Source organism: Athene noctua, chromosome 6 (assembly GCF_965140245.1).
Source record: "Athene noctua chromosome 6, bAthNoc1.hap1.1, whole genome shotgun sequence".
In the NCBI taxonomy this organism is placed as follows: Eukaryota; Metazoa; Chordata; class Aves; order Strigiformes; family Strigidae; genus Athene; species Athene noctua.
Window position 1 is genome coordinate 36317118 of NC_134042.1, and position 72089 is coordinate 36389206.

The following is a 72089-nucleotide window of genomic DNA, read 5'->3' on the forward strand; positions in this document are numbered from 1 at the left end:
TGTGGTAATAGTGAACATTGTCTCCATTCACCCAATCTGTGCCACAAATAATTTTTGCCTTCTTTATGACCTCTAAGTGTTGTCTTTTCCAGGCTGAAGATCTGTCACCTCAAAGAGGAGATGTTCCAGACCTTTGATTAACCTTACCACCTTTTTTTAAAGATTTTCTAAAGTTTTTTCAATTCTCATTTATGCATTCTGTTATTATAGCACCAGAATTACATGCTCTAATGCAAGGGTGGATGATCCAGACATTTAGACAGTGGCAGAATGTTCTTATCTGATTTGCTCTTTTTTCTTTCCCAATAATTTCTAATATTTCATTTGCCTCCTTCCCCACTATTGAGCTGATCTGTATATGAACTACCTATCACAACACCAAACCCTTACTCCTTGGTGACAGCAGTTAGTTCAAGTACAGCATTTCACCAATCCTGCAGCTAAAACTTAACAAGAAAATCAAAATCTCCAATGACCCAGTAACAGCAAAGCAGAAAGCTACCGTTCTTTCTGGTTTCAAAATGAGACAGAATCTGTCATGTCCATTCCTTGATTTTGCCAGAAGATGGTGGCACAGGGCTCCTTTTCCTTTAATACCCAGAACTAGAGGCTCCATACTTACAGTTTTGCCTGCAGAAAGCAGTGTAGAAGGATCACAATAAAAGCTTAGCTTGTTGAAAGGATCTTCCTACTCATAACTGCTATACTGAAATGATAATATTTTACTAGCAGAATTTACCCTACAGACCTTTTTCTCTTGGTGTAAAGGAGCTCTTCCTATGCAAGCAACTTCTAGAGTGACAAATTCATCAGAAAATAAAAGTTTGTATTTTGGAATGAAGTTGCCTACACAGAGAAACCTCTTGTCATTACTACTGAAATTTTAATTGATACCTTTTTCATTATTTATCTTTCTGTTGCAGACATGGACTTAAACAAGCACTAGGAAAATCCCATATGTAGATATTTTGGAATTACACTTGAAGTTTGTTTTTTTTTTCCATTAACCAAATAGAAAGTATTAAGGTTAAACTTTGCAAAGTTTTATCATTTTTATTATTTAATAGATTAATATTGTTGGCCACAGTGAAGAAGGAGAAGGCAGATTAACTAGCTGAATTAATAAATTCAGAAAACTGAAATTTATGATTTCATTGCTCATATCCCTTTTCTTAAACAAGTCTTTGACACTGTAAGCTTTTGGGATGTTGAGGATTCCAACAGGTTACTGAGATGGTTTAATGCAACAATTCTCTTCTCTTTTTCAATGGAGATGAAAGAAGAGACTGTGTGGTTGCCCTTAGCCACTGCAGCTCACATTCTGGCCAGTCAGCACAATCCCATTCCATCAATGGCTTACACTAACATGCCCCCACATGAAACTTTAGTATCTAAGCCGTATCTATACAGGTTTTCTGTCATGATTGCTGCACCATCTTTCCCACCCTGCATCTCTAGACGCAGCTAGAAGTGCTGGAGCATATTTGCTTCTATCTGATGCCTTTTCTCAGTCACCCTTAGCACACTGGTGAATATGTCAAGACTATGACACACAGCACAATGACAGGCATGGACACAAGGTAGTTATTTCTGATTGAGGCAACTGAGGCCCAGAATGTTGTAAAATTCCACCCAGAAGACTTATCAGAGGGATAGAGCTTAGCCTTGAAATACAGAAGATACAGGAACATAAAATAAATTCAAATTGTACATTCTAGTACCTATCTCCTGAACATGAGAGATATGGTATGGCTTTTTTGATGGCTAAAGAATCTGCATCTGTGTGAACAGCACACCTAAATGAGGTCTAGGCATATGCTCTCTTTTGCATTCATATGCATTTTAGGACCCACTTTTCATTACATCTTCTATCTCCTCTGTGAATAAATGTTTTCTCTTGCTCTGAGATTCTTTTCTGTCTGCAACCTAAGCTCTTAGGATGACTACAACACAGTGAATTATCTTGTTCTGTGTTGTTTTTTCCTTTCAAACATTTTCCTTCATCAGAGTATCTTCCATGTGGTCTGTGTTTCTTACATGACACATGGTAAACAATATAGTAAATTTTCCTTAATAAGATATTTGCACAAGTCAGGCAAAGTCATCTTCAGACCTTCCATACGAGCATCACATTGCTGTTAACAGAAGTTTTCCAATGACAAAGGATATGTTCTTGTTTAGTAAGGTAATAAATCATAAGTATTTTGTTTCCAGATGGCTTATGGAGAAGAAACTGAATGAAATAAAAAAAAATAAGAGAAATAAAGACTCATTTGTATAATCGGGTTAATTGACTTGTAATAAATTCATCTCCAGGGGTAGGACTGAACTGAAAAACTACTTTCATCATGGAAATTCTCTTTTGCAAGAAGCCAGCAAACTCATCTGCAGCAGCATCAGTGCTGAGCTGAGTTTGTGTAACCAGGGTATTAATCATACACAAGGACATTTACATGAAATGAATGAATTATAGGTTTTTTTAAAATCTGTTAGTGTGAGGAAAGCACAAGTTATTTAAAAACACATTCTCTGTCATATCTGGGACTGGAAATTTAATACAGGATATTTGAGAGCAGTCTTTGCTGGTTAACGGTTTACAGGGAATAGATGATATCATACATGTGCTCAGTTTAAATCTAATTAAAGCAGCCCCATGTGGGTAAGAGCAGAGGTACACTACCCATCAGGAAATGTAGGACGAATGAGTAAGATTTGGAGGATGTGTCACAGGACTCAGAGATACATACACCATGGTGGTCTTCATGCTCCTTTCCCTTGTAAGAATTTGCACTCTTTCTAGCTCTCATTGCAGTGAATACTTAGAGTTTTCAGTGAAACATTTGCATTTAAAAAATGTTTTTCTTTCTCTTGCACATTTTTATGCTGGGAAACATCAGTGCTTCTGTGCTTTGAAGACAAGTCTTGAATGTTGGATTAGGGAGCAACACTGCCATGAGGTTTTTAATACCTCCAAAACCTACCTAGATTAATGTCATAGAAACATAGAAATATTTAGGTTGGAAAAGATCTTACAAGATCGTCGAGTCCAACCGTTAACCTAGCACTGCCAAGTCCACCACTGAACCAGATCCCTAAGTGACACATCTACGTGTCTTTTAAATACCTCCAGGGATGGTGACTCAACCACTTCCCTGGGAAGCCTGTTCCAATGCTTGGTAACCTTTTCAGATAATAATTTTTTCTTAATATCCAGTCTAAACCTCCACTGGCACAACTTGAAACCATTTCCTCTTATCCTATCACTTGTTACTTGGGAGAAGAGACCACCCACCTTACTACAACCTCTTTTCAGGTCGTTATAGAGAGCGATAAGGTCTCCCGAAACTCCTTTTCTCCAGGCTAAACAACCCCAGTTCCTTCAGCCACTCTGCATAAGACTTGTGCTCTAGACCCTTCACCAGTTTCTTTGCCCTTCTCTGGACACACTCCGGCACCTCAATGTCTGTCTTGTACTGAGGGGCCCAGAAGTCAACACAGTATTCGGGGTACGGCCTCACCAGTGCCAAGTACAGGGGCACAATCAGTTCCCTAGTCCTGCTGGCCACATCATTCCTGACACTAGCCAGGATGATATTGGCGTTCTTGGCCACCTGGGCACACTGCTGGCTCATATTCAGCCAGCTGTTGACCAGCACCGCCAGGTCCTTTTCCACCTGGCACCTTTCCAGGCACTCTTCTCCAAGCCTGTAGTGTTGCATGGGGTTGTTGTAACCTAGGTGCAGGACCCAGCACAGAGCCTTGTTGAACCTCATACAATTGACCTTGGCTCATCAATCCAGCCTGTCCCAATCCCTCTGTAGAGCCTCCCTACCCTCAAGCAGATCAGCACTCCTGCCCACCTTGGTGTCATCTTCAGACATACTGAGGGTGCACTCGATCCCCTCATCCAGGTCATTGATAAAGATATTAAAGAGAAGTGGCCCCAGTACTGAGCCATGAGGAACACCACTGGTGACTGGCCATCAACTGGATTTAACTCCATCCACCACCACTCTTTGGGCCTGCCCATCAAGCCAGTTTTTTACTCAGCAAAGAGTACACCCATCCAAGCCCTGAGCAGCCAGTTTCTCCAGGAGAATGCTGTGGGAAATGGTGTCAAAGGCTTTACTACAGTCTAGGCAGACAACATCCACAGCCTTTCCCTCATCCCCTAAGTGAGTGACCTTGTCATAGAAGGAGATCAGGTTAGTCAAGCAGGACCTGCTTCTCATAAACCCATGCTGACAGAGTCTGATCACCTGACTGTCCTGTACATGCCACGTGATGGCACTCAAGACGATTTTCTCCATAACCTTCCCTGGCACCAAGGTCAGGCTGACCAGCCTGGAGTTCCCTGGATCCTCCTTCCAGCCCTCCTTGCAGATGGGTGTCACATTTGCAAACCTCTGGTCGACTGGGATGTCCCCGGTTAGCCAGGACTGCTGATAAATGATGGGAAGTGGCTTGGTGAGCACTTCCTCCAGCTCCCTCAGTACCCTTGGGTGGATCCCATCCGGCCCTATAGACCTGTGTGTGTCCAAGCAGTGTATCAGGTCACTAACCAATTCCCCTTGGATTATGGGGGCTTCATTCTGCTTCCCGTCCCTGTCTTCCATCTCAGGGGGCTGGGTCACCAGAGAACAACTGGCCTTACTATTAAGACTGAGGCAAAGAGGGCAATTAAGTACCTCAGCCTTTTCCTCATCCTTTGTCATTATGCTTTCCCCCCCATCCAATAAAGGATGGAGATTCTCCTTAGCCATCCTTTTGTTGCTAATGTATTTATAGAAACATTTTTATTATGTTTTACGGCAGTATCCAGATTAAGTACTATTTGGGCTTTGGTTCTCCTAATTTTCTCCCTGCATAGCCTCACAACATCCTTGTAGTCATCCTGAGTTGTCTGCCCCTTCTTTCAAAGGTCATAAACTCTCCTTTTTTTCCTGAGTTCCAGCCAAAGCTCTCTGTTCATCCAGGCTGCTCTTTTTCCTCACCAGCTTGTCTTTCAACACATGGGAATAGCCTGCTCCTTGTGTGTTTAAGATTTTCTTCTTGAGAAATATTCAGCCTTCCTGAATGCCTTTGCCCATTAGGACTGCCTCCCAAGGGGCTCTTGTCAACCAGCTCCTAAACACGCCAAATTCTGCCCTTCAGAAGTCCAGGGTAACAGTTCTGCTGATTCCACTCTTTACTTCTCCAAGAATAGAAAAGTCTATCATTTTATGATCTCTATGCCCAAGATGGCCTCCAACCATCACATCACCCACAAGTCCTTGTCTGTTCAGAAAAAACAGGTCCAGCGGGGTGCCTTCCCTAGTTGGCTCACTCACCAGCTGTGTCAGGAAGTTATCTTATCTTCCACACACTCCAGGAACCTCCTAGACTGTTTCCTCTCTGCTGTACTGTATTTCCAGCAGACATCTCGTAAATTGAAGTCCCCCACGAGAAGAAGGGCTGGCGATTGTGAGACTTCTCCCAGCTGCTTATAGAATATATTGTCAGCCTTTTCATGCCAATGATGAGCTGGGCTGTGAGGCACTGTTACTGCCTTGTAGTTTCCATACAGGTACTCCTAGTTATCAGAATCCACAGTCAAAAAACACCCTGCCCAGGAACTATTATAATCATCTGTTTTTTAAGAGCTTAGTGATTCTCCGCTTGAAATAAGTGTGAGTACAGAGAAAAAGCCTGCTGCTTTTTTTGTACTGAGTCTACTGAAACAATTAGAATGCAGTTGGCTTAAATAATGGTGAATTCCCATTTCCTTGAAATAGCAGCAGCAATCAAGGGCTGAATGGATGACACAGATGTGGGGAGAGGGCTGGTGTGCCCATTCAAGGGCAAGTTCTCCAGATACCAGGGTTGAAGCTGAAATTTCATAGTTAAGAATAAGAAAGTTAGGTCCAAATTGCTAGTAACATCTGAATAACAGGGCCTATGTGAGCAACTGGTGTTTCTGTGATTACCTGATTGCTTTGTGGTTTTTGACATTGAGTCAGCTCCTTTCCTTATTGATGAAAGGTAAGATGTATTGGACGCATAACACATTAGCCCTGCAACCCATTGCTTCATCGTTTGTCACAGCATACTACATGGACTCTGCCGTTGGATAAAGCAAACGGAGCTTTACTGACAGAAGCTATCCCATCAACAAACAGAGTCCCAGTGGACCATCAGATAGAACAAATTTACTGTCTCCTGCATGGCTCAGAGGCTGCCAGGAGAAGTCTGTCACTCAGGTCTGCTGGGATACAACTAGGCTGTCTTTCAGAGACCCAGCCCAGTGGGTTCCCAGGGGATCTCAGCTGACACATGCCCTCTTTAGGTAAGTCCTTTTCCTCAGACGTTTGTGTAAGCATGTCAGGTCAGGTCTAACAGACCCACAGCAGGTCATTTATCTTGGAAGTTTATGATAGGAGTCACATACTGTAAGCTGCATTATCTCCTTCTGCTGAATGTCACTGCAGGAAGGTAGATGACACTTAGTAGGGTGTAAAGAATCTCTATTTCTCTTTCATGGCTTAGTTTGGATCCAAGTGTCCCATAGACTGAGAGAATGCATGTGTGAGATTAAGCTGTCCTAATCAGGTCTGGTTTTGTTTTAGTGGAAGATTGAAGGGTGTTAATAAAATCACCTACAGGTGAGTGAAAAACACCGTAAAACATGTGTTTACCACAGTTAAAATGAATACATAGTCCCTAAAGGAAAATTTTAGTTTATGTCTATCAGAATCCTTTTCCTTCTCTACCATTAATGCAACTAGATAGCATGAAGAGGAAAGTTCCCTATCACAGATTAAGACAGACAAAAGCAACAAGTACAAATGATGCAAGGCAAACCAATGCAAGTAGATTTTCTTGGAATTAGGACAAAATGCCCCCTCTCTCCCCAAAAACTTTGCAGAATTGTCCAGCTCCTAAAGAACATCATCAGGACTACGCTGAGAGTAGCATCAGCTAGGTATGTTCAGTCTCTATAGATCTCCATACTGTGAACTAGGCATTTTTGTGCCTTCCACATATGTATGGCACAAGACTAATTTGTTTCCTGTCCTCCCCACATCCTCCCTTACAGAGAGATTTGGGACAATCCCTCTTCATACTCCAGGTTTCTGCCACAACTCAGACCAACCTGCTGGTCTGGAGTGTGAAGTTCCTCAACTGGAGGACAGCTGTGGCGATACCCCACATCTTGGTAGATACCTCCCAAACCAATCCAGCATTCAAAGGTGCCCTGTTTGATACTTTGGCCAGAGGCAGTCACTTCTTACACTCCAGTGTGAAAACTCCCAGTGCAGCTCTCCTCCTGCAGTTCTTTGCCTCCACTCTCAAAAGCAAATTCCTGGGAGGTAGATGGGTCAGGAAGTTGCTCCATGTGTTATTTCCCAAAACCTCTGCTCTGTCCTAGCAACCGTGAGATTTTTCCTAACCTCCTTCCCTTTAGCAATAGGCTGAGAACCTGTTTTTCTGCCACCCCACTCTGATAAAGATCTCACCAACCTACCTTCTAATCAGTACCACCGGTGCACAGATTTATCAGGGTGGGATCTCACTGGAGCTGCTCCAAGCTCCTGTTGAGTTTGTACAGCCACTGCAGAGCAGGCTGCGTCACACCACAGCAAGTTATCATTGATCTCAACTCTGTAAAAGCCGCTGCTTTGCACTGAGGTGCGGTATCTCCCAGTCCACTGAGTGATGGTATCTTGCCCCAGCAGAAACAATAGCTCACGGCTTCCACTGAGTTCTTGCTGCTTGGAGCAAATGGACTTATACAAGGCGGCAGTCTCCAAGTCCCACTCAGTCAGAAGCATAGCTCCCCTTACACCAAAACCATGCTACAAGCACTGGGGGGTCTCAATAAAGTACCTCTGTGAGTGGTAGACCAAGTTTGGGAGAACACATCAGAGGACCAGAGAGATGTCAGAGGTGGGGAATTTGTTTGTTGATTTGAGGCTTCCACCACCTTCACAGTGCTCACAGTACATTGCCAGGACCACTGTAAAAATGAGTCGTGTGCATTCAGAAGCATCATCTTCCCAGGGGCAGAGGCTAAACTCCACTTGCAAAAAATTTATTCAAGGTCAATATGCAATAGCACAAGTCAAAGCAGTTCAGTGAGAGAGCAGCTGTCAAAGCAGAAGTCAGCCTCTCCTTGAGGCAGCAGCTGCGTGATAAAGGGTTTGCTATAGAGTTCAACAAGCCTGAGCACTGGGCCTCAGTGCTCCAATGCAGCAGGAGTGGGTGATCTGCAGACCCACAACAGCAAGAAAGTGCTTATGTATTTCTTGAAAACGAGTTTTACCCAAGTAAGCATGTAAGGAGAGAATGCAAAGAATCATCATCTCCATATGAGAAGAGTTGAACTCATTTAACAGCCTTTAAAACATATTTTACAGACACCCTGCTATGTTAATAAGAGTGACTGAAAGGTTTTGTTGATTTTAAAAGATTTATTAATGATAACAAGAGTCTGGAGTCAGTCCTTAAGTGATGGATTTAAATGACAGTGTTTATTTTATTTATCAGCCATAGCAATAATCATGGATGATGTTGTTACAGGACAATTCTTTGACAATTTATGCTTAATTTCACCATCTCTCAAAGTTTTTTGTTGACTCTGGACTGCAAAAAGACACAGTGAGTGCTACAGCCGAGTAAGTCTATTGTCTCAGGGATTTTATCTTTTCCATCAATGTTTTTTTAAGACAGCCTAGGCAAAGAGTTGGAACATGTGAGAAAGAACAGGTTGGTTAAGGGTAAGCAACGGCCTAGGCAGCACAGAGCTATGTAAGGAAGAAAGGACTCTGTAGGGATCAGTTCAAGTGAATACTGAGCCCCAAGCCCTGGAGAAGATGTAATAGGATTGCAAGGGACTTGTTATCTGATGGAATAAAGCTTTTGGTGAGTAACCCAGACCTGAAAGCAGTCTGGACAAAACTGCTTAGCAGAGACAATTCACTTTTAAAAATAACAGAAAACTTTACAAAAAACTATCTTCCAAGAAAAATTTAGAAAATGTGTAAGTAACTTGAATTGCTCAACTGGTGAAAATGTTATATTTAAAACATCTCAGTTATTGGGGTTTTCCTACAATTGTTTTGCTTATTAATTTGATAAGAAAATTCCTCATTTACGTCTGACTATCGCTCAATCAGAGTAGTTAGTAGCACTAACTAACCCACATGTGAGAACACTGTAGCCATTATAACTCGTGCCAAACACCAGTATGCCCAACAACTCAACAATTACTTCCTAGTAGGGTCAACAATTTTCCCCATGAAAAGTGTGGTGCTGGTTTTTTTGTCAGAAATCAAGATAATGAAGGGCCTGTTGAATTTGATGGTAACAGAAGGACGGAGACCTCTGGTAAGGATTATGGCTGTGGCCCCTGCAGCCTCAGTTCCAGCCTCATCAACTTCCAGCAGGGCCTTGTGAATCGCCTGCAGGGAAAAGGATCAAACACTGTGGTTTATATATGGGACAGCAAGAGGGAGGTAAAGATAAACTCTATTCTTATGGAATATTTAGGAGAAGAGAGGAGTGACAAAATCCAGTGGACCAAACTTTCCTGTATGGTAAATCTCCAATGGCCTGCAACTAGACAATTCTGTGATTCTGTGAAGAGGAGTGTTTTCCATGTCAGGACTGAACGGGAAGAGCCAAAAATAAAATTGGACACACTGTAAATGCAGCCTCACCAGTGCGGAGAGGGATAATAACAATCCATGCACTATCTGGTTGATTTTCTTAGATGGTTTGGACTTCCACTAGCCACACTTTCTTGCCAAGGTTAATGAAAGACTGCTATTTAAATGCTAATACAGGGGCAAAATTTGTCATCTTTACCATTAAATCATAGGTTAAACCGACATGGTGAAATTCTGCTACTGCAAACTGGAAGTTTCCTGGAAACTTTAAGAATATTAAAAAAATTAGGTACTAATCAACACAAATATCATAATATACCCCTCATTTATCATTTACTTCACAAAATCTCATGTAAACAATCATATTCCAGTGCCAAGAAATCATTTAAAACTTTGTCCAACTTTTCCATGTACTTAATATCCAGCCTTTTAATAACAATATTAAAATAATACAAAGATGGGACAGGAGACCCTCTCTGTAGAAAAGCACAATTACTAAGCAAGCCCCTACATGTCATTGTGAGTTTTACTTATAACTTCAGTAAGACAAGGAGCGAAAGCAAGTCTTTAAAATCCCCAGATATAATTGATCAGAGCAACCAACCACCACCCCATCACCAGCTCTGTCTGTTCACTTACTTGTGAAACCTGAAGGTCACAGCTGCCACTAATTCCAGACAGATCAGCATTACTAGAGAATACTTCAGTAATGCCCATTTCCTCAAACAGGTTTTTAACATCGTAAGATCCACTAATAGAAACCTTTGGTAACTGCAGATTTAATCTCCTGTTGAACAAAGAAAATGAAACAGCTGTGAAGTATTGCAGCCTGGTTTCAGCCATCAGGCTGGGTAGAATGCAATTCACTTGAAAGCATTCTTCTGATTCTTAATTTGTTTGATGGTAACATTTGTATTCCCTAAGCAATTTTGGCATCCAGAGAGACGTGCCATCTTCTTGAATCTACATTCCCCCTTTAATTTTGGAAAAATAAACTAATTTCTTCATTGCCACTCTTTCGTCGAAGTGCCACATACACAGCTAGCAGAGTTTTGTGGCTAGAAGCCACAGAGAGTAAGAAAACCGATTGCCGGAAGGCTAAAAGAAGGGAAAATGAGGACACAGTGAAGCAAATGAGTTATGTTAGCACCATGAAAGAAGAGGTATGATAGCCAAAAGGTAGCAAAGCAAGTCTTGAGGCAGTTGTTAAAACACTTCGTCCCCTTCTATCAGGTCAGAGAGCCTGTAGTTGCTTATCAGTTATGCTCTGCTCTGAGTTTTTTTGGGAATCACTTAAAACCCCACTTTATGAAATCAGGATATTATATCCAGGAGGAAGAGATCTGAAATTAATGCTTTCTTTTATAAATAATTACATGTCCTCACATGTAGTAATCTATCTACCTGGAATTACCTGGGTTCAAGTTTGTTATCCCATTTGCAAACAGTTTCCTTGGAGAGAGCATCTTCCACTTGCTTCATTTTTCCATCATCAGGCAGAATAAGCAATGCTCGTGCAGTGCCCTGGTAAGGCACCTCTACCACCTCACAAGAGAGATCCTGGTCATAGTAACTGTCATAGTCACTGTCATGCTGCATCATCTTGACTCTAACAGATGTATTTGTGTTCACAAAAAAATCATGCTCATATGTACGCAAAGGATCAAAATACTTTTCCCAGGCAGCTAACAGGGGAAAAAGAAGATGTTGCACTCAAACATGTGAAGATCATAAAAAATGGCTGATGTAAATCAGATCAACTTAAATGTTAGGATGCTGGAGGGCTGTTTATGGGAGAAGAGGATAACTGAATCACTTCAACCTCCTGCATAACACGCAATAAAACATTTTAGCTGTGCAGTAAGTTCAGCATAGTTAGCTTAAATCCTGTCTTGCTGAAAAACAACCACAGGTTGATGAGCACCAGTTGAGAGACTCCTGCTTCTTTTGTAGTCATATGTTCCCATCACTTGGGCCTTTTATGTCATTTAAATTCAATCATTTAAAAATTCAGCCACAGGATCTTGTTACACCTTTCCTGTTAGGCCATATAGATGCAAGCTGACTGCACTCATCCTGGTGAGGAATTGATAAGCAGAATACAGGATCCTAACATTCAGGAAAGACTCCAGAAGCCCAGGCCCTCAGAATGCTATGTCCCAAGTTTTCATGCAGTGTACCTAGTAGGTCTGCCACAATCATGGGACCTTGGAAGTGCAAGCATGTCAGCTCACTAAGTTTGACTGGCACATACAGGCAGCATAGAGATCTTGGAAACATCTTTAGTCATTATGGCCTCAGACCAGCAAGACTGAGTGCAGTGGGTTCCTATCTATCAGCCAGTCCACTAGAGTGGGATTTCTCTGTCCACAGCTTTTAAGCAAACTGGGCCAAAATCAAGCAATCGGTATTTCTCAGCAATCAGATACCCTGCTTTTGGCCAGATATAATCTTTACTTTGAAGGTCCTGCACAGTTTAACTCTTTCCTAAATAGTCAGTTTGCTAATAAATCATCAAGAGTTCCCTACAATTTTTGTTTTTCATCAAAATAATCTATTGGAAAATTATGTTAAATATCTTACCTTTAAAATAAATATAGTTAACAAGAACCAATACAGTACTTGGATCAAGGTGACCAATTAATTCAGAAATTTTCCCCTTAGTTTTCTCCTCTACATATTTATTGGTTTGCTTTTTAACTTCTTCTGGTTTATGGAAATCACTAGAGAAAAACTCTGCATCATAAAACTGTTTGGTATTTTGTAAAAATGTTTCCTGTGGCTCATACCCAATAGCTGTAAAAAGGACATTTCCTATATTTAATGTGATATTAACATCAGTACAGTTCAGTACTGCTAAAACTTTATGAAAACTTTTGTGGATTTCATGTATGCGAGTTTCAGTCAGACCGTCAAAGCCCAGTCCTTCAAAAATCTGAGACAGAGTGGTTGATTTAGCACCAACAGCCAGCATGGCAAAGGCAGTGGAGATGCTCATGGGAGAAAAGAAAACGTTTTTATCAGCTTCTTTTGATATAGCCTGCTTGTAAAATCTAAACACAAAATCTGCATAGTTAGAGCCTTGCTTGTCACAGTTATGTGATAATAAATTTTCTGCTCCATTGTGCAGATTAGTATTATTGACTTCATGGCAAATGTCTTCATGGTGGCAATGGGTCACGGCACAAAGAACAGCAAGGAGTAAACACAGGCACAGAGGATACTTCATCTTCTTTTCAGATTATTCTGTCACAAAATAAACAGTCATTAGATGAGCAGATGGTACTAATGATCTTGGTAATAAGAAATAATGAATAGTTTGTTAGCATAAATATTATATAGTGCAACTGTAATGATCTAATGTACATAGGATATTTAAAGTGCCCATGGGCACAATGTCAAATGTAAATTCAACCAAATTATAAACTAAAATTTCAGGCATAATAAAACCATAATATTCCATTGTAACTACCTGAAAAGGCAACTCTTTTCTTCATTGGCAATGAAACCATAGAGCCAAAGTCTATAATAATATCTATTAACAATGACATTATCTTCCCTGGGTAATTCTCTCCTATAGGATACATCCAAACAAAGAAGTTACCATGAGGTGTTACCCAAGGTGTGGGTTTCAAAGACATCAAATACTCCACAGTACCTGCCCAAATGCATTTTGGGAAGTATGAGGAAATGCGAGGCAGGTCAATGGAAGTGGGATAAATTCCCTCATTTTCATCAGGGCAGCAGCACACAGACAGATGGTTATCATGGACTATCCAGTGCTCGTTAAATTCACACCCCTGTTTACTTTATGGTTACTTACTCACATAGCCAGTTATTGGCCACAGCTGATAAGTGATGGATGAAAGTCATCTGCATAAACTTCAAGGCAAAACCTTGGAGTATCCAGTGCAACATATCACTGAGAAGTGGGCATAAGAGCACATGGGAAACAGCAGATTTGCACCAACTAATGAGCTACATCTTTGGAATGAAGGGACCCTCCTTTCAGTGGGCTACAGTCAGTGTTTGTAACTTTTAAGATGGTGGTTTGCCTCTCACCATGGGTTAACCTACATGGGATGTGTGCCTATCTCTAGAGAAACAGGAAGGACCTGAGTCCAAGAGGAAAAGAGGAGCACAGATCGCATTTGGAAACCAAAGGACACTCAGATTAATCCCCTCGGAGATTACAAGATTCTTCATTATGCTTGTTCTCCTAATGCTGTGTAATATACTTCACATGAGCCTCCTGACCTCCATAGGAGCTGGAACAAGTCTTTAGTTTACTGAATTCGGTTCCCTGCTATTTTGGGGAGACATCTCACATAAACTCTCTTCAGAAACATGACATGCTATCTATTAAAATAAGCTTTTTGCCCTCACAGCTCCTGTGTGAAAGCATTTCTAGAACTTTCCTGCTGTTATGGCTCCTCTTCTTCTGGTTTACGGCCAACATAGCCTGTTTGCATCCTTCTTTTCCAGGAATGCATTTTCCCATGTTCTGCTAAGGTAAAGTTCTCTTGGTCCTGTATTCATTCCCAGATGTGAAAGATGACTGTAGCTACTACCTAAACAAGATTTAGATGGAGTTTCTGAGGGCAGCCTATGCTCCAGGATTCTTGGTGATTAACCAGTTGTTTTATTTTTTTTATTGGTATGGTGGTCTTCCTTGTTTTTATAGCAAATATATACACTAGTTTTGTGTTCTCATATTTGCTAGGATCTGAATATGCTGTATATGTCTGAAAGCAGACAATGACCACTGCAGTGAGCTGCAGCAAGAAACGGTAACACTAAATTTTAATTTCCTTAATCCAGAAGATTGAATATGGCCCTAGATGGGAAGATGATTCAACAATTTGCATGTCTTTTAGGCAGAACTCTCCCTCTTCCGCCTAGCCAAAAAAAACCCCTTATATATGGCAGACAAATGAAGCAATCATGTAGTAGAGAGAGTGTTTCAAAAGTACTTGCTATTTAACATTTCATAGACTGTTTTTCTCTGTTTATTTAAGATATCGCACACTTATGTGAAAAAGAGGATAATTTTTTTGCTGTTCATGACCATTTCCTGTGTCCAAGCAAAGCTTAGCCTAAATTTCAAAGAACTTCTGAAGCAAAGAGTATGGTTTTTCTGCAGCAAGCTTTTATTAGGCATGGCTCTGTTGCTAACTCCTACTATATCAGATCAGTTAAAAGGTTCTTAGTATAACAGCTCTCTACAGAAATATTAAGGAAGTACTTCTACCAGAAGCTGGAAAACACTGAATATTGTAATCAAGTATTCCACACACACTTTTCCTTTAGAGATGTTTATCACATTAATTTCAACATTTTGAAATTAGAAAATTTCAGTCAAAAATATTTTTGTTACCATTTAAAAACTGAAAAAAATTGAAAGACTTTATTAAATATGGGCTGTATTTTTTATATGCAAATAGGAAGTTCAGAAAAGAATTCTCTGCCAAGCCACAGATTAGTTTGTCTACTGGAATAAAAGGGGTAATTAAATTTAAATTGTGGCCTTCCACGCACTCCTATACTCACTCCAGTCCTAATTAGCGAGCCTGGCCTTAGCAATTCAATGGTCATTTTATACATTAAGTCATCAGAAGAGTTTATAAATTGGACCTGGTTGTTCAGTCACTAGTGATATTATGCTAAATTTGAGTCACTGTGAAGGCTGTTTCCAATCTAAAAGGTGATTTCATCAGTATTCAACTTTAACAACTACTTAATAAGTCCCCATGACTTCAAAGGTTATTTTATTCTAATTTCAGGCTAAGCATATTCCCCCTGAACAGCAGGTCCCACTAGTTCCTTGCATGTTTATTTGATTAATATTTCATTGCAACTTCTGCACACAACCAAGTCACAAGCAGACAAATGAAATTAACCTAACGTGAAAATTTCACCAAACACAGAAAGCATAATTTGCAAGTCTCTAAGTAAAATGCATGTGCAGTACTTACAAAATCAGAAGCCCTGATGCTTTCAGCTGACCATGCTGTTCTCCACACTGTTACTTATACTGCTACATAATCTTCTGCTTAATTTCCACTGTTAAACATTAAACAGACCTGATAAAAATTAGAGGCAACTAAAAAAATGGAAGAAACAAAGCAAATATTGATGAAATAGGGTTTCCAAGGATCATCTCTGCAATTCAGCCAGTGGGGCTGACAATCCAGCCATTAGAATAGCAGCTGTGACTTTCTGTCTGTTGCCTCTGGCCACGTGGAGGAGTTTAGCCCAAACATTGTGTAACTAGGACCCTACTGGAAACCAGGAGGTTGTGCCTGGAACCACTGGAAACACATGCTGACTCTTGGTGCCAAAAGTCAGGCTTTCTGCGCCCTGCTGAAGCACACATGGAGCTGACAGCCACACATCACAGCGCCTTGGTGCTCTTCAAAGTTTGACCAGAGCCAAATGTTCCTCCAGATCCTCATCATCAGTATGGACTGTAAACTAAGTGCCTGTACCTTCTCAATCTGACTGTGCATGCCATTGAGAGGATATGTGATAGACATATTTCCCTGATGAATTTCCTACACTAACTGATGTGGCCTCTTCATATGTATCAGTTCTGTGTGCATCTGAGTTACTGCCTTGGGCAGGTGGTCAGAATACAAGTAGCAAGCTGTTTTCTCTAGTCGCACACATCCACATACTGCATGTGCCACCCACTGCTGCTTGTCCCTCTTGCACAAATTTGAATTGTTGGAATGAAAAAAAGTACTGCTTGTTTCTATTAACTTTTTCTATAGGAATAAAACGCTCGTGGATCAAGCTGAATGAATCTTTCCAGTTAACAGTGAACACCATGATTGAGCGATGACATGAAATACATTTCCCTGTTTGTGACAACTCTTTTTCCTTTATACTCATTTACTCACGTGTAATTTTGTTACCTAGGTAAACATGGAGACAGAATGTAGATAAATCTTGTCTCAACACTCCGTTTCTTTGTTTTCCTCTTTGTTTCTTTTTCCCGTTTCCTTTTTAGTTGTTCCTTCTAATTCTGGCTGTAAAAGGTCACAAACACAGAGATTATTTTACTCATCAAAGCCTAGGTGAATGACAGGCCATAGTGGTCAAGTATGAACTGTGATACAAAATGGTTATAAGGCCTTTGTTTTCTTTTCCATTTGTGAGGCCTTGTAATTACTGTTTTGTTTTTAATAAAGTGTTAAGCTACATTTTAACAAGACACTTCCCTAGCATTTCATTATAGCAGCAACAATAAGGTGCTATGCCAGTTTTAAAATAAAATGATGAACAGATGTATATGTGCTAGGTGTACCATGGACTGCCACGAGCCATTTACATTCCCACCTCTCTACTGACTACAATTTCAACTCTAAAACTATGTCATGAAACCACGTTACCCAGGTTCATACTGATCATTCATCTACTGAACTAGATCTTGCTTCTCTACTACTTACTTTCAATAGGAATAAAAGTCCAGAATACTGAAATAAGCAAACAGATGTGGTTTATTGCTTCTGATAATTAAAACCATGACAAAGTCTACATTACCTAAGTCTATGTTACCATGGAGTTTCTTTTCAGACTTGAGTGTTTCTGTAACACTAATATTAGTGGTGTATATAGTATAACAAAATAGATTTCTGAGATTTTCATACCTGAATGATTTTCAGAAGAGATCTTGTGAAAGAATACTATGCATTTAGTTTTCTTTTCCTTCTAACCCCAAAAATACTTGACAAAATAACCATGTTGCAATCTATTGACTATAAAGGTCTCTAAGAATATTTTCTATTGCTCAAATACTGTTCAGGACACTGGAATGACTTCAGAATGGGATGGATTGCCTGATAAGAGAACCACTGGTTTGAAATTCAGGATAGGTTGCTAGCTCTGTTGAACAGCTCAGCTTTGACGTTGGGAACATCACTAGCACTGTCTGATGGGCTTCAGTTTTCCCAAGTATAAGATAAAAATGACACATCTAACTTCCTCATTGAGATAAGAAGAGATAAAAATAAAAAGTAACTTTCAGCAGCCTCAAGCATCATTTCAGTTCTTTATTGAGTTTAATGAAGATAGAATCATTTTTATCAGTCTGATACCATGGCACCTCCCTCGGTAACAATGATACACAATTTGAAAATATGTGGGCTGCAGGCTGCAGCATTATACAGCTACAGAGTGAAATTGGTAATCTTCCTCAGTTGCAAGCTTCCATAAAAAGCCCTCTGGACTTTACAGAAAGTGTCTTCTTTCCTGGTGTGCTTAATCCTTGCGTCCAAAAGTTGCTAGCTACCTGGGGACATTATGGCATGGGAGGAGGTGATTCAGCACAGCAAGTATTAATAATCTGCATGCACCACATGACACTGTCCAAGACAACCCTTTTCCTAGAATTTTTTTTCTTTCATGACTAGAAAATGCAAATATCTGTTGCCAGTACCTACAACATAACAACCTTGTACAGGAAAATAGAGAAGAGTAAGGCCATTGTGCTCAATAAGAAGGCTTTTTTCACCCACAAGCACCATGCCAGTGGGGATTGTTTCACCTGAACACCAGCCCAGTGTTGTGCTTTTAAAATTATACTATTTACCTATGGTAAGACACCTGAATCCCTCTCTGAGCGTTTAAACAAAGGAAGAATGATCATCTGCAGTGGATAGCTACAAGCAGACAGGAAGCTACGTTTATACAAAGTGAACTTGTGACTGAGCTGGGAAGGGAAGCAGAAACTCCCAAGTCCCAGCCCAATGCTGTGCAACTACTGGCCCATCCTTCTTTCTTAATAATGTTCTTGCGTTAAAGAAAGAAAGAAATTAATCAATTAATTATGGGTTTCCAACAGCAATATAGTACTTAAAATTGTAATAAATGTGTGTCTATACAACATGAAAATATAGTTAACAAGAACCATCCCAGTGAGTAATTCAAGACTTAAGCAACTAACATTATTTTGAAAGCCTTCATTAAAAAGTTCTTTTTCACCTTCCCACTTGGTCCACTGACCCTGCTATCTGGGACCATCTCATCTGAATTGCTTCCTTTACCTCCTCTGTACTCCTGAGTGATACTGAATTGAGTGCCTACCTTTAATCATGCAGCTGATCAAGTAAGGCTGATCAAAGTGGATTGAAGTAAACAGTAAGGACATTATTCTGTGACTCAGAAGCTCAGCTGCCCAAGCACACAATGTGGATTTTGGCTAATGCTCAAAGAAAGGACACAGAAAATGGTCTTGCAAGACACAGAGGCAATTTACATTATTTACTACTCCTTGTCAGTCTCTCTACTCATATAGAACAGCTCTGTTGAAAATGAGGGTACAAACACAGGAGTCCACCAGGGAACAGAAACAGAAGGGAGGCAGGTTTCAATTTTATTCTGAATGGATATAGAGTAGATTATGCTGTGTTCTGCCCACTGCTTTTAACTATGTTGGAGGAAATTTAGGCCAACACTGCACAGCTTTTAAAAGTCCTACTCTAGATCAATATGCAGGGAAGTAAAAAAAGCGATTTGTCCATGCAATTAGCCATTACACAAGCATCTCAAATTTGTTAGTTTTTGTTAGAAAACTGTTGGAATTGTGACTATTTCAGTACAGATCAAAACTTCCCTACCTTAAACTTGTCAATACCTTGTCTAGTATTGGCTCCTACATACTGATATCTGCTCTGACATTCTCTTCCTGCTTTTCTTCACATCACCCACAGTCACTTGCAGACCACTCTCCTCTCGTTGGCACACCATGCTTCTGCCCCCTGCTCCCTTCATCAGCTTGGAGAGCAATGGCCAATAGAGCCTGTTGACAAATCACAGAGGAAGGCGTTTCCAAAGGAATCACAGTAAGATCCTTCATCAAAAAACAACCTTTGGGGTCCAGGGAAAGCCCAGACAGATTTTCATGGAATAACCAGGTGCCTTCTTCCATAGAGCAGCAGAGCACTATAGGTCTTCTAGGACTGGGGTAGGCAAGAATGGGGCTCAGCCACAAAAAGCAAAAAGGTTAATCAGGTCACAAGAACTTCTAGGTGAGAATGTCCTGCTCTCAGGTTCATTGATCAGCCAGTGAGAGTATTTTTTTTTCCTTGATGATGCAACATTTTAAAATTAATGCCTTTGGTAGAACTTAGGTGGGTGGGGATTATGAAAACCAGTTTGAACTGGTCGCCAGCCTTTGTGAATGCTCCAGCTCTCATACCTATGATGATTAAATTAATCTCTTAACAAACACGTTTGTTTTTCTAATTCACCTCCACAATCATAATTACTGTAACTCCAAACCCAACACCCAAATATTACAGCACAGATGACACTTAGCATCCCCTGCTCTTCGGAGATCTCTGAACTATTGAGATCCCTCCTGATGTAATTTGTGAAGCACAATGACTAGGATCTCCTAACCAGAAACAGAATTCTGCAAGCCAGCACTAAGACTAAGAGGATTCACTGTTACCAAAGGAAGCAATTTTTTAACAGCACATTCTAAACACATTTCCCTTCATAGTTTACTGTAAAACCCGTTATTTCTGCTACTGCTCTATGGGCACTCAGTGCATCACCAAAGCTAAGAAGTCCATAAATCCTTTGAGCTGGAGGTCCCTACTTCATCTTTGATGGTAGTAGGCTTATAACTGAGTTACAACTTCAGCACTGTATTACTTACAAACTACTTCACAAATGTTCACAAGTTTTTTACTGCATCTGAGAAACTTTCCTAGATTGTGCAAGTACTCAGATTCTTCCTGTAGCCCTTATTGGCTACATATTGTCTGGATACACAGTATATGTACAGATGACATTATCCTGTAAACCATATAAACCGGCCACCCTTAGCTTAGACTAAAGGTTCATCTAATTCAGTATCCAGTGCTGCACTTAGTGTACACAGTGTGGACATAGCATCCACAGGGGCATATTGATGTTTTCTTTCTCTCTTCCTTTTTCCATATCTCCCACTGCTTGGTTTCCTTTCACACCAGCACTGAGCATGGAGATTACATACTCAGTGGCCGACCCAGCTAACTGCAAAATCTCTATCCTCAGTGGCAATGCCTAATTTAAGAGACCACTACACCATACATAACACAAGAGTTTCTTTCCTTGTACTCTTTGGTTGTATTTATTGGCAGTGATTTTCCTCTGACATTTTATCAGCCAGTCACTGTGTACTGTGATATCGTTGCTCATGAACAAGGTGGGACCATCAGCAAAATGTGTCACCTCACAATGAATTAAAGTCCCACGTGATCTCTGACTTCTCTGAATAACACATGCCTGAAATTATTGCCTCCTTACTAGTTTCAGTTTGAGAACCTTTGTTGAGGAATCTTATCTTTTTACTCAAGTATGTGACATATATCAATCAAACCATTGTAATCCACACAAGAACCAGCTCCTTCAAATAATCCATCACTAAAGGGTTCTGGCTACCACTGTAAAAGACAATTAAAAAATGTTTCTATAAATACATTAGCAACAAAAGGATGGCTAAGGAGAATCTCCATCCTTTATTGGATGGGGGGGAAAGCATAATGACAAAGGATGAGGAAAAGGCTGAGGTACTTAATTGCCCTCTTTGCCTCAGTCTTAATAGTAAGGCCAGTTGTTCTCTGGTGACCCAGCCCCCTGAGATGGAAGACAGGGACAGGAAGCAGAATGAAGCCCCCATAATCCAAGGGGAATTGGTTAGTGACCTGATACACTGCTTGGACACACACAGGTCTATAGGGCCGGATGGGATCCACCCAAGGGTACTGAGGGAGCTGGAGGAAGTGCTCACCAAGCCACTTCCCATCATGTATCAGCAGTCCTGGCTAACTGGGGACGTCCCAGTCGACCAGAGGTTTGCAAATGTGATGCCCATCTGCAAGGAGGGCTGGAAGGAGGATCCAGGGAACTCCAGGCTGGTCAGCCTGACCTTGGTGCCAGGGAAGGTTATGGAGAAAATGGTCTTGAGTGCCATCACGTGGCATGTACAGGACAGTCTGGTGATCAGACTCTGTCATCATGGGTTTATGAGAAGCAGGTCCTGCTTGACTAACCTGATCTCCTTCTATGACAAGGTCACTCACTTAGGGGATGAGGGAAAGGCTGTGGATGTTGTCTGCCTAGACTGTAGTAAAGCCTTTGACACCACTTCCCACAGCATTCTCCTGGAGAAACTGGCTGCTCAGGGCTTGGATGGGTGTACTCTTTGCTGAGTAAAAAACTGGCTTGATGGGCAAGCCCAAAGAGTGGTGGTGAATGGAGTTAAATCCAGTTGATGGCCAGTCACCAGTGGTGTTCCTCATGGCTCGGTACTGGGGCCACTTCTCTTTAATATCTTTATCAATGACCTGGATGAGGGGATCGAGTGCACCCTCAGTATGTCTGAAGATGACACCAAGGTGGGCAGGAGTGTTGATCTGCTTGAGGGTAGGGAGGCTCTACAGAGGGATTCGGACAGGCTGATTCGATGAGCCAAGGTCAGTTGTATGAGGTTCAACAAGGCTCTGTGCTGGGTCCTGCACCTAGGTTACAACAACCCCATGCAACACTACAGGCTTGGAGAGTGCCTGGAAAGGTGCCAGGTGGAAAAGGACCTGGCGGTGCTGGTCAACAGCTGGCTGAATATGAGCCAGCAGTGTGCCCAGGTGGCCAAGAACGCCAATATCATCCTGGCTAGTGTCAGGAATGATGTGGCCAGCAGGACTAGGGAACTGATTGTGCCCCTGTACTTGGCACTGGTGAGGCCGTACCCCGAATACTGTGTTGACTTCTGGGCCCCTCAGTACAAGACAGACATTGAGGTGCCGGAGTGTGTCCAGAGAAGGTCAAAGAAACTGGTGAAGGGTCTAGAGCACAAGTCTTATGCAGAGTGGCTGAGGGAACTGGGGTTGTTTAGCCTGGAGAAAAGGAGTCTCGGGAGACCTTATCGCTCTCTATAACGACCTGAAAAGAGGTTGTAGTAAGGTGGGTGGTCTCTTCTCCCAAGTAACAAGTGATAGGATAAGAGGAAATGGTTTCAAGTTGTGCCAGTGAAGGTTTAGATTGGATATTAAGAAACATTTCTTCACCAAAAGGGTTGTCAAGCATTGGAACAGGCTTCCCAGGGAAGTGGTTGAGTCACCATCCCTGGAGGTATTTAAAAGACACGTAGATGTGTCACTTAGGGATATGGTTTAGTGGTGGACTTGGCTGTGCTAGGTTAATGGTTCATTCTGTCTTAAAGGTCTTTTCCAACTTAAATGATTCTATGATTTTACGAAAGTCATGTTAGTTCTTCAATATTTTCTTACACTTATGCATGGAACCACAGATTCTACAGTTTTCAAAACACCAAATTTGGACTAACTGTTCACTGTATACAGTGTATACACATATATGTATTTGTGTATACACATACACTGTATACACAAATTCACTGTATACTCACATCTTTTTAAAAAACGTTATGTCACATTTGCCACTTCTTATTACTCTGGTACAGAGACCAGTCTAACTGATGCATCACAGTATAAAGCTTAACATTTTTATTCTCAAGACAGCTAATAGCTCTTGCATGCATACTAAACAGTCCTGGCAATTTGTTGTTACTTGCTCCTTATGTTTGTTTTTTTTTTCTAAAATCTCTTCTATTTTTAATTCAACTTGAAATAGTTGCTCAGGGCTCAACTACTGCAAAGGAAGTACATGTACAATTTTTCCTGTTTTGCCAGTATCCCCCTCGGGCACTTCTTTTACACTTCAAACATCTATTGGCCACTCAGACTCTGTAACGGGTTTCTGATGTCTTCTGAAAAGAATATATTATTATATGCTATGACTTCTGCAAGTTGAGTTTTTTTTCTCAAACTTGTCCTTGAACTTTCTTATTACAGTTTGAGATTTAATGTTTTGGGGTTGTTCATTTTTTGGGGCGGGGGGGGGGAGTCAGGACTGCCATTCTCTGAACTTTTTCCTCATAATTCTAATTTATTTTGCTGTGTAAATATGTCAATTTTACTTTTTCCTTTTAAGTTAGATTTTTTGTATTTACATCCAAATGCATTGCTATACATTTTTATAACAAAGCAAGCTGCAAGAACTGGTTTCCGGTTATGTCAGAAAACTGTTTGTGACCTCGCAAGATCCACAGTGCTTCTAGATCAATATGAATTACAAAGATCTGTAAGAACCTGGAGAAAAGTATCCTCTGTCAAGGTTCGCTACGGGTCCAGGGATATAGTCACAGACAAATGAAAACAAATTGAGTACATCTAGTTTTCAGTTTGGGAAATACTACATTTACTCTTCCTTATTGCCCGATTTGAATGCCACGCAGATGAGTTTTTCTTCATTGTGATTTTACTTTGGAAGTGGGTTCATCTACAAAAATCTGATAGCTTCTAAGCACTTCTCTTGTTTTCCTGTCATAAACTGTTGAAGAAATTATGATCTAGACAGCCAGTATTTTGCGTATGGAAGAAAAGGAATCACAGCTCAAAACACATGCCATGACTAGTAACATATCTGTTAGAGGGAGTCAAGAGAGAGCTTTTTAGAAGAAAGATGAGACACACATGAAGCTACACATTTGATAGACTAGAAGTAGCACGCTGTCTGTAGCCTTTGAAATAAACATCTGAATCAAAGAAATGTGCAACCTTCCCAAAAAGTTCTCCTCCTAACAGAGATAACATGCTATGTGTTGAACAGGGTTTTACTGCTCAGGCCAAAGGCACATGGCTTTCTGAAGCTCATTACTGGCATTACTGTACTGACCTAATATATATAAGCAGTATATTAATAACTCTATGTTGACACCAGTCAAAAAACCCTACTTGAACAATACTTAAGTCTTAACTCTGAATTATAGAAATAAAATAGCAAAATTAGAAACTTTTAAATGTCATGTTTATTCATTGTTGTTCTACCATAGTACATTTGTCTGCATATTTCAAGGCTGTACAAAGACTGGTGTTAATGCTTAATACCTATTAACAGACTAACCCATTTTAGTCAATAATTTACCCCTCCTGCAACCAGAGATCAGATATATACCATGAACATGAGCAAAGAAATAAAATAATGATAGATGTTGTGGAAAACAGAAGAAAAATAGATAGGAAAATAAACAAGAAATAATAAATAAGCATGTGCATTATGAATGTGACTTTTACTATTCTGTATCTTAATAGTGAAAACAGATCTTTATAATATTGTGGCTATACTAACCATGAAGCAGATGAGAAATAGAGTACCAATGCTGTATTACTGGACAGTCTGGACAGAAGGGGTTATGTCAAGAGACACAGTAAGTGTCACTGATGGGGTACAGGTGTTAGTGGTGGGGTGCTTAATCCTACAAATACTGGAATGGTGTTTGCTACCATGAGCTGACTCCCAGGACCAGACAGTAATGGTACAGGCACTGGCATCAGGGGGAGATGGCTTGTGTTTCCTGCTGCCTCGGGGCTTCTAGAAGCTGGTTTAGGTGCAATCATAAGCTAGAAGCAGTCTTCTGGCTGCTCTGAGCTGTATATTTCATTCACAAAGGTCAGCTCCAGGGCACTGAACTGCAGAGATCTGATATACCTCTTATTTTTTTAAACCAAATTCTAAGACCCTTTAACATTTGCCTGTAATGAGTCTGGACTGTAAACTCTCACAGAACCAGTGGGCAAGCCAGTATATATCTGCAGGGGAAAAACACACCTTCTTTGTGACCCCTTTGCAGCAGCCTAGCTGGGATGACAGCTGAAAGGCAAAGATGTAATAGACTCACTGGACAACAATGGTACTATGCAAGGTAGTAAGCATTATGCATGTTAAGTTCTATGCTAGTTATGAACTTCATGTTGGTAGGAAAATGGGCACAAGTAGTAAAGTGCCAGAACTTGTACCCATCTGTCAGTCAATGCAAAAAAAGGTGAGAAGGCAGCCATGAGGGAAGAAGCAGGCTTAGACAGCCCTCTCCACCCACATGCTCCACATCTTCCCTGCTAGAAGATGTATCTATGCTGTCAGTATCACACAGGCCTATTTTGTCACAGATCTAATGACAGTTCTGCCTGAATGCAACCTTCTTTACAAAAAAAAAAAAAAAACAAAAAAAAACCAAGGCCTAAACAAACATGTAATTACGACAACTTAAATTGATGAAGAGTCTCATCTACAAAAAACAGTGAATAGCATCAGTTAAGAGGTGGAGAGCCTCTGTAGCCATGCCATACTCATCAGGTCAAACACTTGATTTAACAGTGGTGATCACCGCATACTTAGTATTTACATCAAATTAATCTTTTTTCAGAGGGTTCACAATTTTTCCCATGAAGAGCATAGTGTTCTCCATAGTTATGACAATTAGGAAGGGCCTGTTAAATGTAATGGTAGCTGGAACGGACATAGGCACTATTTCCATGCCTGTGGCAGCTGCTGCTTCGGTGCCAGTCTCATCCACCTTTACCACAGCCTTATGAATAGCCTGTGAAGAAAGAGATATGTTACAAGTCAAGGGGTTACAAAACTAGTCACCTAAATAAGAACTGGGGGTAGAAGTGCTTGAAGAAGTTATTGGTAAGAAACAAGCATCAGATGAACAGGTGTGAGATCACTGCACAAAGACAGCAAAGCTTGAAAAAAAACCAGCAACCTATATGCAGCACAGCTCTCCTAGCCTCAGAGAGGAAAAGTTCATCCTTGGTGGAGGGGCATGTCCCTGCTGGTAAAAAATTTGCTTTCTTTTCTTAATCCCTGCTCTTACTCGTGCAGATCTGTGGAGCTAGACTAAAGGTTAAGAGAGTAAGATCATATTTAGCTGTCTATTAAAAGTTTATATATAGTTGAAGAAGTAACATGCAGATTAGCACACTGAATAGCATCTGGAAATTATGTTTCCCATGTTCCTTAATGTCTTGGAAAAAATGGGAGCGAAGGAGAAGGGCCAGAAATAGAGGACTAGAGCAGAGAAACATGTAAGTTTTACCTTGCAAAATCAAGACATTCACAGACCTTAGTTCTCTGACTTCCACCTGAGGTCATGAAGGCAGTTGTTTTGTTCATATTAGACAATGAAATCTGCACTGATTTTCAGCTTTAAACTCTAGTTTTATTGAAGTATGACTTATCTGTACCTTTTGTCTGGGCCTGTCACTAATGAGAGTCATTGCTCTTAGGCTTGAAACCAAATGTTTTTAATAACTGCATATTCCTTTCCCCTAAACAGTTTAAAGGCAAGCAGTGTTTCTCCTCTCCCCTCCCCTCCCCTTCTCTCCATAAAACACAAGCAGTGATACATCCTACAGCTCCCTACTTGCCCAGAGGCAAGCTAAAGTAGGTAGGCACAAACAGAAGCAGAAACATAATGACTGCAACAGCATGCTGCAGAGGGGTACTGAGGCGTGGACAGATGATGATTTGGTCATGTCTGTTTTATAAGGTTGCCCCACGCAGATCCAAAAGGCCTCCTAGATTAAAAAATTACAGATTTATAACCTGATCCAACTCAATTGCACTGACAGTGCAAGTAACATGGGTGAAATACTCTGTATGCCAACGCTGCCTTTTCACATGAAGCAAAGCATAAGTTTTGCATCATGAATAGTTGTAAAGAAAGTAATGTAAGCATCAGTAACCACGGGCCCATAAAACAAAAAGCAGTATGACTTACCTGGGAAATTCTGTGCTGGGGCTGCCCAGTGATCCCAGAGAGGTCAGCCTTATCAGTGAATACATCCATGATGCCCATTTTATATAATATATTTTTTAGGTTATATGTCCCATAAAGAGTGAATTTCGGAAGATACAAATTTGCTGAGCTGCCAGAAAAGAAGTGCCAGAATATGGTGAAACTTTTGATCAGATATCACAGTATAATGCAGACTTGCGAGAGACAAACCCATTTTGCTTTCTCCCCAAAGATATTTTGCTTGTAGGCTCTCTCTAGTCTATATGGGAGATGTATAGTGACATTAATTTGGGGAGAAGAAAAGAAAGTTTATAACAATGTTGGAAGGCTGGTTGAGAGGATAGGGTTGTAGGTTGCTGGCTCACAGTCTGCAGTAAGCCAACACATGAACACTGAGATTGAACCAGTGATCATTCAGCACAACAGTACAGCTATGCCTCCCTAAGGATCTTCATCTGACATTTTCAGAAGCTAGAGATATTTTGTGTATTCTGCTGGAAGCACCTTCATCATGCCCCATTACTAAGGATGCAGAGGATTCACCTTGTGAAAAAGTGGTTCTTTTAGGTGCTTCAGGATGGGCACAAAAAATATAAGACATCCACGTTCACTCTTTTTTTTTTTTTTCAAATGTTGTCCTTCTGTGTTTATCATATAAATTCAGGACAGAGAAAACAAAAAGATATACCTAAGGAGCAGGACAGTATGTGGTGGTGATTGTAAGGATGAGAAAATGAAAAACAAGAGCACATTGACAGAAGGTAGTCAACAGATAATTCTTTTTCTATGTCAAGTCCAATGTCTGATTTATTAATTTTTTTTTGAAAGTGACTAGTTTGCTGCTTTCCATAAATTAATCAAAGCTCCACATTTCTGACTCATTTCTTTCTTGCTCTTTCACTAAGGTTAAAACCAACATTTACAGCTACAAGAAACATAATGAGACAGAGGTCAGTGATATTGCTGACAGTAGTTACTGTTTTCTGGTGAGAAACCAGGACAGCTGTCCAGGGGTTGAGGTCAGGGAGATGTGGAGCACTTAATGAAGCTGGCTGAAGAGGAAGTCATGCAGCAGACAAGTGGGAAGGAAAGGGCCCATACCACCGGTGTAGCACAGCATCTAATGCCAAGTCTGGCTGGTACCCAAAAACGAGAGTGCTAGCGGATTGATAACAGGTTGCTGATCTTTTACTTCTGCTTAATTTCTGACTGTGCTGATTGCTGTCTCAAGTGAGGACGCAACTACCATTGAATCATCTGTCTTGCTATTACATAAAGACTCTCATTCACAAGCCCCCACTTGCTTTCAACATACAGGAAAGGGAAAGCTGTAGGCACACAGCAACAATGCAACCAGGCTGGATGCACTCAATACATTTTCCAGAAGAGAAACTGATGTTTTCTCCACAGTTTAGTCTTTAAATAGATCTCATCTACCTGTACTAGCAACACTTTGGGACTATCCCCCGTTCAGCAGTCAATAGTAATAAAAAATGTTCCTTACAATGCTTCTACAACTTGTGTTAACGTCAGTTTGCAGACAGAGAAACAGAGATAAACGTACCTGCCCACAGTCCTTAAATCATTCCATACCTACATCAAAACCATTTATTGACTTCCCAGACACTCTAAATAATAGCAAAGGCAATCAGTTGCTTTGAAAACTAGATGGAAGAGGAGGAGTTTGTGCCATTAGTTTGCAGGAGAGAACTTCCATGATGAAAAATGGGAGCTGAATGAAACAAGCTCATCTGTGACAGTAATGCATTTTTATATTACAAGATTTACATCTCTCATTCATGTTGTTTAGGTAGATTATTCCTGTTTGGAGAGGAGGGAGAGGATCGAGAGAAGAAATATAAATCCCTCCAATTGTATTTAGTGTCTTTCTTGATGATTTTGAAGGCAATTATGTTTCTTTGACAAAAATTACTCATTATTGTCTTGATTCACCATCTTATTTGTCCTATAGTGATTTTAGTCACAAAACACATAGCTTCTCCAAGAAATTTCAAAACTGTGTCTATGCACAGAGAAATCAATACTTCTTTCTGTCTTTTTTTTTTTTTAAAGAAAAAAAAATCTAGATTCTTTTGGTCAGATTTAACAGTGAATCAGAGTTAAGAGCATGACACTGGTATTGGTTTTCTCTATTAGGATGTCATTTTTTTCTTGAGACAAAATCTAAAATACAATTTTCAAATGTGTATGTCTGAAGGTCTCCAACATCACACATCAGATTCATGAATGAACACAAGGGCTTGATTCTGAAAACATGTTGTGCCTATGCTTGTACACATATTTTGTCCCATCAGTGGCTACTATTACCCATGACACTAAATGGAAGGAATCTAAAGTAGGTTTTAGAAAGCATATAACCTTTCTGCCTTCAAAGTTACCATGAAGCAAGTGTAGCTTATTTCAATTTTGCCTTCCTAAGTCTTCAAACAGCCTGAATAAAATGGCTCTGTAATGTGCCAGCTGCTCTATACCCTTATCATTGAGATTTGTCCTCACAATTGCCAAATGGAAGCTGTTATTTCAGCATTAAAGGTGCAATTACTGGTAACTGTAATTGACAGAAAGGAAGGCAAAAGACAAAAAAAAAAGGCTGAAGGAAAGTGGTAGAAATTTATTAGTAAATAGAAGGCAGAAGACCTCCCTCCAAAAAAGTGAAAAGAGGTCTTAAGACAGAAAACCTGGGGCTATGGAGAGTTGAGATTGGAAACAAAATGCAGAAATGGCAAAAGTCCTGAAGTTGTGAAGGTTTTCATTTCATGCAGTACTGAACGTGAAAACACAGGACACCAGAGAGCCAGGTTTCAACTTTGGTCAGTGGGAATTCTTCTGTAGATTAAAACACAACTAAAAATAGTATCTTTATTCTGTGCCCAGCAGACTGAGACTAATGTGTCTCCTTGCCAACCATCTGAACCAAGAACTGAAGAATTTTACCTTTTTGAGACTATTGTCCTCCACCTTGACATACGTTCACAAGACAATCTTTTCTCCAGCTTCCTCATTTTTCCTTGATCAGGCAGAATAAAAAATGCTGAAGCACCTCCTTTGTAATCCATTTGCACCACAGTGGAAGACAGCTGTTCATCATAGCCATGCTTGAACTGGCCCATTCCAAACATCATCGGGACTTCAACTGCCTTGTTCCCATTCACAAAGAATTTGTTCTTTTTAGTGTATTTTGGGTCAAAAGGTTTTTCCCATTCAGCTTGAAATACAAGAGAGAGAGTTACAGGATATTTTGAGAACATGAAACCATAGGACATATCACCAAAGGACACATTCATAGATGACAGGAACTGGTACAACTGGATCAGCTTCAAAGACAAACCAGTTTTCAATGAGCACTTGATCTTACTGAATACTCAGAATAATACAACATACAGTAGGTAGAGTGTGATGTAAAAAACTCCCTCAGATCTTACAGCAGCCTGCAATATCCTTCATTAAGATGAGATACCAAGTGTACTAGTGTGCACTTTTCTTCCATGACAACAGTTTTAAGGAGCCTGTAAAACCCTCATATGATGCAGCCTTTAAATGAGATCTCAGAAGAAGAAAGGTTCTCTCCTTTCTGTACTCCCACACCAAAATAAACTTGTGAAGGGTGACATGAGGGATGAATTCTCCAGAGAAATTATGAGATTCAGGTTACTTGCAGAGAGAAGGGTTTTATATGCCACTTTGTTGGTAGCCAATAAAGTCATGAAGAAAATTCTATCAGACTGATGGTTAAAAAACAAACCAACAACATAAACCTTTTGTACTGTCATGCTCAGGATATTAAATTTCCAAAGGCTCCTTGCTCATAGTGAAACAGTCTATAATAAAACTCCAAAAGATTCTTATCCGCAGCAGAGAGGAATTTCTAAACCAAATTCCAGCTATCCACCTCATCAATTTCAGAGGCTGAACAGATTTTTTAAAAGAGTTAAAAGTTGGGGGGAGCTGTCTTGTTTTGTTTTTTAAAGAAAGAGGTGCTGCTCTGTAGTAAATTTTGCCTTCTAGAACAAAACTAATTTTTTATCAAATTTAGTGGGCAAAAGTAGAGCCACAATACTAAGTAAATTAAGTGCCATCAAGAAAACCATGAAACTACTCCTTTTGACTTCTGATTTCTATTTGAACAATGATTACAAGGCAGCTTGGTACAAATGAAATAATTATCATCTGCTGTTTCCACCATCTGTGAAATAGCTATAAACAGCACTTGTTTAGTATTTGGAGAGTGAAATGAGACTTAGTTAATGCATGTCTCAGGCTCTGAAAATATCAACTGACCACTGCCAGTACTCTGAAGATGGGAAAAGTTGTTACTTTTATGTTATTTTATTAATAGTGACTTCTATCATCAGATATCTAATGAGCAGGACTTCTGCCTTGATATGCTTAAGGGAGGGAAAAAAAAAAATCAGAATGAATCACAGAAACATGAATGACACAAGTCCTGAAATACTCAAACAACTTTTATCTAGTGCTCAACTCAGGGAAGACACCCACCGTTTTCAGAAAGAGCTTTGTTTGATTAAAAACTGAGTAGGATGTTAGGATTTAAGCACACAGATTAGACAGAGATGATATCCACTAATCCTTTCCTCTTGTTTCAGAGGCACTCTTATTCCTACGCTCTCCTGTCTCTTAGCAGGCTACCTTCTAGGGATGGCACCTTTCTCAAACACTTCACAGTGTTCAAGTGGAAAAACAAACCTCAAAGTATGATAATTTGTAGTGACCAGCTTGGCTAGGGCACGATAAGGGACTGGTGTACAGTAGTGGAATAGCATGCCTGCTGGCTGGGAGCCAGGAAAACATTGCCAGACTTTTATCCTTAGGGAAGAACAACTACACTATGCTACACCACAAAGTGGGAGGAGAGTCACCAGTACTGTGCAAGGAAGGTTGTAATGCACAGAGAGTGGACGAGAGTCTAGAAGTATAGTCTGCTTATAGAGGTACCTGAGATTTATAGATCCTCTCCAGATTAATCCCAGCCTCTAGATCAATCAAAATTAACCTACGCTCAAATTCAAGATGAAAATCCTTATTATTGCTATTAATGCTATTCTTTAATCTATTTTCTTTAAAACTGAAGAGCTGAAACTGAATCTCCACCAACTTTGGAAGGTCTGGGAAATCATTTCAGTAATAAGAACATTTAATTTAAACCCAAACTTATTTTTAGAACGTGTAAAAGTTATCTGTAATATAAAGTTATCTTTAATACAATGTTTCTCAAGCTTTTGTTCCCATTGGACTGCTAAATTTATTGCTCCTTCTTCAAACATTTTTCAGGAAAAGAATAGGCTTTTTTGCCTATTTTTAAAGATGTTCCTGATGCTAAATAAAAGCCTGTCTTGAAAACAGTTGAGACAAACAAGTATGTATTCAAGAGAATTAAGAAACTTCAGTCATCTATATTGCAAACAGATCCATTTAGCTTCAGAGATTAACACAAGAAGCAGACACACAGATGAAAAGCAAAACAAAACAAAAATATAGTTTTGAATTACTTTCAGGTGAAGCCTCATATTGGAGAGAAGAGTGAAAGCATCCAGTTTAACATTTTTAAAAGAATAACACTTCTTTTAAAAAAATAGCATTTCTAATGTCATCTCTGTTTCAATTTAAAAGCTTAATGATATTTTTATCAGATAAAATAGAGAATATTATTCTTCTGAGTACCATTGTTTTGTTTTCAGAATATGATCAAATGAGTAAGAGAAAAAAGGTCTGAAAGAAGATGCAATATCTGTTATTAGACCAGGGATTGAACCTTACAGACTTGCTCCTCTTCTTATTAGACCAGCAGTCTGAAAAGCTCTGGGAAGGTCTGTAGACTGTATCTAAGTAGACTGCATAAGTTAATTAAGAAAAACAAGTTTATTGTCATTAGGCTTGTATTTGATACTGGTGGGTCCATCTCTTCACTGGAAAATATTAGAATCTGAAAATCAAAAAAAGAAGGTTGAAAACCTATGCCTTCAGACGCATCAGGACTACAGCCATACTATCAGTAAAGACATAGGAAAAAAAAACCCAACAAACAAACCAAAAATGGAGAACATGAGTTTGAAACTAAGCCTACTATCACAGGTTTATCTTTGGATACATGAACATACTCAGTAACAGCAAAACTATTGAGTAAACATATGTTCTTTTAGGTAAGATGCAAAGTTTTCTTGAACAGTGTTCTTTGAATTTAACTCTAAACTTGCTAAACAAAAAACAGATGAAGTGGATTTAAATTTAATTCCTAGACAAAAAAAAAAAAAAAAAAAATCAAGAAAGTACTTAAATCCCACTAGATTGTATAGGATTAGACGCTTTACTGCAGAGAGATGCCTTCCTCAAAGTATATGTCACTTAATCTTCAGCAGGAAATAAATGTATATATTAAAAGATATAGGAAAAATTGATATAAATTTTGCTAGAAATTATCATCGGTGTCAAGTAGAACATAGTTTCCAATAGCTTTGTTTACAGTTAAGTGTGAGGACCAAAAAGAAAACGAGATATGAGACCATCTGCAAAACCATATTGCAAAAAAAGGTGATGAAGTCCAAGACTGACCTGAGGAAATAATGTATGAAGTAGGAGAATATAATATGTATATCTTACCATTAAAATAAATATAGCTGATAAGGAGAATTTCAGTAAGTGGATCAAGGTTACTTATGAGGTCCTTAATTTTCCCATTGGTTCTTCCTGCTACATATTCATTGATCTTTACCTGGGCTTGATCAGCCCTCTTGAAGTTCATAGGATAAGCTTCTCCTTCATAGAAGTTTCTGATACTATTTAAAAATTTCTCTTGTGGCTTCAGTCGGTCAAGCACAAACAGGACATTTCCCATATTCAGCTGTAACCCCTCATTCTTTCTGTTTACCATTTGCATGAGTTGACGATAACCTTCATGTATTTCATTTTCAGAAATCTCACGTGGGTTAAAGCTAAGGACTCTAAGAATCTGTGTCAGAGTGTCTGTTCTGGCACCCAGAGTCAGCATTGCAAAGGCAGTAGAGATGCTCAAAGGAGAGAAGAAAATATTCCCACTGTTTTCACGAGAAGAAATCTCTTTGTAGAAGCAACACGCAAACCGACAAACACTGTTCCCTACAGCCTGCTGTGGCATGTTTAGGTTTTCTTGGCCTCTTTGATTTTGGTTTCTTACAGCTTGGCGATTAGGCTCATAACAATAACTGTTGGAATGAAGCCCAACAATTAAAAGACACAGGAAAAACAATATCTTCATGTTTCTATAACTCTGGGGAAAAAAAAAAAAAAAAAAAAAAGATATTAAGATATTTTTCTTACAAATCTTTTTCCTTGTGCTTAAAAATAAGTCAATCCCGTCACTGTACAGAGCTGGCTTGGTACCAGTGATTCCAAGCCATTTGAATTCAGGGATACCAGCTTTCTATTTCAAAGAAGCAGACTCTGGAAAATTACTCAACCTACCAAAGAAATTATGAAATAATAAGAATTAAAGTCAAAGAGGTATGAAGTAATACCAAAGACACCCTCATTAAGGTTAGGCTGCAATTCCTTTGAAACTGTTTTTTTCTGTTGTTTTTTTTTTTTTTCACCAGTGTTCTGCTTTTAATGTGATTTTAAGTGATAAAAAGCTGTAAGTCAAAAGTACAGGTCTATAGAGCAGAAGTAAGGAAGTCAGTCAAGCCAATCAAAGCAGAAGAAAGGCACAATATTCCTCCATTGTGAGAATTAAAATATTATACATTTTTGAATGGGTTGCATGTGAACATATAGGCAGGCAGCAGAGAGAAAGTAAATGTACTTGTTAATGAGGAAGTGATGAACATTTACAGTGATTCCAGAAAGCTTGAACAATTGAGCACTGCCACATAACTAACAAAAGAGAGAATTATGCTTTTAGCAAATAGGAAGTTATCAAGACCCTGGAAATACTTTGTTGCTTATTAAGAAAGGGAAAATGGGTATGTACACAGAACAGCAAGTGGAAATAAGTATGCCTGCCACACGCAAAGGCATGTCCAGTCCAGTGACTGAACCAAATCACCTAAAAGTAAAATTTCAAAAATTAGAGGAAACTCCAGAACAATCATGGTGTTTATCATCACAAAGATAGCAATGGGTGATTTTGACAGAGAAGGCTGCAATGGTAAAATGTAAAAGATGAATGAGTGAATTCTGGAGAAACAAAGATACTAAAAGATACTGATAGAACTGGAAAGCCTTTTCCAGATCAGCATGAAAACCATCCATTCCAAATCTGTGGCAATACTTTTGACTCTAGAAATTAATACTGTATCACACTTGTTTTAACAACATCTGCCAACAGACAGAAGGAAGTAAAGATGTGGAATATCTGGAAATCCAGAACATCCTCCTGTGGTATCTGATCACTTTACTTACAGCCTCTTTTATAAAATAAAATACTCTCTAGAGGAAAATGTAAGGATTTTCAAAAGGGAGAAATACCTTAGGTTCCTGACTTGCAATGAGAAATGGTATTCAGAACCTCATGCCTTGTAAAATAATTTGAACCCTTGTCAGCTCCCACCATGACCCTGCATTTGTGTTCTCCACTTTCCAGAGTCTTGGTTCTCCAAAATTGATTGAAATCAGAATGCTGATCTCTGCTTTAATAATATATGCTATAAATATTCCTTAAGTCACACCCTTTGAATATCGTGGTTATAGCAATACTACTATTGTTAGGAAGGGCCTGAGCCCCATGACAAATTACTTTCAGACAGTTCACTTGCATATCTAGAACAAATTTAAATTTGAGCTCTTTGATTTGTTTGCAACTTGCTCCACCATCACTCTAATTCTTTCAGCCTTTATCTCTATCCAGTTTCTTTATTCCAAGCTCTCTAGAAGCTTTAGACAGCAAGTCTTAAGTCCCCACTTCCATTTTATTTTAATGCCCTACATTTGTTATTATCAACCATTTACTACATTTAACTCTAAAACATTTAGAGATGCAATTTTCCTAAAGAGAGTTATGCTGTACAAACATGACTATTTCACAGAGGACTTACCTTTTTTTAAAAAAACAAAACCACAATAAATCAATAGAAAAATATTTAAATTGCCACTTGAACACAAACATGGTATTTTCTCAATTGATTATTCAGAAAATTGTGTTCTACACATAACGTCTGACATTTTTTCCACAGAAAAAAATGTATTACTTACGGTACAGTCAAAAGGGTCCTGTTGTATTCACCAGGTCTGCACAGGTCCTTGCTCAGTTGTTTATGCTGCTGAACACAAAGCAGGGTATCCTCTAGTAAACGTTAAGATCATCTAAGGGCTGTGACTCACACATTATAATTTCAGAGATTAGGTAGTGCAAACAATGTTGAAACTAGTTTTACTGGACACCTAACTTTGCTGAATATATGTTTCACACGTGACTTTTTATTATTCATGACTATCTGATCACCCTGGTTAGATTGAAACCAATTTTCCTCAAACAGAACCTACTGTTTCTTAATATCAAACATTTGTACACATCTCAGTTGCTCAAATCTACTATTTTTGTGATCAAGAAAGTAATCAGAAGTAGTACCTATAGAGAAATATCTTGAATATAATTTCCAGTGACTGTAGCATTGCTTCCGCTAAGGCAGGAGAACAGGGCTTGATGCACTGGGACAACCTGAATTTTTGTGACCTAGCCTTCTTGTCTCCTTCATATCCATGCCTGGTCTTGATTGTCTCCAGGTGAAGCCAGTGATGATTCTAATAGGTGCAGGGCTTAAAACACTGGTTTGCTACATTATCAAATGCTGCTGTAAAGGTGCCTAACTATCCACTCCCACACGGGGAATCCGCAAGAGCTGTGATAGTGACTCCCGGGCCACTTGCATGGCCCTGCGCCCGGGCAAGAAGGAATGTGGCTGGGATGCCATTGCACGCGGGTGATCCCAGTTACAAGCATGACCTGGGGACAGGGGGCGGAAGCCTAGGAACATGGGTGTTAAATTGAGCAAGTCTTTAGACCCGTTTACTATCTTGTGATCTGGGATGTGGGGAGCAGGCCCCTCTGATCGTGTGTTCAGCTGGGTCAGATCAGACAGCCTGGTATCCTGCACTCAGTTCTACTCACTGCAATAAACTCCTGTGACTGCTAGAGCAAGCTGGTGGGTGCAGAATGACAGAAGCATTGAAGAAGGGAATTGAAGAAATGAAGATGGGAGACCACGTAGTCCAACCCCTTGCTCAAACCAGGGTCAGCTATAGCGAGTTCCTCAGGAAAGTGTCCAGCTGGGTTTTGACTTCCTCCAATGATGGAGACTCCACAGTCTCTCTGGGCAACCTGTTTCAATGTTTGATGATACTGACACTAAAACAGGTTTTTTCTACATTTGAACGGAATTTCTTGTATTCTAATTTGTGCATATTGTCCCTTGTCCTGTCACCGGATACCACTGAGAAGAGGCCATCTCTTTCTTTACTCCTCCCATCAAAAATCAGCTATTTATACACACTGGTAAGATCCCCACAGGCCTTTTCTCCTCTGGACTAAACAGTTCCAGCTCTCTCAGGCTCTCATACATTAGATGCTGCAATCCCTCAGTCACCTTTGTGGCACTTTATTAGGGTTGTTCCAGCATGCCCGTTTCTTGCACTGTGGAGCCCAGAACTGGATACAGCACTCCAGATGAGTAGAACAGGGATGAGTAGAGAGGATCACTTGCCTTGACCTGCTGGTGATGCTCTCCTTATTGCAGCTCAAGATGCTGTTGGCTGTGTTTCCTGCAAGAGCTTTCTTCTGACTCATGGTTAACTTGGTGTCCACCAGGAGCTCCAGGCCCCCAAGCACAGTACCTCATGTCTCCATTTCTAAAACTAGGATAATATTTTCTCTCATTTTCTTTCCAAAATACAAGCATATTCAGTGAGGGACCAACCCTTACTATACACAAAATAGATGGAGTGCTGATCTCAATGCTCTTTCTAAACTCAATTGAAATACTAACCACAATGACTCAGCAACATTTTCTGGGAGGCAAAGATGCAACCGGTGAAAGTTGTTGATGGTTATGACCTATCAAGCCACTCAACAGACTAAAAAAATAACCTCTCTTAAACAAGTTACTTATGAACAAAGCTTAAGAAACAGAAGGTTATCAGGCAGTGTACTGGACTCCCACATAATATGTTCTTCACGCATAGCACTCATCTGAAAGAGTACTTGAGATACTATTTTCACTGCTCCTTGTATAAATAAGAGCCAAGAATCTCACTTAGAGATAACTTTTAATAATGTGCTGCAGTTTTCATGGTATATAAAAACTGATTTGGGATGAAGGAAGGAAGGAAGGAAGCCCAATTAAATACAGACGCCATGCTAATGACAAGGTGACAGATGAATGACTAGGCTAGATTTGAACACACCTAGACCACACCTCTGGACACTTGCAGGAGAAGGCCTACTACTGAACATGAAAAAGCCTGCCCTGAAATAGGAAAGAAAGCAGAGAAAATCAATACAGGATCAATTTATATGAATAATGTGAATCTCTTGACAGTAGTATTAAAGAAAGTCCAAATTTGTCTTTCATGTCTTTCCAGAGTCAAGATATGAGAAGAAGGAAGGTAAAGGCAACAGTGCCTGACCCAACTCCATAATTTCTGTATTTGATGAAGAAACTTCAACTATTTATATCATAACTGTAAGCAGAATACTGATTTACAAAGAATTCAGCCATTTTGTTCAATTTTGAGGTTTGGGATATTCCAGAGTAACGCTGCATGTGTTGAAGGTATGATATGGATAGTGAACAGGAAACTCCCTTACCTACACTGGGGACTTTTCTAAAAGTTTCCACAGCTCTTAACACAGCTAGCACTGAATTGTTTGTATGTGCTTAAGCCCCAGCTGGCAAAATTTAGTGTAAGTACATCTGCTTTGAGCAAAGAGGTTGAAAGAGGTTTGCTTATACAAGGCTCCTCTCTTTGTTATATCCAGTAACCACTGGTGGCATGAATAGGGAATTTTACTGCATAAACAAGGCCTCAGAGCCTCTCCTTAGCCTGTGCTAAACCACAGATACCAAGTGTGTATATACCTTCAAAGAGATGGAAGAATCTCTTAATTTGTTGCCCCATTGAAACTAAAGCACTTCCTCATAACCATAATTAAAAATGGAGGGAACAGGACCAGGAAAACAAATGTATATTAAGTTGTACTTTTCTGAGGCTGGGAGTACTTTCTCCTGAAAATATAATAGGGGAGAGTGCACAGCCTAACTAACCTGCAAGGTGTGATCCATCTGACTTAGGACACCTGTTTCCCTACAGTAACAAAAATACAACATTTTATAAATGGTACAGATCTTGAAGAATGTCTCTAAAATTATTGCTCAGTAGGTATAGCACTGTTAGAGATGACCTACGGAGACAGAAAGCACTCCAGGGCATCTCTATTTAATTATGGGACTTTTCACAATCCCTTTAGTCCCAGGATTTTCTACCAGTAAATCCATTAGTCTACACAACAAACGGGTTAAAAAATGCACCAATCAATGATTGGGATAGTTTGGAGTGGACCAGAATCTACAGAAAGCATACAGCTATATGGCTTCTGGTCCCAAAACTATCTGAAGCATTTCTCCACTGGGAGCACCACTCCAACAGTATCATTTGGGTTAGAGTCTCACCAGTATGCAGTGTTTGAGTCCAATAGAATATATTTGCTTCTAAGCTCCTTTAAAAAAAATATAGGGAAACAAAAACCAAACAACAAACAAACACCACCCCCTGAAAGGCTGAAGTGTTCTCTTCCCTCAATGTCTCATTTCTATTTCCAAAGATTTTTCTCACTCAGTTCTCTCTGTCATCACTCAAGGGAACAGACAGCAGCACACACATCTTATGTCCCCAGCACCCCGGTCAGTGATAGCCTTAACTTTCAATCTCCCCCTTCTCCAGAGCCCCCAGATTCAAAGTCACATTTTGTCTACATTCACTCTTTGAGGACTCATGCTGGTCACAAGCAAATAAACACACTTTACTCTTCAGCATTTCCTAAATACACTTAGTGATGCCTTATCTATCACTGGAAATGCATGGCTCTATGTAAAGACATGCAACTCTCTTGTAACACCGCTACAGGTTTTCTTGAAGTAGATCATTATTCTCAAACCCAGTGTTTTGAGAACACCTTAGACAGAAAAGTTTGTGGTTTGGCAGCTCTTTTTCCTCTTGCCCAGGTCTCCACCTCTCTTTACCTACAGAGGAGGTAGGGAAAGATCCCACGCAACTTCTCCTGACATCATTTCTTCTGCAGAGAATTCAATAAAGCCATACCGTATCCCTGAGTCCTCTCTCCCTTTTTGGCTGTTCTTGTTTACCTAGCCAGAAGTAAGGGCACCAGGAAAGGAGTCAGAAAAAGTACAAAATGTTATATAGGACAGGCCTCCTCTGTACAATACCTCTCCCATCTAGTCAGAGACCAAATCTCACTCCCTCACACAGAGCTCTCCCCTGAAATTCAGTCTTTCCAGCCTTCTCTACTTGTGGCCCTTTAAATTCCTCACCCAGTACCAGAAACTCTCCAAGCACCAATATCATTCCAGTCACCACCTCCTCAAATAACTAAGTCTCCTTTGGCTCCACTGACATCTTTTGCCCCCGCCTCCAGCATCTCCTTTAGCCTCAGGGTTACACAAAGGGGAGAGGGAGAGGTGGGGAAAAGAAGTAGGTAGTAGTTTGTCTCAAGAAAGCTGAAGAACCATCACACTGAAGAACTGATAATGGTTTACTGCTCATGGCTTCTCAAAGTCAGGGAATTGTTTCTGCCATGAAATTAGCTCCCTTCCTCCTCAGCACATCCTTCAGTTAAATATGACTTTCCTGCTATAAAAGAAAACTTTCTTTTTTATCTTCCCAAGCGGTCTGTGAATCACTGTCCCATACTTCATATCTTTTGCATTTTTAATGATTTGTCCTTGCAAATTTTCTTTGATCTGCCTTTGATGAAATTTTAGTTTTTTAAGTTTCTGTCTTCTGAGAAAATCCGCATAACACCATTTTTCTCTTAGATTCAACAATCTCATTGTTTCAAAACACTAACGCCATGATAGCAGACACCAAGGTTAGGGGCTTTTTACTGTCAGTCTTTATCACCAGCTCCTGACATTTTAAATAAATGAGGAGGCAAAGACACTACAGAGAAGAAAATCCCTCAATATTCAAAATTAAATTCACAGCTAAACACAGAGAAAATTCTCAATATTAGATTAATAAACCATACATAGACAACCATCCCAAGAATATCTTGATTCCTTTCTCTTACTTCCTCTCTCCAGGTTTGACCTCCCTTTTGAATGGCTTTCTCAAAATAAACAAAACTAAATAATTTTGTGTCCTGCACAGATAGTGAGATTAGCAGCAATCCCAAACTAGAGTACTCTTCCATGACTCTAGAAACATGCATCTGAAAAAAAAAGTGTTTACTCAGGCACCAGACACTAGCACATTTTTCATCAATAAATCTCAAGGCACTTTGTATCATCAAAGAAACATCAACAGCTCTTTTGTAGAGAACATGCAGACAGCAGTTTACTCTGTCAGCACAAACAACAGAAACCAGGGAAGAGGATGACAGCCATCATAAGAGATTTTTATTTTTTTGGACAAGATCAAGTTCTGATGCATTTGGGTAAATGCTGAGTTTTCTGAATACTGTTGAGTACCAATTATTTCAATACTCTGGAAACAGGTGTAATAATTTAGTTACCAACTAATGCTCACTCAGTGTATTTGAAATTGTTTGATCCATTAGCACTTCTCATGGGGGTGGGAGGGGAAACATGACAGATTAACATAAACTGCAGGATAACACTTTCTCAGACTACTTCTGCTAGACATGCAGTGAGACTTCAGAGATTACAGACTGAGGGGAGCAAGTAAACTGTAAACTGTGTCTCAGAAAGCAAGAAGTACCATTCTCCACGTAGTACTGAAACATGGAAAGGAGACTTTTCACCGTGGGATCAAAGGAAAATTAAAATAAGAAAAGAGCTGTGAGAGCGTAGGGCTGCAAAGCAAATATTTCCACTTTGGGAGCTAGCACTAGAGATTGCTATGCTGTGCAACAGATCACTAGGTAGGATCAAAACTGAAAGCAAGCCAACTGAGGCAATGACATGATGCTGAAACTGTGCAGGCCTCTAGACATCAGGCTGTGCTACTGTTCAAATGTGACAGTTGAATTCTGCATGGCATGTTCCTTGCCACATGCTCATACCAATTTATTCAGAAGAAACTTAGGTGTCTAGCATGACATCGCATTGCATAAATTGAACACAAACACCAACTCTCTCATTCAAAAAATCCTTCTGAATGGAGTTCATCATATAGAAAAACTCCGAGGAGAGACTTCTGAATGAACTGAGAATTAGCCCTAGGTAGCAGTTCCAACATTGCCCTAAGGGAAATTGTGAGGTCCAGAATTAATCTCATAGACAGTACCTCGCATGCTCTGTCTCAGACACGCATGAGAATCCAGAGTACTCTCAAAATGGGAACTCCAATCAGAAAGACACATCCTGTATCAGAGTGTCACACCATGACTCCACTGCTTTTGTTACCTGACCTAGCTTATACTGGGCTCCTTTAGATATCTCTGCAAACAACTGAGCTGCTTTGCACAGAGTAGACATACTCTGGGAAATAAGCCCATCTGGCAAGGCTAGCTCATGATGTCTTCTGTGACAAGCAGCCCAAGGCAATACAGATGTTACAATATGAAACAAAAAAAAAAAGCAAAAATATAATTGATTATACAACTTTGGAAGAATTTACAAGCCAGAGCACTTCTATAGCATAGTAATGTCCTTGTCCCTTCTGACTACTAATTCAAAGGAATTTTTCATAGAAGCACTGAACCGCATTGCACTGGGAGATGAATTACTGATGATTAAAAAACAGAGAGGTCATTGTTCATTGTAAATTAGGTCCTGGTGCACAGACCCACGTGATGATCAAAACTCTGAAATTTCAACTAAAGAAAAACTTTGGATGGTGGAAATCACACAAATGAAAATAAAAGTTTGCAGCAACAAGCTGATGTGCACTGGGTAAATGTGTGAATTAGAGGTATGGATAAATAAATGGAGGAGAAAAAAGTGTACTCCTTTCTGAAAGCAGGGTCTTTAAAAATATATTATACCCTTGTTCTCTGGTCTCAGGGCAATGGACTCACTGGAAAGGGAAATGAGACAAAACAGCTGAGAAAAACCTGAGCATGTGTCCTTGTGCAAAGCACCCCCTGGAATGCAGATTAGATCTGAGAGGTGACCTCTCAATGGGACACACTTTGGACTTAAATGAACATACTTCTTAACAGGGCACACTTCATACTTCAGCAAGAAGCAACTTCTTCCATTCTGGAAAGCTGAACATAGAGTTTTATTCACACTGGTTGGAAGAATAATATGTATTTTTTTCAAATTATTATTTTCACTCCTGTGAAATAACCTTAGGGTGAAATATTACAGCTGCACATGTGGTTGTTTTACAGGTTGGTTGCACCAACCCACAGTTCAGGAGATAACACTGTTTCCAGCTATGCCATTGCAACTACTTGCATTTATATTCAGAAGGCTAAACTCCATTATCTCAGTTCTGACAGGCTGAAAATTTAAATTCTGATCTGGACTTTGCACAGTTTAGCAACAAGCAAACAACTGAGCAAAATGGGATTTGTCATATGCAGATATTCAATTTAGCAGAAAACAAACAATCTGAATAACTTTAATGTCTTTAAGCTACAGCCAAGGGAACTGTAGGCCTGCACAACTCAAAAGAAATGAAATTGTTCATTTGCGATGCTGTATGCATCCATCACTTCATGATCATGAAGTTCATGATCACTTCATGATCAAGAAATTAATTATTATAATGAACATATGTTCAGTGGTCAGACATATATGCTGAGGATTAAACAATACATCCAAATTCTGACAGACAGACAGACAGAAAAAGACATAGGGTTTGCTGCTCTTCCTGAAAAGGCTTCTGTTAGGCAATACTAACAATTGTCCAGAGAAAATGAGCTCTAGGACAACAAACAACAGGAACCAATAGCCATGATGCCATGATATTGGAAGAGGCGTATGTGATGTGTCCAGAAGGTGAAGGACCTCAAGAGATGTACTGAACTTGTTTAGTCAGGGTAACTACCAAACCGGTTCTGGGTGACTGGAACTGTTTGCACCATTATTGCATGATTAATATGTCTGAGGTGGGGAGAAAAGGTCTACTGATGAAAATCATACCTGTAACGGTTTCACTCAGTGGACACAGAAAATGTGGGGTATATCATTGAAGAGGCAGTGTGAGTTACAACTGTGGCACTAAAGGAAAAGGGAAATGCCTTCATCATAATTGCCCTGTAACACAGGCTGGACAATGTATGCCCCAAATGGTTCGGCTCAATTATTCCACAAATGCTTTTTTTTTTTTTTTTTTGGCAGTAATCTATGAAAATCTTCAAAAGCTAAATATGCCTTTAAACCTGTTTGGAAGCAGAGAGATTATAACTGCATTGACACTGGGCATGGGAAAGCTCGTTGTTTTACAATGTTTTGTAGAGATGTGATGGCAGATCAGCAGCACAGCACAGCAGTGTTGGAACTGCTACCTAGGGCTAATTCTCAGTTCATTCAGAAGTCTCTCCTCTGAATTTTTCTATATGATGAACTCCATTCAGAAGGATTTTTTTTGGATGAGAGAGTTGTGTTTGTGTTCAATTTATGCAACGTGATGTCATGCTAGACACCTAGACACATAACAAGACTGAAACCTCCCACAGACGCATGTCCCTTCTACCTCTTCAACCAATGTACGAGCCAGCCACTGAAGAATGTATATATTATAGATCTATGTATGTATGTATTTTAGAAGTTGCTTAATAATGGGCTGTGGCATGAAAGGAAAGAAAAAAGCAACAGTTGCTCAAGAGCCGCTAAGTGAAGAGACACTCTGCGACAGCTACTAAAACAGGAGGAGCTTTGGCAGCTGCAGGACAGAAAAAATATAAAGGAACTCACATTTTGGATTCATCTGGTGGTGGCTGCTGCTTCCTGGAGTGGTCCTTGTGCAAACAAGCTAATGACAACAGGAGGCCTCCTCCCTGATTTCAGCAGGGTCTGGATCAGGTCCCTGCTGCGGCACCTGCTGTGCTCCCCTGGACTTCCCGACCGTCTGCAGGGCAAACTGCAGACTCACAAATGGTTCATATGATGACAAAATGATGTTGACACTTTGCATTTTGCCTCAGCTGTTCACAGCCTGGTGCAATCTCAAGACATTATCTCTGAACTCCTGCAAGATTGCAGCAGCTTATTTCTGTTACTGAAGGAAAAAAGATGGGTCCTGATCCAAACCCAACTGAAGTCAGCAGAAAAAATGCCAACTGTTGCTGTTTTTTCAAGGCTTTTTAAGAGAATCAAGTTTGTTTACAATTTTGACCATTGCAATAGTTTCCTGAACCTATGGGAAGTAGAACAGGCTACTGCAAGATAATCAAGACTGGGAGCTGTAGGCACCAGACACTCTCTGATAAATCCCTGTATGTATGCTCAAATCCTGCAGTAAAAATGAACTAATCTACTGTTCCTTCATGTAGGAGCAGGTTACCTTTCATTCATTGCAGGGTAACGGTGGTCACTCAAGAAAATATATATAGGACAGTGTCCAACAAGGCAGCTCTTGTACTCCAGCAAACAATACAACACAGAAAAAAAGTAGACAGCAGCAGTGCTGCTTTTCACACCATCACAATTAATTTATATTTCTAAATAACTCTAAGCATTAAAAGACACAATTTATTCTTCACTTCTGCCAGTTTTTATGTACTTATCTGAGGAATTTGGAAGCTTAATGGGATTCCCTTCATACCTCTTGTAAAAATACCGTTCCAATTTTTGCACTTTTCTGAAAGAAAACCTGTGCTTGCCAAAGTACACATTGGGCAGATAGAGCAACCATTGTCAGCAGTCTCTGCAGTTTGGCTCAACATGATAAGCACTGAAGGGAAGGCATAAAGTAATATTTTCATAAATGCCATAATGTTTCCAGAGCCTATTTCCCATTTTCAAAAGTGAATGAAGCTCTAAGAAGTCAGATTTTCAAAGGGATCTAGCATACAAATAAATCTGAGTTTTCATCAGCATATACACAGGCCTGTAACCAATTTGGGAACTTTAGAAGCAAACAGCAGTTATTTTTATGTGCATAAACATTTTCAAAACTCCATTCCTTGAAAGCTACAGTTCCAATGTTTTAAAGAACTGAATTCTCAAATATTAAAATATTTTTATTGAGATTTTTCTGTCTCTTTCAGAAGTAAAAGAAAACAAAGAAATAAACAGAGAAAGGAAATCTGAAATTACAAATACACTTCTAGTAATTAGGTACCCACAGAGCATAGTGTTTAATAATGAAGCCATAGATACAGATATTTCAGTACTAATAACTATAAGTATGGATTTAATTGGATTTCTTTTACTATGTTCTATAAATTCAGCTCTCCTGCTCGATGAACAAACCAACATTGGGCAAGTGGTATAAACATATTTTAAATGAAAACAAAGCGGAACCACTAAAAAGGTGAGTGGCAGCAAGTTAGAGTGAGTAACAGAAAAATAAGAAAAGTCAGCAGAAGGGGACACAAAGAGGAGACAAGGGAATTCTGAAAATGAAGTTAAATATGTTAGCCATGCTTCATACAGTCAGTTTTATATCTATACAAAATAACATCAAACTATTCATAGTCTTGTTATTTTCTTTTAAAAAATCCAATGCAGAACTTTGTAAAAGGAGATAAAAATAAAAGATCACTCTCAGTTTTAGAGGCAGAAGTCCTTCCAAATCTCTCATTAATGTGTGAAGTATAATATCAACTACATTCTTGCCTTCTTGCAATAACTGAATAAATCAATGTCTCTAATTTATGTGTAGAAAAACATTTCAGTAAAAAGTCAACGTAAAATACTATTTGGCTAAAAATTTCTTCCCAAAATACTGCTGGTGGTCATTTCACCCCAAAAAGCAGTTCCACAATAACAAATACACTACCCTACAGACAAATACACCTCTTACTAAGATAATACTGAGTACTGGGTTGCAAGTAATACCCTTCTAAGATCCCTTTCTGTTTGTGTACATCCTTTTGCTATGGTAAATGTATACCACACAAACAAGTTGCTAAGAGATAACACGGATTGTGAAATTATGGTACATTAGCAGCAACTGCTTGAATGTCCATGTAATATTACCCCATTGAGTGTAATGTAGTATGTACCTCAACGAATGGGTGGCAAAGACCTTACATGTACCGTAAAGAGAAACCATTGGGTGGAGTAGGTAACATGCTGTAAATCCACACCCCAACTTGCCTCATGGTAATTTGTCCATGAAGGTATTCCTCTGGTTGCCTGGAGATGGATATTTTTCCCTCTTCAAAGGAAACAAGGAAACAGTACCTGATGAAAGACAAAATGAAATGTTTATAGAAAGTGCAAGATGCTTCACTGTTGCAAATAACTGAAGAGTTAGAAGCCGTATGTGAAAATTTATCTCTAAGCAGCAAGTTATTTGAAACAATACATTATCTTCTGTTAAAACTGAAATCAAATTTTAAATTCAACAGAAATCCACAGTCTGATTTTCCAAAGTAAATGTTTGATTTTGAAATCTTTGTGAACTCAGAAGTCCCCAGCATGAAAAAGATCTGAGATGCACAGAGACCATGGTACTAATGCCCCTATAAATGAAACAAAGTTATATGCTGAATGGCCTAGCACTACCCTCTGTAGTAAACTCAGTTTATGATTCTGGAACTCTGTTAACTAGGAAACTATATAACTTTTCTTTTTTCTTATTATTTTTATATATATTTTATCATATAAATAAGCCAAGACAAAATATGGAGTGGGTATTTTTTATTTGCTTGGATTTGGGGTTTCATTTTTGTTTTTTATTAAACTTCATGAATCTAAAACTGTCTCTATTTTTCAAACAGTTGTACTTTTAAGTGAAGCATTACAAAATCAAGTCATGCAAAAAAATGAATATATTTATCAGTATATATGTTCATTTATCTGTGTACTAAACTCACTTTGCAGTTGAACTTACCTGAAGACATGTTTTATTGACACAAGTTCTATTCAGTTGATATTTAGTTCTAAAAGCATCACACTTTTTCCCATTAAAGATCAAAATTCTGTGGCCAGACTTTTGACAGTGTGTAGTTCCTCTTTAGATAGTTTTAATCCTTGAGACAGAACAACCTCAGCTAAGTAAGTGTTGCAGAAGTCACCTTAAATTTTAAAATATATTCTTAGGTAGAAAAGAGAGTAGAATCTCCAAGTAGAAAACCAAATGATTTGGGGATGATGTGTTAGTATGTTTTATCCACTGTTCCTCCTGAATGTATCTCAGATCAAAAACATACCCTGTATAGTATTACACCAATTAGTAGCTAACAGGAGAAGGAAGTCAGGGGAAAAAAAAAAAAAAAAAGTAAGAGGGAGCAGAGAGGGATTAGCAGAAAAGTAAAAGACTGTTTATTTGAATGCCTGAATCTTCCAGCCTACACAGTCTTAAACTGGCTAACTACATCACTGTCTTCTCTTGTTAACTTGCTTTTTTTCCATGAGGATTCGTTTTATATTATTATTTTTGTATTTTTGTTTTGTATTATTATATTTGTTTTTTTGAGATGGAATTTCATGGCTTGAAAAGCAAACAAATGTCTGGTCATTCAGGAAACTTCATAGTGCAACAACACTCAACACAATAACCACTTCGAACTATATGGAGATCTCTAGTATGAAAAGCCAAAGAGAACAAAACCTGCCATGACCTCAACAAAGCTACAATCATGTGATTTGTGTCAATACAAGGGCATAAAGCAACAAGCACAGAGCCAAGTTCAAGCTCTACAGTTAGACAGGCAATCCCTACGTATAGATGAAGGGCTTGGCTATAACTCCCTCCTGAAGCAGGAGTGACAGACACACCCACATCAATGACTGGAGAGAGATTTACTTAAGTGAGGCATGCAGGGCCAGTACATCAGGATAGGATACAACAGCGCAGCACGCATCCCGCCAGACAAAACTCCATAGTTATTTGAAGATGTTCCTATTAACCTCTTGCTTCATCCTCAGTACCACCCTGAAGGAAGGAATGTGTTTATGGCACAAGTTAACAGGCCGGCCCACACCCTTGTCATGGAGGAAGGCACAGCCCAAGGAACATGAAAAGAGGTCAAGCCGCAAGATAAAGCCTGCAACAGATACAAATGGAAAAAATACATGCCAATACCAACTTCAAAGGAGATAAAGCAACATAAGGCACAAATATCATCAGGCCCAAAGATACCATCTGATGCAGAAAACACCCATAACTTCCCTGTTGGCATTATGGTAACAGCAGTCTTATGTTACATGCTTCCTAACATGCAAGGGAACACGGGACTGAACGGTTCTCATGAGCGATAACTCCAGACCAATAGGACTCTGATGGAAACCGATGTATATCTGGAGAGATGGGGGTGCTACTCCAAAAGCACAGAAAACAAGACTGTTCAGGTTAGTTCATAACAAGCAAACATCTGGGGAAGCAGTGCTCCCTCTTCCTCTGTGCTCCAATCTCCACCTGCTTTTATAGCATGGTCTTTCCTGATCTCCACCATATACTTCCTCATCACTTCCCTCTTACCATGTGTTACTTCTCCCTCTCAGATTATACCCTCACATGAGCTTGCTTTGACCACTCCCATTATAAAAACATCCCACCTTGAGGCAACTTGTTTCATCAGTATCACTCCATCTTCTTTTCATTCTGAAGCTCCTTGAACACACACTTTTTAATTTCTACCTGGGGCTTCTCTCCTTGTGTGGTTCCTTTCCTTTGTAACTGAATCTGCTTTTACCAGAATATTTAATAATTCTTCTGTGGCCAAGAGGTATACTGGTAACCCATGATTTATGGAAAGGAGGGGAATCTGTGTACAACTTATATATTCTCATTGATGTTATACAGTTGTTATGAAACTCTTGAATCATGGAAGGCCTCATTATATGGGGAATCCACCATTTGTTTACAAAGGCTGCATCACATCCCTCCCAGACAAAGAACAATAATGGGTTGTTACAACTTTAATGATAGCCTGTTCAAAGAGCCCTGGCACAGTTAGATGGATGAAGTCTAAAGAGACCAGCTGAATAACTACTCTGCGTGAAATGCAGAGCAGAATAAAGGAAACCAGGCCTTCAAGGAAGGGAATCAGATTCAGTGGCTGGATAGAGTGACATTAGTAATGAACAGGAAACTTGGGCAGGAGTTATGGGTTCTGCACAGCTGCAGGACCTTAGCCCTAAATTAATATGAACTAAGCAAAATGTGAGGGACTGGGCATCCAAAAGCTTGAGAGCAAAAGACAGTCTCGTTCTCTTTGGATTTCTGTGATTTTCACTGGTTCTTTCCTTCGCTCCTTAATTATTCATTCAATAAGCCCCTCAAAGACAACTGCAATGAATTCTAGCTGAACATCTGCTTTTGGGCTACTCACCAAACAGTTAGCTGAAGTCCCAAACACTCAATCTTTGGCTAAACAAATCCTTGAGGAATCTAGTCAATGCATCACCCTGCAGTTTTGGGTCTTGAGGCACACTTGTGCAATGCAGGTCATCCCCCTCAGTTCATTAGCCTGTCCCAAATGTATATGCCTTTAAAATTCTACTGTGACTTAAAGGATACCATTTCCCAGACTCTAAGGGGTTGTACAAGCATTCATGTTTACAGTCAAACTCCAAAGGCACTAGATAAACAAGACAGAAGTGTTTTACTGAGCTCTTGCACATCATTGTTTCACTCAACAGGCAAAGCCAAGAGGTTCCGAATCCTAAGAAAAACTTCCTAAATATAATGCCAGTTCTGTAAAATCTTGCTTTCTTTGAGAAACCCAGAGTCCATCTGTGTTCAGCAAAGCTGTTTCATCCTTCTGCAGTGAGCACCTGAGCAGTTTCTCTCCCAGTCAGAACTTGTGAAAAAACAAAGACAGCAAAGAGTTCCTTTCTTTCTTAAATTCTTTTTTCTTCATATTATCCTTGAATTTGCATTCTCTTAAGAATATGCAGCTGACATTTTGTAAGGTCAAAGGCAACTCACTATTCTGTCTCTACCTATGATTAACACTGGTTCTTTAGGGATACAATGTAAGAATGAGGTCAGCCAAAAGCTGACACTTCCCTCACATGTTGTGGCAATCAGTATTTCATGTATTTCCTGAGCCAGAGGTTGCCTCCAGAGTTGACTACCCCTTGATAGAAGAAAAGAATATGATTTTTTTTCAAACTTGACAGAAGAAAAGGATATGATCTTTTTGAAACCCACTTACACTTTGGCATCCTGGCACAAGGAGTTTCACTATTTAATTCTGTGCTGCATGAGGAACTCTTTCCTTCTGCTTGCTGTAAACCTGGCACCTAGTAACTTACTTGGGCTTCCCTTAAGTTCTTGCAATAGAGAAAATACATAGGGAAAGAGATTCTGAGAAATATGGATTGAGTGGATGGAATGGGATGGCTTTCAAATTATACTCCTGCCTGCCCTCCCACCTACTGAAATCTTCTTTCTCCTGTAAGAGGTTCTACATGAAAGTCTTGGAACATGGGAGATGTTTTCCATACCTCTTTACTTATAATGGCTTAAAGAAATTGAATGTCTTCCCTGAAACATTCTGTCACATAATTTTTAGAAGTTCAAGAAGAGTGTGTCACATTAATCTGTGAAACATGGTTCACTTACAAATAAACTATTCTGGTTCTTCCACCATAAATCATAATTATTTCTATATCCATTAATTTCATCCTTTATTATTGTTCCTAATAACTTGCTTGGTATAAAATTTGTACTTGGTGGTGCACACTTCCGTGGATCCTCCCCTACCCAAAACCCTTTAAAGAAGACTAGGATCACATTTGGATGAAGGTGTGGTGATGGTCCCATTCATTTTCCCCATTTGATCTACATCTTCCAGATGACTCAGTGTTCTAAAATCTTTTCCTACAGCATGCTTAAGTAAGTTTGTTTTCAGGAAGATTGTTCTTTTGAGAAACCAATTCTCCTTCAGAGGATCTGTTTCACTGTACAGGATGTGTGTTAAAATTAACTATGTCTAACCATCCTCTGTTATTGTGTCTGTGCCATCACCCTTAAGAACTTCAGCCCCATAGGAATCCAGGGAAATCACAGGAAGATCACAATCACCATGAAGCTAAAAATAAAGCTTGTAATCTCAGATACAAATATAGAGAGTTCATGATGTAAAGAAAATACCTTATCTTGAAGAACTTGTCTGTGACCCTATAGGATCACTCTTCCAAAGTCTGATGGGGATTTTATAGAAAACTGGCTTTGGTATTCCTTCTACTCTGTGCCTCATCCTGGGATATATCATCCAAAAACAAAGGCAACTACACTATGGCTGAGTCTCAGGTCTGTCGCTTTTAGCAAAGCTGAAATCTTAGCCTATTTCTCTGTCACCTCTTCATTGCCTAGACTGCACATCGAGCTCTCTGCAGCAACATAAAAACTTAAATATTCCTGAAAAAGGAATTTTCACTACTGCCTACCATGCATGTATCAGAGTGGGGCAGCTCTGATTACAGTGCGAAAAGTCTGCACAGCCGCGAGGACGTGACACTACTGGCAGACATGGTAGCACATACCACACCTGCTAAAACTAACATGGAAATTAAAACTGCCCCAGTCTTTCCTCCCAGGAAATATGTTTCTTGGATACCATTACAATATTATTTCCTTGAAAGACTCATAACTTCCTTTTTCTCCTTAGACCTCCTTAAGGTTTTCACAAGCAGTCTAGTTTTAGTCCTGCAGATTTCTTTTTATGTAACATGTCTATATATTGCCATTATTGTCCATGCACACAGCAAAAATACTACCCAAGTATACTACCAAGTCCTTTCCTGTCCCTGACAAGGATTTTTCAGAAATGTCCCACTGTCCTTCCCCATGCATCTCTTCACTCTCTCTTCCTTTTAATTATATAAAATATGATCTCTTTATCTTCGTTTCAGAGACTTTTTTTGTTTTCCCCCCCCTAAATCTCTCATCCAGTGTCAAAGGACAAATCTCGCCCCTTATGCCTCTTCCAGTCACTCCCATATTACATTTTCAAACAAGTGCTTTCTTATATTGTTCCATCTTGACACTAATGTTTTGAGGGAGGTCTCTATAATTATTGACACAACTATTTAAACATAAAGACAATTTAAAATGTTTTATAAATACATTAGTAAAAAAATAAGTGCTAAGGAGAATCTCCATCTTTTATTAGATGTGGGGGAAAACATAATGACAAAGGATGAGGAAAAGGCTGAGGTACTTAATTGCCCTCTTTGACTCAGTCTTAATAGTAAGGCCAGTTGTTCTCTGGTGACCCAGCCCCCTGAGATGGAAGACAGGGACAGGAAGCAGAATGAAGCCCCCATAATCCAAGGGGAATTGGTTAGTGACCTGATACACTGCTTGGACACACACAGGTCTATAGGGCCGGATGGGATCCACCCAAGGGTACTGAGGGAGCTGGAGGAAGTGCTCACCAAGCCACTTCCCATCATGTATCAGCAGTCCTGGCTAACCGGGGACGTCCCAGTCGACCAGAGGTTTGCAAATGTGATGCCCATCTGCAAGAAGGGATGGAAGGAGGATCCAGGGAACTCCAGGCCGGTCAGCCTGACCTTGGTGCCAGGAAATGTTATGGAGCAGATCACCTTGAGTGCCATCACGTGGCATGTACAGGACAATCAGGTGATCAGACTCTGTCAGCATGGGTTTATGAGAAGCAGGTCCTGCTTGACTAACCTGATCTCCTTCTATGACAAGGTCACTCACTTAGGGGATGAGGGAAAGGCTGTGGATGTTGTCTGCCTAGACTGTAGTAAAGCCTTTGACACCATTTCCCACAGCATTCTCCTGGAGAAACTGGCTGCTCAGGGCTTGGATGGGTGTACTCTTTGCTGAGTAAAAAACTGGCTTGATGGGCAAGCCCAAAGAGTGGTGGTGGATGGAGTTAAATCCAGTTGATGGCCAGTCACCAGTGGTGTTCCTCATGGCTCGGTACTGGGGCCACTTCTCTTTAATATCTTTATCAATGACCTGGATGAGGGGATCGAGTGCACCCTCAGTATGTCTGAAGATGACACCAAGGTGGGCAGGAGTGTTGATCTGCTTGAGGGTAGGGAGGCTCTACAGAGGGATTGGGACAGGCTGGATCGATGAGCCAAGGTCAGTTGTATGAGGTTCAACAAGGCTCTGTGCTGGGTCCTGCACCTAGGTTACAACAACCCCATGCAACACTACAGGCTTGGAGAAGAGTGCCTGGAAAGGTGCCAGGTGGAAAAGGACCTGGCGGTGCTGGTCAACAGCTGGCTGAATATGAGCCAGCAGTGTGCCCAGGTGGCCAAGAACGCCAATATCATCCTGGCTAGTGTCAGGAATGATGTGGCCAGCAGGACTAGGGAACTGATTGTGCCCCTGTACTTGGCACTGGTGAGGCCGTACCCCGAATACTGTGTTGACTTCTGGGCCCCTCAGTACAAGACAGACATTGAGGTGCTGGAGTGTGTCCAGAGAAGGGCAAAGAAACTGGTGAAGGGTCTAGAGCACAAGTCTTATGCAGAGTGGCTGAAGGAACTGGGGTTGTTTAGCCTGGAGAAAAGGAGTTTCGGGAGACCTTATCGCTCTCTATAACGACCTGAAAAGAGGTTGTAGTAAGGTGGGTGGTCTCTTCTCCCAAGTAACAAGTGATAGGATAAGAGGAAATAGTTTCAAGTTGTGCCAGTGGAGGTTTAGATTGGATATTAAGAAACATTTCTTCACCAAAAGGGTTGTCAAGCATTGGAACAAGCTGCCCAGGGAAGTGGTTGAGTTACCATCCCTGGAGGTACTTAAAAGACATGTAGATGTGGTGCTTAGGGACATGGTTTAGTGGTGGACTTGGCAGTATTAAGTTAATGGTTGGACTTGATGATCTCAAAGGTCTTTTCCAACCTAACTGACTGTATGGTTTAGTTGTTCATTTTTAAATCTTCCTTATACTTTCCTTTACTACAGTGCTTCTATAGTAGAGAAGAGTAATTATGCTTTTCATACACTTGCAATGTTCATTCTGTGAGAACACTGAAAATCACACTCATCAGTGGGGGTCACATTGCTGACACTGCTGCTCATCAGCCTGCCTACAATCACCTTTCCTCTCTTGTCTAATTAAACTTAGAGTTCCTAGGCACAGCCTTTTGTGTGTGTGTATTTGTGATTAGCAAATTCAAAACCACAATAGTGATGAGATACCACTACACAGTACTAGATTCAAAGCCCGAGGAGCAACTAATTTGAGCAAGTATGCTAAATACATATGGCACAAGAACCATGTCTGATTTCACTGAAGATAGAAAGGGAAATTACTGATACCAATATTGCAAGATGGCATCCTTAAACACTCGAAAGCTGTAACAACATCCAGATGAGCAAGCATCTTTGTGATTCATTCCTACCTGCCTGTTGATAAAGAATATTACAGCCAGCTATTGTTATTATCACCTTCTCCACCAAGCATTGGTAAGAATTCCATCTTCAGCAAGGCTTGACAATGAATGAAGGACAGTCAAGGGAAACATAAACATGACAAGTTCTTATACTGCTGCTGTGAACCACCAAACGGACCCTGACTGCTGTGCACTTTCTCCTCCTCTGTGGTTTGCTAAATACTTTCTTGTTTCCTATATTACATTTTTGCTGCTTTCCACATTGTGCATGTAGATGGGATGTTGTCATGTCTTTGTTCAACACAGTACCATTCGCTCAGCTAGATCTTTCCTATAACCCCACATTTTCCGTGCTATTAAAGAAAGTAAACAGAGAGAAGAAACAAGAAGTATACAGAGCAAAGCTTGTTTCTTACATGGTCTTATTACACTGACCTTCATCTTTGTATTCCTTTCAGTTGTTCTTTTTCTAATTCACTGTAGCACCTGCCTAAAATCAGATTACAAATTTACTGGGTCAGGTATTTTGCATCTCTTTTGAAAAGGGCTTTGTGCAAATTCTATGCAAATGGTAAACATCAATCATCACCATAATACTAATAAACGCAAATTAAATGATGGTCCAGGAGCTATTCCCTCAGAATTGTAAGCATTTATGTAGGACTTCCCCCCCAACCCCTGGACTGCAAATACATTGGTTAATTAATTGAAGCTGAATGACATTGCCATAATTAGCCAAGCCGAGGCTGCTCTTAACAGTGATGGGGCTGCCAACATAATGAAGGTATTCATGATTCCAGTAAAGTACCCACTGCCATCTCACTGGCTGGAATTAATATATTGTTTATGCACAGAATGATTTGCCTTATGACAGCACCAAGTCCATACAGAATTGTAAGGAGCATGGAAAATGAAGAGAAAGAACTTGCATCTTCACTCAGCATCTGACAATCGCTACATGTGATGTATAGAAACAGTGCCTGAACAACACTGGAAGGAAGGCTCAGTTGTTTTAGCCTTTCATAAACGTAAGGACAACACACAAGGATTTACAGACCAACTACTGTACATAGTATACATCATATGGATACAGTTACAGTGACTGAGGAACCTTACAACATTCAGGATATACACTAACCCTAACACGTGCTTGGAAACTTACAGGAAACAGGTGAGGTTTTTTCCATTGTGTTAACCACAGACTACTGATGATCATCTACGCCTGGGAAGTCCTTTCTTTTTCATGTGCCTTTTCTCTTAGGCAGTTAGAGGCTAAACAACCAACAAGCTGATCGTCTAATCGCTTTTAACTAATAAAGCTCTTAAGTTACAAAGCTGATTGTGTCAAATCAGCTATATATAATTGATTGAGCTTTATCAAATAGAAATTAAATTAATTATCTCCTTAGAGCACCACAGTCTCCAGAAATATATTCCATGGCATGAATGTGTATTGTCTACTGACACTATGCTACCTCGTGAAGTGAGTCTATGCCAATCATACGTGGGATGTAACAACTACGAATGAGGAATACTGTAAAAGTTCAAAGAGAACAGGAGTGATTCAGTTCCTGATTTCTCACCAATATAAATGACACAGCCTGCATTAGGGAGTAACACTGCCAGCTGTGCTGTCATCACTTCATACACTATCCTCATGTTCAGTACATGCATGATTATACAGGTGCCAAAGAAAGTCATGCTACTATGCTACTGCAAAAAGAAAGGTTCCTCTCCAGAGACTTTTTTTTCAGTGTTACAGACAAACTAACTCAGGACTGCTCGTGCACTGTCAGCTATAGGCAAACCTCACAGTTACACCAACTTTGCTCAGAAACCTTGATGTGGCAGGCACAGGAGCTGTATGTCTGCCCAGTGAAGGTACTTGTGTGCACAAGTGGCTGACATACCGTATGTCCTAATTCATCCATCACAGGCATACACATGCAGCCTACTGGATCCCAGAAAATATCATCATGGCTATGAGCAGAGGGCTAAATTCTGTGCTATGCCTTATGCTGTTGGAGTATAAGGAAAAAACTACCTAAAGCCATTACAACAGATTCTGAGTATCTCTTGCAGCTAGAGTGATCCTCTAGGATGATGAGCAGTCCTGAGACTTTTCTCATTTACCATAGCCTCAGAAAAGCTGTCAACAAAATGTCTCACAGTCCACCTGCCTTTGTTTCTTTCTCGAATTTGCTTTTCTCCTCTCCCAGAGAGCGGTGAGCTAGAAGCTTCAAGCAAGCAATGTGTGCCTCTCCTGGCTACTCCTCATATTAAGAAATATCCCCAGGGGTGCAATTTTTCAGGATCCTTACATATGACCTGCAGTTCTGTAATTTGATCTTTGCTTCTGGTCTTTCAAATAGCAAAAACATTCAGAGATTTAAGAAAAAGACAAAGCCTTGCTGTCACTGGCTTCCAAAAATTTAACCTATTCCGTGTGCTTTACTGATGTGCTACAGAATATGTCATGATATGGGGAAAAAAGCCAATAAATACTGTTAGAGAAAAGGATTCTATCTTCATGTAGGTAGAAATCTTGCATCAAATGCATCAGGCAATACCACTTGGGAAGACCTGCAATTCTCAGCATCCCCATTGCTGATACTATCATCAAAAGCCATGAAACAAGTCAAGTCTCATGATAAGAGCTATGGCCGTCACTAGTGAAGCATCATACAGTTATCAAAACACCAAATCACTGCCATCACCAACTGATGTTTATCCTGGGCACAACAAAACTACTTAAGCAACCAGACCTTCTGAGATAACCACCATGAACAAAATTGTTACATATTTTGCATGTACCTACTGGGAAAAAAAAAAAAAAAAAAAAAAAGCAGCAACCTACTGAATAGCCCCTGCCTACCAAAGAAAATGAACTGGCTGAATATAAACACTATGCACGAGAGGTTCATTTGTTCATGAAAACAATTGAATATTAATTTATTTGCATTTTGTAATGTGTTCTTCTCTCTCCATGTTAGTTTGCTCTATTTATCATACTGCTTTACCACTTCTCTAGCTGTAGGGATAGTAGAAATTCAATGTATCTTGGTGGCAGTCTGTGAAAGAGAGCTGCATTGGGAAACAGCAGGAAGAAAGATATTCTGTAAGGCATTTTCAGTGGAAACCTTTGCCTTTTTCCTTGCTCTCCGTTCTTTCCTTCAATAGAAGGTATCTGACCACTTTCTCAACATCTTACTGTGTTCTGAAGGTCCTTTTTGATTCCGAAAGCATGAAAGGAGATGCAACTACATCCAGCCACTATCAGGTGAAAAGAGGATACTCAGTCCCAGCATCGGCAGCTAGAGACTGCTATGATAAGAAGAACAGAGCTACACCAGTCTTCATCAGTGAAAAAGAGGTTTCCTATAATCATGTGATGAATGAACGTCGAACTACAGGAGATAAAGTACAACAGTGGCCTAATGAATAATCTAGCCTTAACAAACAGAAGCTCAACAAGCAATCCTACCAGTAAGTAGGCTTTTAAAGAGATGCTGAAAGACAAGAAGCATGTTCCTCTCTCACCACTCATTCCATGTGTGATACACAGCTTTTTGAGAAACCTGTATCTGATCTGGCATGAGAGTTTAGACCACAACACAAATGCAGAGATAATAATGAAGATGGTGCATACATGTAGTTTGATTGCCATTTGGATAACCACACCATCACAGAATGAATAGACTAATCAGAGCTGGTCTGTACACGAGAAATCTTGCTTGTCACCAACAAGTCTCTCAGTTTGCTCCTAACAGCCTGCTGGGAAGGAGTAACATGTGGTACCATTGTCAAATAGTTGTACGTCTACTGGTTTTGAAGTCCGGGAGAGAAGGGATACACAGGGCACTCTAGAACATCTGTGCATCTCTTATCGCTACAATATCTTGCTTTGTGGTCCTCACAGTGAAAATTATGAACTGGATTCTGTGCTCTCCTGCATCTTGCAAAAAATACTGGTACACAGGCACACCCATATTGCCCACTGTTGCTCAGTTTTGCCTGAGATCTCTTGGTATCTGCCATACAGTAGGTAGGTATCTGCATGTACCTGTATACATATATATACACACACACACATATACATACTTCCTACAACACTTCTACTAACCCTTCTCCTGACACTTCTACTAAACTTCTACTGAGTATTTTTGTGCCATTTCTCTTCTTAGTCCCTTCTGCAAACCCTTTTGTTGCATACAGCACAGAAGGGACTTGAGGATATCCTGTTCAACTGGAACTTTTGGGTGGAGCAACACTGTTGGCAGCAGTACCTCCTGTTTTCTCTCCTCCTTTAGGCGTAGTCCCATCTCTGATTATCTACAAGGCTTTATCGCTGCTCTTCCTAAACTCTGGCATTGCTCATCTGCAGATGACTTATATACATGCCACTGCTGGTTCCTCAGTGTCCTGCTGCACAACCCTTCTAACCAGAAAGTCAAGCACTGTTTGACGTTACTTCACCACTTTAAGGGACACTAGAACCAACGTACTGCTCCCTTGCTCCCTTGAGATATGTGTTGGGGGAAGGACAACACTGGGGAAGGGGCCAGCTCCTGAGACACAAGAACTGTCTGTCTGATAGGCACAATGACAGGCATGCTTGTTGCTGGTATTGAGGGGCTGAGATGACTGGAAAATCCCAAGAACACTTTCTGCACTTCTGACTTCGCATGTTCGTTCTATCCAGGACTGCCTGTTAGCTTGCTCCCTGCCTAACGTCCTTCATACCTCAGGCTTCCTCAACAAGCCCTCCTTCCACCCTCATGCACTTTTCCTCTACTCTGAATCACAGAATGGTTGAGGTTAGAAGGGAACTCTGAGGGTCAGCATGTCCAACCTCCCCTGCTCAAGCAGGATCATCTAGAGCAGGTTGCCCAGGACTGTGCCCAGATCGCTTTTGAATATCTCCAATCTCTACAGGTACTCTTCAGGTATTCCTATACATTGATGGGATCCCCACTGAGTCATCTCTTCTCCAGGCTGAACAGTCCCAGCTCTCTCAGCCTTTCCTCATAGGAGAAATGCTCTAGTCCCTTAAGCATCTTCATGGTTCTTTGCTGGACAGTTCAGTAGCTCCATGTCTCTTGTACTGGGAAGCCCAGAACTGGACACAGTTCTCCAGGTGTGGCCTCACCAGTGCTGAGTAGAGAGGAAGGATCGCCTCCCTTGACCTGCTCTCTCTCTCCTTCTCTGTTTCACAAACTCCCTCCTATATGATCCATCTTTCTCCCAATATTTTTGTGTCTATTCAAATCCTTCTTAAAGATAGAACTCGTATCCTGTAAAAAAAATACTATGCTTTTTGAAGGACAGTAAATTCTTCACAAACCATCAGACACAAGAATTTCATATGCAACAAGTGATCTGATTTCAAGTAACCAATTTTTCTTGATGCTAGGCAATAAAAAGTTAACACAGTGTTACTATGACCCTCCATCACAACTGTTAGTAAAAGCAAGGAACAAATTCATACTCCCAACAGACTTTTTCACATGAACAACTTCTTTCCCTCTTCCTATGTTTGAAGTTCTTCTTCACTGGTTTTACCAAGCAAACAAATAAGTAACAATGATGATGCAATCTAACCACTTTAACAAACACAACTGATTCTTTTTTCGCAAAGATACAGACAGAGTCCAGTATGAGAACAGCTATGTCTTTACCAATATCCTCTCCGGAACATTGAATCATGCATTAGAGATGTCCACTTCCACAAATGATAATTAGAATTAGAAGCACGTGACTGATTTCTAATGCATGTTGGGAGGTAATATAGATTTATTTCCAAATAATTGTACACTCTAGTTATTACTGTACTACCACTGCAATAGCACCTAGGAGGGTCCTTACACCAAATACAGGCAATGAAACGCTTAGAAGCAAGACTATGGGAGATGACAGGTAGAGAACATAAATAAAGAAGCAGTACAACAACATCAGCACTGATGCTGTTAGTACCAGGCAAAGTATTTCAACTGCTTAGTCTTAGCACTTAGCACTGCACTCTTAGCACTTAGCACATTTCTGGACTAGCAGACTACCTTAAAAAGCATCCTATACTATTTTTGTTATGTGTAAAATACCTGCAATAATGTGCTATGTACCTGTATTAATTAAAAAATACTTCACATTGAAATAATTATATTATTAATCTTGGCTGGTTAAGTATAGTACCATTTAAGCATAAACCCATAGTATTTAAAGACAGAGTCACTACAATATGCATGGCAGTTTTCTACCTCAGTTAATCCACAGGTCTTCCAAAGAAGGTGTATGACATAAGAAACAGAGTTTTAAAATAATCAATAGAAAAATGGGTTAAAAATATATAACACAATTTAAGATTAGATAGATTAAGATTAGATCATAGTTAGGCAAAATTGTTTATGGAGATTAGACATCAATAACAGACCAGGCGTGTACCTAACAGCTAAGCTATGTGAAAGCATTTTGTGTGCTCATACCATGGGAACATTCTGACCATGTCTAACACAAGATTTGTTTCACAACATAAACTGGTGTAGTTTTAAACATATCCGTAGACCTTTTCAGTGCACCTAGATCAGGCCCAATTGTGTAAGAGGCTACTCAGATGAAGTATATTTCTGTGCTGTCATAAGCAACTTCTGACTTGGAATCTACCACACAAATTTTACCATTGTGCTGAAAATATTTTCCATAGATTAAACCTTAGAGTGGTAGAGATCATACAAATAAATAAACTAAATGTTTAAAACAAAAAATTCAAGAAAATACTGCATCCGTGAAACCAATTCATTTTCACAAAAGTCTTCAGCTTTCTTTCGAAAAGTCTGTTGACTTTTCATTTTTTATCCCCCTTTTTTTCTTTTTGCTCATTGAATGCAACAAATTAATTTTGGGGATGCATCCTTCCTTTTCCTCATTTTAGGCCAAGAGATTTTGAGTATTTTCTCAGTTTGGAAGCATTAAAAAAGAAAAACAAAAAACCCCTAGAGAAAAAGAAACACTTATTTCAAAAGGTATAAGAACTGCAAAAACTTGCAGAATGAGTGTTATAAAATTATTACTACCTCTTACTACCGTTTCTTAAAACAGAAAAGCTTTTAAATAATTCTTAAATATTTTAGAAAGTTTCAGAAGAAAATTAAAATGAAGCTAGGAACAAAGAAAAAAAAAAGGGAAAAAGAGAAAGTATAAAAAATAAGCTCACATACTTTTCACAATACTCGCCCTATTACACTAAGTGACAAAAAGGAAAATATGAAGGAAACAAGATATCAAAATGTAGAAAACTCAAAATATTTGGAAAAATATTTTAGAAAAAATAACAAGCTTACAAACTGTCCATTATTTACCATTTTAAAAGAGAAACATCTTATAAATTTATATTCATTTTTACCCTCCAATGTTTTGATCACATTTATAAACAAATACCTCCTGTCAGTGTCTCCAAATTCTGTGTTGTGTGTTCCCTGTTTCTTCTTACATGGTGCATGGAGGTAGGTTTTTGTTAAGTGTTGGTTCCATATAAACTTCTCATTTTGATGGTAGATTGAAGAGAGAAAACATGGAGAAAACAGTACTTGAGTGTAACAAGCCTTGATACAGCCTGGGTTTAAAACAAATGATCATGAACAGATATAGAGTGGCTGCTACCAGAACATCCTGGAAAGTCATTTAGCGAGTTATACTACTCAGGTATGGAGAATTTCAGACCAGATATTCCATCTTGGATGAACAAATTGGTATTTACTTTTTGACGTACATTCAAATAATAACAGCAACAAAATAACTTCACTGAAAAATCCCCAACCAGTTCTCTGCTAAAAGCACCCATTCTGTAACAGGGCAGAAATCCATTACATTATGATCAGATAACCAGCACCTAGATCACTAAAGTATCTTTACCAAGGTTGTCATTTACAACTACCATAAACCTGACCCAAAAACATGCAGCCAGCCTTGAGCTACACGTCTAGCAGTGCTATAAGATATCCTGTTTCTCCAGATTTGTCCTGTGGCAGAAGCCTGGACAGCAAGTATTCAGAGGCATCGAAGTACAGCTGAGACAGCACTACCTTAAGATGCAAACTCTTTGGTTACTCCTAAGAGCTTTCTAAATGGTATTTGGACTCTCAGGAGGTTTCATTTTTAATCCTTTCTTTTGACTGAAGTGTCAAAGGCAAATCTCCCCACAGGTATCTTAGTACCAAACTCATACCACCCTCCAAGACTGGTTGCCATATCAGTATCTAGGAAAGACCAGGGATAAGTTCATTATCACTGTAACCCTATATACTCCTTTAAATATATATCCTTGTAATAACTAGACTGCTAATATCCGGATTAAACCCATGAACATAACACTGCACAAAGGGTTCTGTAAGCATAACATTAGAACCAAGGGTGCCATGCTTGCCATGGATTCCCCTTTCATGTGTAAAGGTGTGCATATGCATGAGTAGTGTGTTAAAATGATGCAAGTGCTCAGCAGCAGATTTAAAAGGAAGTTAGTATGTAGTCTGAATAGCCCGGGCTGAACTTTTGGTCATGTGGAAGAAGAATGAATGAGGTACATTTAGATACAGTGAGAAATTTTAAGTGATATTCACACTCCATGGCAAAGATTAGATGAGTATGCATTCGCCTGGAAAATACCAGAGGCAAGAGGGAATATTCCAGACCCTGCACAAGTCCATCCCTGCCTACACCCCCGCTCTTAATTCCTCCTATTCTTCATTTCCATTATTATGCCAGTGCCTCTGGCACTATTGCTTCCTCGGTAACTCCCTCTGCCTCCATTTCCCGCCTGCTCCTTGTACACGAAACTCCTTCTAGCTCATGGACAGGGAAAGGCAGACACCCTCTTTTCATCTTAATCCCTTCTAAAACACGCACCGCCTTTTACTGAGTTTGCCAGTGCAACCAGAAATGGTGCGACACAACTAATAAAAGTAATTATCCAGCTTTGATGATCATCCAGGACAATTTTTATGTGTTTTCTCTCTCCATTTACACAGTAGGTCTCGTAAGACTGAATTTAATGTTCTCTTCTCGCTGTAAGCATGTAAAAAATAGGTTAAACCATAAAAATATCCAAAGCTGAGCACAGAAGGGCTATTCTCATGTTTAAGCCCAGTCCTGCCCATGCAGGATTTTATGCTATGCAGACTCTATGTAGTGTCACAACCGTAATTAAATTTGCACTAAATCCTTCACCCTCAAAAAAATCACGAAGTACTTTTAAAGTTTAAAAGCACTGAAATACAGGCTCCTGTTTATATGAATGGGAAGTATTATTCCCATCCTTAAAATCCAGTCACAAAAGTAGCGATGAGGGCAGGACTCTGTCTCAGGATACATGCAGCCACCGTCTCACTGTGCTTTCAGGGCCAGGCAGGCAGGAGTCCCATCACCTCTGCCACATAAACGTGTGCTAGTGCCATCTAGCAGCCACCCAAGACACCCACATCGCCCAATACAAGCTGCTTTTTTTTTTTTTTTTTCTTCCTTGCTTTTGCAGCTCCTAAAACACATCCTGTCTCCCTCTTTTATTTCAAATCTCCTTTTAAATTCAAGGTCCAATCCTCCACACCTGAGCCAAGTCAGAATCACCTTCCAAGAGCTGTGAAACATCAACTCATCAGTTGCAGGCTGTTGTTGTTAGCAGCTTCCTCCCATCTGTGTTGTCTCTTTTGGTGATTTTTGTGTCACTCGGGGATGAACACAGCTCCTGAGCGCCTCTCTTTTGGCACCTAAGCTCCTCCATGACAGTGTTTTGCAGTGACACACAACTGGCAGAGTTCCTAACACAGGTCCCTCTAGTATTTAAGAATAAAAGAGCTTTCAAGCCAGAATATAACTCAAACCTGACTTTCAAATGCTCTTGGCTAAATCCTGCTTTCCCCACTGACTTCCTTGGCTGAGGTGTAATATATTCATTACATACAGATAAGTTAAAAGAAACGGGAGACAAGCAATTATTTTGCTTTTTTTTTTCTATTATACAACATGATGTGCAATTTTCCCCAGCAAGGAAGCCTTCTCATTTAACAGCTTGTAACTGGGTAAACGTCTGTCCAAGTTATATTGAATCACTACAGTTCAAAGAAGATTTTTTGTAATTTTATTTATGGGGGAAGAAAGTAGCTAAAACTTTTATTTTTTACCCCAACAATTAGCTATTGATCAGCCCTTCAGTTAATAAAATATTAAATTGTTTCAAGATCCTGTGTTGTTGTTCCATGTCCTCCTACCAAAACAGCTTTTTTCATCCAATTACTGATGACATTTTTCAGAATAGCTAGGTTGAACTAGAATTCCTTTTGTGCTGGAAAACGGAACCAAATTAATCCTATCAGGCTGGCAACATCAACTTTCAAAAAAGGCCAATGAACATATCCCATTTTTTTTTCTTTCTTGCATTCTCTCTTGCTGCAAGAAACATCTTCAACTAAGTCATACAAAGTCTGTGGTCTTGTAAGGAGAAATCTACCATCCTTACAAACTGAAGCAAAAGTTTCTGTGATGGTGTCTGCAAGGAACCTACAGTGAAGAAACCTGATAAAGAAAAGAGAGAGACAGAGAGGTGAAGAGGAAATGGGCCATGATCCCCTGGTTGCCTGCAGGGTGGAGGCAACACCTGAGAGGACAGGGAGGTAGCTGGCTGATCTGGGACTGCTTCATTGCTCCGCAATACGGCCCTGTTTTGCAAAGCCAATCTGTCCAGTCACCAGGGCTGGGATTCCCCATGAAAAACGTGGCCACATGGTTGGCAAGGGAGGGGTGGAGGATGAGGCAAGAGTTTTGTCAGAATCACTCCTCCACATCTCAGTGTGGGATGTGCCTTCCAAGATACAAAGCTATCTTCCAAAGTACCAAATGCCCTGAGCTAAAATCAGCCCAATTAAAAGAGTTGGCAATTTAATGGATGCAACTCTTCACCAGCTGGTGTTTAAACAGCTGGAATGAAAGATTTATTGTGAGAGTGTATTAGAAAAAACAACTACCCTACCAACGAAATAAACTCAAATCTGCACTCTGTGCAAGGCAAAGTGTCTAGAGAAAAAAGGAGGATTTGCACACATGAAATAAGGACCAGATCCAAATGCACTGACTACCTTGGCATTTATTTTCAGGTCTGAATAGGCCAAAATCGTGTCAAAATCCCTTAAGATGCAGAGTTTAGTGCATTGGCAGATAAATTATTTTAACCAAAAATCCCACCAGGGCAGTATAATGCAAAATATGAATGTTACTGTCTTGGTTATAATTTTTTCTGTCATCTAGTTGCCGTAAATAGAACTTTATTACAATTCCACTAATTATTTATTCAATGTATTCTTTATACATGTTCAGAAACCAAATCAAGCTGATTTGTGCCATCTACTGGTAAAGCAAGGCTTTCCAAATCCTAAGTACTTTAAATCTACTACACAGCTAGTTTATTTGAAATCTATTTCAGTTTATTATTCACCCTACACAAACATGTTATCTCATTTCAAGCAATCTCATATATGTCCTGTCTGATAAAGAAGGCTCTGATCACATTGTCTGAGGATGATCAGCAGCACGCTATAGGACAAATTAATTCATGGGCAGCTTTAATTAGAGTGACATTATTATAATTCTATTGAATAATCTCAAAGGCATATTTTAAAATTCATGCAGTAAGCTTGGATACCGGATAAAGCCTATTTCTTAGCTTGCACGATCTTTTTGCTTATGAATTGCAATGTCCGTATTGTGACAGCTGCAGACATGTTCTTTCACATCTGAGTTACCAGTTCATTTTGGAACCTCCATTCTGAACTGAGGTGTTCACAGCAGAGTCAAGGCTGGGCTGCTTGTTTTGTACAAGGCACTGGTAATATCTCACACTGGCATATTGTGGTCAAACCTTGCTATTCATAGTCAAAAATGCTGAACTCAGACCATGGCCAGCTTGCTCAGAAAAGGGCATGCCTGGAGCATGAAGATGCCTTTATAGGAGAAAAACCCAAAGGAGCTAGCTTGAATAGTGCAGCAGAATGAATAAATGGGACATGCTATCTCCTGCATCAAGGAAATGAAGTGAAGGAGAGAGAAGAGGTTTTTTCAGCTTCAGGACAGTGTTGGCAAAAGAACAAATGGGCGTCAGCTGTCCATGAATATATTTAGGTTGGAAATTAGAAGGCTTCCTAACCATCAGAAGAAAGAGGTTCTGTGACAGCCAGCCAAGGGGAGCGGTGGGGGCAAATGATCTAACTAGTTTTAAGATAGACCTTGGTAACTTAATGAAAGGGATTATGAAACATGGATGTCTACAACAGTAGAAAACCGGACTTGATGACCCAGGCAATCCCTTCTAGTCCTCTGTTCCCACGTTTCCCAGAATGTTGCTCCGCTTTGACTTCAACATGGTGCCCAGCTTCTGACAGCAGTAGATTTAGCTGCCTGTCAGGAGGCTCCAATTTACCAAAGTTCTGTTGATCCCAAACCCTCTCATTAGTTGGGATATGATTTGGTAGGAGTGGCCAATTGCCTTTTGTCTCTAAATCCTATGTTGCATTTGTCAGATCTGTCTTCTAAAGCTTTTAAACATAGTTTGCATTCATTTTTATTGTAGGCTGCAGGCAACTGGCAAATTAAAAGTGAATTAAGCAAAACCAGTCATTTTTAAGTACAATAGCCAAGGGATCAACTAAGATGTAATTATCTGTCATGTTTAACAAAATCACCACAACAGGAAAAAAAGGGGGTGGGGAAGTCACTGTAAGTATGATTTGCAATGTAAGTAACTTAGTAAAAGATGATGATTTATTTCTAAATGACCTCATGTTGCTTTTAATTTGGGCTATGTTTCAGTACAAATGAGACACTAAAAAGGCTAATGGATCAGAGACATGACCCGGTATCTGCAGATAGCGGATAGTTGCTGTTAAATGCCAACAACATGCCTTTTAAAAAAAAGGGGGGGACACACACACACGACTTGGCTGATCCCCCAAACTTCCAGCTGTAATTCACAGAAACAGCAAACACTGGATGACCTCTGAAGAAAAGAAAAAAGTCCTAAGTCTTGCAAGCTGAGCACTCAGAATGGTAAATTCCTTTTGAAAATTCAGTTCTAAAGTAAACACAGAATTATGTCTATCAGCTGATACCGTTAAAAACAACGCTCTGCCTTTCTCCCTCTGGTTGCTATTTCACCCTCCCCAGCTGCTGCCGAGACAATTTGAGTATAATAAAGTAGCAGTGCAATGCTCAGGAAGTGATATGGAAGTGTGTGTGCCTGTGAGTCCGCATACAAAGGGCAGAGGAAACACGACACGTGCAGCTCCCCAGGCACCTTGCTGGAATTCTGCACCTCCTGCTGCCTGCGATTAAGCATGCAGCAAAAGGTTTTTACAAGGATCCTCTGAGAACCATTTCGTTTTGTTTTCCTGAAGTGGGAAAATGTCAAAGTTCTTGAACTAGTTCATTCAGATGTCCAAGTGAATCATATTTAAATCTGAAAAAGTGGAAATACAAAAAAAGCCAGCCTAATACACTTTCAAATTATATTTAGCTGATCTTCCCCTTTTTGGAAGGATTTGCTGTTTGGAAACATTTAGCCTGGCTGGACTCTATTCAACAGCCAGAAAATATAGAAAGAACAATCAATCAGGCATCTCATGAAAACATTTCTCTGGCGTGTCCAGCTGTACTTTCCATGCAGAGTGGAATCATTTGGGAAAGAAGAAAACTGGCTCTATAGGAGGTCCTCTGCCAGTAACTCTCTGCCACATGGGTATGTAAACCTACTGCTTATCTAAGGCAAGTGAGTGGGATCAAGAAAGTCCCACTGAGCTTAGTGGGAAAACTACTACAAGCAGAATTTGGATCATAACACTACCTTTTTGCCCAAAGGTGAATGCCCTCACCACAGCTGCCCCAGGGCAATACCCGATGAACACATCGATGCCAACCTGGTCTGAGCCTCTGGGGAACAATCCTGAGAAACAATGCAGATAGATCTTTCTCTTTTTGATGAATTAATTCTTCCATTACACAAACTGCAAAAAGCTTGAAAATCTCAGCATTCCTTCCTGCTGGGTTTCTACTTCCAGCCCTTCAGACTCGACAAAGGAGGTGCTGCTGGGAAATATAACATAGGCAACAACCAGGCTGTAAGAGTGCTCCCAAATGGGTTTTCAAAAAGGTTCTGTAACTGTGCCTGTTTTCCTCCATCAATGCAGGTGTACAGTATGCCATTACCACTTAGCTGTTGATTAAACACAGTATGTGCTGAAGCAAGCTCTAAACTTTTTGTACTGGGCTATACCGTTATCCAAATGACAGTTAAAAATTTCTATTGATGTACCGTTTCTTCAGATGGCCTCCCCAGAAAAAACAGCCTACTATTATTAGTTTGGATTGCTGATTTACATTTTAGATGCCATCAATATGCATTGCTGCCTTTTTTTTTTTTTTTTTTTTTTGATGAAGTCATAGACCAGCTTCTGTCAAGGGCCTACAGAATCTTAAAAAAACCCCAAACACCTTTATTTAGGAATTCATAAAATCTTTTCTCCATCTTGTCCCCCATTTCTTGCCCTTAAAAAAATAAACAAAAAACAACCGGATGTGGAAATGAGACCACACTGTAGTATGTTCAAATTTAAATACAAACACATATGAACCTATTTCAAGACTGAGCCTAATAAGCCACATAGTTAAGATTCTGGTCCATCCAATAGCAGCAGGAGGTATGCCTCTTCCTTAAACAGGTTCATAATTTCAAGCATAAGATGTCTGTTTCCAATCACTACACCCTGCACCTTTTCTTACTTGACTGATCACTGATTCTCATTTTTTTCCTCCTTCAGGAATTGTTCCTTTCTCTATTGAGCATTCTGTAGGATGATTTTTTTAATTGAAAATATCTTTTGGAATGAGATTCTGGAAAATACTTCACACATTTCATTGTACTTTTTATACTGGATTTCATGACATTAACATCCAAACACTTTATGATGCCATTCTCATCTTAATTTGATTTTCCTTCCACAGCTCAGATGTTGCTGATATTGGGTAGTTTTCTTAGTCCTTAGTACTACAGTGACCTAGAAGACTGATCGTGCCATTTGCAACATGGGTTGTGCCAGGCATGCTTGCATGTGTGTAGATCTTATAATACGCAAAATGAATAAAAGAAACGTACAGCTGTGATCTCCCTATATTTTGAATGCAGTAATTTAATTTTAACTTAAGCCAGGGTAATTGCTAGTTAATACATATTCAAACCATTAGTTTCACTCTCATGCTATGATCAGAGTAACAGCAGCTTCCCACTTTCTAGCTTCCTTGCTTTTTTTACTTCCATGGAATTGCAAAAACTGGCAAAAATGCATGTTTTTTTCTTTTTGTTTGTGAAAGAAGAAGTTGCATTTACAGATAATTTTCTGATGTCTCAAATGGTAACTTTGCATTTCTTTATTGCACTACTAAATCAGGTTTTACCACTAATTCAATAACTTTACTTTTCACTTCAGATATTAAGACCCTGTAATTTTGGGGTGTGGGCAAAGGATCAACAGCAATTGCGTTATCCCAGTTTAACAACTTACCACTCAGCTATGCTACCTGATCTTGTGTTCCTAACCCTTTGCATATGTGAGGAAAAACATGGTGGCTTAAATCTCAACAGCAATTCTGGATACTTGCTTTTGCAGTTCTTTGTCTTAGAAGCAAACATAGATTCTGGAAAATCACAAAATAAGAGCATGGACTATAAAGAGAATGCTGCAATGATAAAAACTTAACTTATTAACTATTCAGCAAAAGAAATGTAGTGGGATATGCCTACAGAGAGCACCCACTTCTTTCCAGGTTGACACAAAACTCCTAACGCAAAGGAAGTACCCTTCCACATGATACGTATTCTGACCCTTTGCCATCATAGTTGTTGAATGCATCCACAGTCTTGTTTCAGAAAGAAAAAAACATTTCGGTGTCCCCACATTGAGCACAATGTGGATGCTAATGTACTTATGAACATTATGAAGTATCCAGTACATCATGTCAGTATTCAGCACGGTATTTTGAAGAGAGTTTTAAAGGCAAAACTCTCTTTCAGCATTTACTTAATTTAGACAATACCAGAACATTTCTGCATGCAGAGAGCAAAACCACTCTAACAGCTCCACATATACAGGTTAAAAATTTCCTTGA

General features: G+C 39.7%; 1 protein-coding gene and 1 pseudogene across 1 annotated transcript; both read right to left on the reverse strand.

The window, feature by feature from the left end:
* Positions 1 to 8491: 8491 nt before the first annotated feature.
* LOC141961903 (alpha-1-antiproteinase 2-like) lies at positions 8492 to 12876 on the reverse strand. The gene is made up of 4 exons (XM_074909256.1): positions 12231 to 12876; positions 11062 to 11332; positions 10287 to 10434; positions 8492 to 9440 (listed from the first exon to the last, which is right to left on the reverse strand). Exons 1-4 carry the CDS (start codon positions 12874 to 12876, stop codon positions 9246 to 9248), a joined length of 1260 nt encoding a protein of 419 aa, XP_074765357.1. The 3' UTR covers positions 8492 to 9245.
* Positions 12877 to 25905: 13029 nt separating this feature from the next.
* LOC141961904 (alpha-1-antiproteinase F-like) lies at positions 25906 to 36609 on the reverse strand (annotated as a pseudogene).
* Between the last annotated feature and the right edge of the window lie 35480 nt (positions 36610 to 72089).

What these genes read in the sequence shown, in the direction of transcription:
- LOC141961903 (XM_074909256.1), bottom strand. Translation starts at nt 12,876, where the DNA reads ATGAAGTATCCTCTGTGCCTGTGTTTACTCCTTGCTGTTCTTTGTGCC. An exon ending in TAACTATATTTATTTTAAAG is followed by an intron (nt 11,333 to 12,230) that starts GTAAGATATTTA and finishes TTCCCCTGTTAG; the next exon opens with CTGCCTGGGAAAAGTATTTT. An exon ending in GATAACAAACTTGAACCCAG is followed by an intron (nt 10,435 to 11,061) that starts GTAATTCCAGGT and finishes TTTGTTCAACAG; the next exon opens with GAGATTAAATCTGCAGTTAC.